We start from the raw sequence: 72089 nt of genomic DNA, 5'->3' as shown, positions 1-72089 counted from the left end.
ATAAATAAATTATTTAAGACAATTGATGTATGGATGACTCATAGTGAAGACTGTTTGTGCAGATAGCCAACCATTTACGACGTTTGGAATGAGACTAACGTGAGGTAAAGTAAATCATTCATTAATTCAAAGACTAATTGATCAGATAAAATATCTGAAAAGTTATTTAGGAAATGATAACTTTGTCATCTGAATATTTTTCCTTGGTGCCCCGACTTCCTAGTAATGAATCAGTCTAATCGCGTAATAACTAACTACAGAGAATCTTTGATAAAACCTATCAGTCTTCAGTTAATGATAGTAAAGACACGACAACTGCTAAAAGATTATGCATATATGAACTACATATTGACACATCCAGCCCAAAGGGGAGGTTTTAAAAATGATATTTTTAGTCGCCAAAGCACCGGAGAATGTCTTTAAAGATAGTCCCTTTGTAAACTCTTCCCCAAAACATAAGACTAATGCATCACACCTCAGTGGTTCCGTTGATGTCCAAGTGAAACAGCCCACTAAGTCTAGCATTGCAGTGAAATCTTGACGTGTCCTAAGCACATCTACAGTATAACCCTCTATGATAACTTTCTATTCTCATCTGTTCCTTGTTCCACCGCCTCTGCATCCTCTCATAAATATCTGTGTATGAGTGTAATATCATGTCCATCTTTACCCTTCTTAGTAAACCTTTCTGGACTGCTCTATTCCTTCTCCTATCGCTCACATTTCAAATTCTTCCCTGCTTCTAAAAACCTTTAAAACTATAACCTCAAGAGATCTCCTGGTAAAATAAAGATAGCAATTCTTGAATCTTTCCTTGCCCTTCACCTGCCATCCATTACCTTCACCCTTTTCATCATTCCTGTTCTCCGTTCAAGCCCAGGATTGCTAAAATTAACTTATTACTGTAGTATTGCAGGGGTGCTTTAGTGTGTTTTTGTTTTCCATTTAGTTGGGTGTCAAAAACACATATTTTGACCAATTTAAGATAATATGTTAATTGTGTAGATAGTTCTCTAAGAAAACCAATGCCTCTATCATAATCCGTTCCAAAGTTATTGGAGGTTTCACCCTTGTAGAATGGCCAGAATTAGGGTGACTAAATCAATGGAGGCCAGAGAAAAAGTGCTCAACCTGACAGGCTCACTTTCCAGTAAACCTCGTTGTTTTTCTTCTCGAATCTGCCGGACATAACACAATATAGAGGTAAGATGGATATCGATGTAACGGGATTCTTCCTGGGAAGGAGAGGCGGACCAAAATGCAGCGTGGTTATAATTCATGGTACTTTAATAATGAAACTATACATGAATAAACTACAAAACAAGAAACATGAAAACCCGAAACAGTCCCGTGTGGTACAAACACTGACACAGGAGACAACCTCCCACAAAACCCAACACAAACCAGGCTACCTAAATATGGTTCCCAATCAGAGACAATGACTAACACCTGCCTCTGATTGAGAACCATATCAGGCCAAACATAGAAATAGACAAACTAGACACACAACATAGAATGCCCACTCAGATCACACCCTGACCAAACAAAACATAGAAACATACAAAGCAAACTATGGTCAGGGTGTGACAATACCCCCCAAGGTGTGGACTCTGGCCGCAAGACCTGAACCTATTGAGGAGGATCTGGGTGGGCATCTATCCACGGTGGCGGCTCTGGTGCTGGACGTGGCCCCCACTTCACCATAGTCTTAGTCCGCTTCATTGTCCGCCTCCGTGGCCTCCTAACCACGCCGACCCTTCTACATGACCCCACTGGACTGAGGGGCAGCTCGGGACAGAGGGGCAGCTCCGTACTGGCTGAAGACTCTGGCAGATCCTGGCTGACTGGCGGCTCTGGCAGATCCCGGCTGACTGGCGGCTCTGGAAGATCCTGGCTGAATGGCAGCTCTGGTAGATCCTGGCTGAATGGCGGCTCTGGCAGATCCTGGCGGCTCTGGCAGATCCTGGCTGACTGGCGGCTCTGGCAGATGCTGGCTGACTGGCGGCTCTGGCAGATGCTGGCTGACTGGCGGCACTGGCAGATCCTGGCTGACTGGCGGCACTGGCAGATCCTGGCTGACTGGCGGCTCCTGGCTGACTGTTGGCACTGGCGGCTCCTGGCTGACTGGCGGCACTGGCGGCTCCTGGCAGACTGGCGGCACTGGCGGCTCCTGGCAGACTGGTGGCACTGGCGGCTCCTGGCAGACTGGCGGCACTGGCGGCTCCTTGCAGACTGGCGGCTCTGGCGGCTCCTTGCAGACTGGCGGCTCTGGCGGCTCCTGGCTGACTGGCGGCTCCTGGCAGACTGGCGGCACTGGCGGCTCCTTGCAGACTGGCGGCTCTGATGGCGCTGGGCAGATGGGTAGCTCAGGCGGCGCTGGGCAGACTGGAGACTCCGGCAGCGCTGGAGAGGCGGGAAACTCTGGCAGCGCTGGAGAGGAGGAAGGCTCTGGCAGCGCTGGACAGACGAGGCGCACTGTAGGCCTGGTGCGTGGTGCCGGCACTGGTGGTACAGGGCCGGGGACACGCACCTCAGGGCGAGTGCAGGGAGCTGCCACTGGAGGGCTGAGGCGTGGAGGTGGTACCGGATAGACCGGATCGTGCAGGCGCTGGTGCCATGTAAGTCGTCCCAAGGAGACGCACTGGAGACCAGATGCGTAGAGCCGGCTTCATGGCACTTGGCTCGATGTCCACTCTAGCCCGGCCGATACGCAGAGCTGGTATGTACCGCACCGGGCTATGCACCCGCACTGGGGACACCGTGCGCTCCACCGCATAACACGGTGCCTGCCCGGTCTCTCTCGCCCTCCGGTAAGCACAGGAAGTTGGCTCAGGCTTCACCATACCTGGCTTCGCCATAATTCCTGTGTGCACACCAAGAAATTTTTGGGGCTGCCTCTCGGGCTTCCTTGCCAGCCGTGTTCCCTCGTATCGCCGATTCCTCTCTCTGGCTGCCTCTGCTCTGCTAGCTGCCTCCACCTGTTCCCATGGGAGGCGATCCTTTCCCGCCAGGATCTCCTCCCATGTGGAGCAACCCTTTCCATCCAGAACGTCATCCCATGTCCATTCCTCCTTGTGCTGCTCCTGCTGCCGCTGCCTGTCACCACGCGCTTGGTCCTGTTTTGGTGGGTGGTTCTAAAACGGGATTCTTCCTGGGAAGGAGAGGCGGACCAAAATGCATCGTGGTTATAATTCATGGTACTTTAATAATGAAACTATACATGAATAAACTACAAAACAAGAAACGTGAAAACCCGAAACAGTCCCATTTTATTATACGCTTTCATATTATTTCGAAATTCCTGTTCTTTTCCGAAGATCTCTCACAAAAACATGGTAATAACAAGCTTTTTATTTTCAAAGCATATTACAATTAAATCAGTTTGTGTCATGCAAATTTAGCTTTGAAGACAAAATGTAAAATCCTGAAAAGTTGTGACAAGAAAACTGCTCCGCTGTGTGTCAAGTGTCAGTTGTGCAATGTAGAAAATAGTAAAAATAAAGGAAAACCCCTGAATCAGTCTGTGATCTAAAACTTTTGACTGGTAGTGTATTTTTAAATGTCTGCTTTTTAAATTGAGCTGAATCTTTATGAAGCGTCTGTGCTTTTCACCTCTGATTTTCCCCTTTGTTCCCCAAAGGAATCACCATAATGGAATATTGCTGCTTTGGCATTCACACAAGCACGTGTCATGACGTTGCCCTCTTTGGGTACAGCGAGCACTATTTCCCCTCCCTCTGCACCATGCCCCGACCTCTGCCCCATCCCCCCACCTCTGTCTCCCACACCCAGGCTGCTGTGGTCAGAGAGGTCGTAAATTCCTGAAGGAGAATCCTGCCTCAGGGCCGACTCTATAGAGAGATTGAGTTTTCATAGAGAGAACAAAGGATTTTCTTCCACCTCACAGAATTGGAGGTCTGAACAATATTTATGTTCTGGAGAATGTAGAAAAGATCGGTGAAGAATCCAGCTACGAACTGGTCCGTTTGGTACAATTTTGTGAAACTCATGGGAGACAATACGGCCACATTACCATTACGCTGTTTATACAATAGCCTCAGTTATGAGGCCTACATCTAATTGTTGTATAAGATGAATGAGTGAGGATGATACTATTTGTGAAATGATGTGATGCTATGTAATGATGTTGATGTGAGAGAATTGTATTTCTGTTTAAAGTTTCACTAAGTCATTGGCACGCCCCCAGGGGCACAGACAGGACCTGGCGTCATGGGAACACCCCCAGGGGCACAGACAGGACCTGGCGTCATGGGAACACCCCCAGGGGCAGACAGGACCTGGCGTCATGAGACAGACCTTTTTTATGTTCCGAATAAAAACCCCACCTGGGTTTTCTATCACCAGACCAGCTTACCTCGATAACGAGAGGGCCAAGGTTTGAGACCAGACCAGTACCTCTATCACAGAGGGAAATAAGGTTTAAGTAGATCGCTGAATCCTTTAACCATCTCACGTGGTTAAACTCTTAGACTATCGATACCGACAGAATAAGAACAAGCCTTTGATATTAATTACGAGTCTGCAGCTAGGAATTCAGTATCATTGAACGCGAAGACAGACAACCGCAGAAACATCTATTCTATAAAGACATGAATGAATGTCACTCTGAACTATCCATTCTAACCAGGACAGAGAGAGAGAGAGAGAGAGAGAGAGGGCGGACAAACTCTCCAACAGAAACAAACTTTTCAACAGAGATCCCAATGACACACTGAGCGTAAATATATATATTGATTGCAATTATTCCCGAATGAGTGATCGTTCACGTGCAAAGGATTAGCATTTCAATTGTTATAATTATCAACTTTGTAGTGTCTCTTATCTTTCGCGCCCTTATCAGTCCCTCTGTCTAACAAGCCGCAATGCTGGTTTAGCCCACTAGGGCACACTCCCCTATCATTTCTTTGTAACCATATCTACTTTGTTTGTTTGTGTTATGCATTTCTGTGAATGACTTAGTTAGTAAATAAATGATTTTAAGACAATTGATGTATGGATGACTCATAGTGAAGACTGGGTTCGTGCAGATAACCAACAATTTACAACGTTTGGAATGAGACTAACGTGAGGTAAAGAATAATTCATTAATCAGAAGACTAATTGATCAGATATTAAAATATCTGAAAGTTATATTAGGAAAATTCTAACTTTGTAATCTGAATATTTTCCTTGGTGCCTGACTTCCTAGTTAATTACAGTTACATGATTAAGTAGTTAAATCACATAATAGATAAGATAAGTCTTCAGTTTTAATGATGCCAAGGACACGACACATGCCAACACCCACTTCCAAAAACACACACCCACATCCACCCACACGCACATGTACAAACACTTACTCCCAATTCATAAACAAAATTAAGTAAACACAAATTCAACAAACGCACGTACCAACAGATATACATCATCTATACATGAAATGAGGCAAAAAACTTACTGTATCTTAACAATTCTGACAGAATTGCAAAGAAACTGCAATCTGTGGATGCCATCCACTTAACCAACTGGATCAAGAACCGTAGCAACTTCTTAGTTTGACAATTGCAAGGTAAGGGCTTTGCACTACATAATGTGCTGTATAGATTATACATACAAAATAAGAATTGTTTTTATCAGCCTGACATCAGCATTTGGTTGGGTCTTTGTGCCATGCAAGGACCTATGCATTGATGAGTCCCTGATGTTATGGAAAGGTAGGCTGGCGTCCCGTCAGTATATTCCCTCCAAAAGGCACAGGTTTGGGGTCAAGTTCTTTGTCATGTGCAACGTGAAGACCGGATTTGTCCTGGACATTATAGTCTACACACGGTCCACTACTGACATCCAACATTATGAGGGGCTTGGGGTGTCCGGGTCCACGGTGATGACCATGCTGGATCCTCATCTCGGCAAGGGACACACTCTGTACGTGGACAATTGGTACAGCAGTCTCACACTCTTCCAGCACCTACTCTCCAACAGCAAAGGTGCCTGTGGCACAGTCAGATCGAACAGGAAGGGGATGCCGGCATTCGGATGCAGGAAGATGCAGAGAGCGGAGGTGGAGTTCAAGGAGAACGGTCAACAGCTGGCAGTAATGTGGCATGACAAACAAGACATCCATGTCCTCTCCACTGTCCATACAGCAGCCATGTCGGCCACAGGGAAGGTGGACCACCTGACGGGAGAGAGAAAAATCAAACCAGACTGCGTGCTTGACTATAACCTCAACACGGGGCAGTGGATAAGGCGGACATGATAAACAGCTTTGTGGAATGCACTCAGAAAATGACCAAGTGGTATAAGAAGATATTTTTCCATCTGATCGACACTGCTGCCCTCAACGGCAGCATAGTTCACCGCCAACTAACAGGTGAGATGATCACTGAACAAGGTATTTTTGTAATTGGATGTACAGTTCACATACACATACATTATGCAATTATAGTGACAATATCTCACCCACCTACCTACTGCCTCATCATCCTCTCCCTTTCCTCATCCTCCCCATTCCCTCATAGGTAAAGTAATTACCTACCAAAGTATAGAGATAACCTCATGAGAGAGCTGCTGGAGGAGCACCACACCCCTCGGGGCCCATCCACTGGGGATCGCCCTTACAATCCCTTATGCCTCACTGCATTGCATTTTCCCTGCAAAGTCCCTCAAACTGCTGCTCAAGGTAGTCACACACGGAGGCACTGCAAAGTCTGCCTGTCTGCCACCAGGAGAAGTAAGCAGAGGAAGTTGACAAAATACATGTGTTTAGCTTGTGATACACCTCTATGTATTTCACCATGCTTTGAGGAGTATCATATGCTCAAGCACTATTGAGCACATCTGCAGCAATAAGTGACTGACTGACCTGACAGGTGACTTGACCGGTGACCTGCCATGATACTATGCCTTTCGAGGTGGGAGTGGAAATGCAGTTGTTGTTCAGTCACTGCATGAATATTAAATGTGGGTTATGCATATTCAGTTTTTTTCCCTCTAGTAAAACAAGTTGTTGTTGGATCACCACCAATACTGCAATAAAATAGGCCAATATGTAATAGTCTTCCATGTGTTTTCTCGCTGTGTTTTCTCGCTGTGTTTTCATCTAGTAAAACTGTTCAGGAGTGGACACTAGCATACAAAAGCTGTCCTCAATCTTCAGCTCCAAACATGTCCAGCTCCTGTTATGATATTGGTAAATCCTGTTTGTGGTTTCTGAAAGTACAGAATAAAGAGGAATTATACAATATAAGGATATAGCAATAAAACAATATTACAAAAAAGTAACTTAATAAACACTGCTATTAAAATAATATATTGCATTGACAAAATCCCAAATTTGAGTTCTAACAGTAAAAAACTAACTTTTGAGCTCCACACAAGGGGGCAAGAGAGGACAGAACAGAGCTATGCTGAATAGACCAAATAAACAAACCATGGTCATATTTTTTATTTATTTAAACTAGGCAAGTCATTAAACAACAAATTATTATTTACAATGATGGCCTACACTGGCCAAAAACAAAAATGCTGGGCCAAATGTGCACTGCCCTATGGGACTCCCAATAACAGCCGGTTGTGATACAGCCTGGAGTCAAACCAGGGTGTCTGTAGTGATGCCTCTAGCACTGAGATGCAGTGCCATAGACCGCTGCGCCACTTGGGAGACATAAGGCCAGGGTAGCTTCAAAATTCAACACAAGCTAATACTTCTCTGACGCAATTAGCATTGTTTTACAGAGCTAATAGAAGAATGTAGCTAGCTACATAAGCAATATTGAATACAACACCATAAATGTTTAAAAAATGAGTAACGTTACCTTGAGTGTCCACGGTTATAAGGAATATACACAAATATATTATGCTCCATACATACAGTGAGCTACAGTAGAAACGGCATTACACGACATACAGAAACTATTGTAACGTAATAAGGCACTTACTTTGATAGAAACGCAGTCTGGATTTGAACCAGGGAGTCTGTAGTGACGCCTCTAGCACTAAGGTGATGTGCCTTTGATCGCTGCGCCACTTGGGAGTCATAAGGCCAGGGTAGCTTCAAAATACAACACAAGCTAATACTTCTCTGATGCAATTAGCATTGTTTTCCAGAGCTGATAGAAGAATGTAGCTAGCTAGCTATTTTTTTATTTATTTATTATTTCACCTTTATTTAACCAGGTAGGCAAGTTGAGAACAAGTTCTCATTTACAATTGCGACCTGGCCAAGATAAAGCAAAGCAGTTCGACACATACAACGACACAGAGTTACACATGGAGTAAAACAAACATACAGTCAATAATACAGTAGAAACAAGTCTATATACGATGTGAGCAAATGAGGTGAGATAAGAGAGGTAAAGGCAAAAAAAAAGGCCATGGTGGCAAAGTAAATACAATATAGCAAGTAAAACACTGGAATGGTAGATTTGCAGTGGAAGAATGTGCAAAGTAGAAATAAAAATAACGTGGCGCAAAGGAGCAAAATAAATAAATAAATAAAATTAAATAAATACAGTAGGGAAAGAGGTAGTTGTTTGGGCTAAATTATAGGTGGGCTATGTACAGGTGCAGTAATCTGTGAGCTGCTCTGACAGCTGGTGCTTAAAGCTAGTGAGGGAGATAAGTGTTTCCAGTTTCAGAGATTTTTGTAGTTCGTTCCAGTCATTGGCAGCAGAGAACTGGAAGGAGAGGCGGCCAAGAAAGAATCGGTTTTGGGGGTGACCAGAGAGATATACCTGCTGGAGCGCGTGCTACAGGTGGGTGATGCTATGGTGACCAGCGAGCTGAGATAAGGGGGGACTTTACCTAGCAGGGTCTTGTAGATGACATGGAGCCAGTGGGTTTGGCGACGAGTATGAAGCGAGGGCCAGCCAACGAGAGCGTACAGGTCGCAATGGTGGGTAGTATATGGGTCTTTGGTGACAAAACGGATGGCACTGTGATAGACTGCATCCAACTTGTTGAGTAGGGTATTGGAGGCTATTTTGTAAATGACATCGCCGAAGTCGAGGATTGGTAGGATGGTCAGTTTCACAAGGGTATGTTTGGCAGCATGAGTGAAGGATGCTTTGTTGCAAAATAGGAAGCCAATTCTAGATTTAACTTTGGATTGGAGATGTTTGATGTGGGTCTGGAAGGAGAGTTTACAGTCTAACCAGACACCTAGGTATTTGTAGTTGTCCACATATTCTAAGTCAGAGCCTTCCAGAGTAGTGATGTTGGACAGACAGGCAGGTGCAGGCAGCGATCGGTTGAAGAGCATGCATTTAGTTTTACTTGTATTCAACAGCAATTGGAGGCCACAGAAGGAGAGTTGTATGGCATTGAAGCTTGCCTGGAGGGTTGTTAACACAGTGTCCAAAGAAGGGCCAGACATATACAGAATGGTGTCGTCTGCGTAGAGGTTGATCAGAGACTCACCAGCAACAACACCAGCAGCTACATAAGCATTTTTGATTATAACACCATAAAGGTTATGAAATGAGTAGCGTTACCTCACGTTTCCGCGGTTATAAGGAATATACACAAAAATATTATGCTCCATACATACAGTGAGCTACAATAGAAACGACATACAGAAACTATTACAACGTAATAAGGCACTTACTTTGATAGAAACGCACACATTTCCAAAGTTATTATTTGTAACGAAAACAACAATGACTGCGATGTGGACAACAGATGGAAAATGTGAACACGTGTGCAGATCCTGCTCTGACAGGAGATGCGCAAATGTCTGCAGACTTGAACTGCACAAACAATTGGGAAGTGCTTGGGGAATTTTGTCCGGGTCAGAAATGTCCCAAAAATGAAATTGTCAGCAAAAGTTAAAATGACTATTTTTATGTGAATGAATGAGGAGGCAAAACACACCTCAATTCAAACTGTTCTTAGAAAATAAAAACTTGTTAGGAAGTCATTTGAAATTGAAGTTGAAATAGCTTATAAATAAAAACAGGCTTAATTCCTTGGTTTGAGGGCAGCGCGGATTAAATGTACTGTTGCGTAACAATCACATTCTGGAATGGGGAGAATGTTCTAACATCAGGTGCCAAAAAAACCTCATGCTGGGGTGACCGTTAGAGATATTTGGAACTCACACATGAAAGGGTTAACAGGACAAATCTGAGGGGGCACGTGGCCCTGTGCCCCCTATGGGCATGACACCTCTGATGACGCGTCCAATATGACTGCATGATTGAACTGTTTCTCAGTAAAGACACAGAGGACATTTGTGATGTAATGTGTTAAATTGTCAGTGGAAGCTGAGCCCTTGACCAGAAAAGGGACTTTGTGTGAAGAAAAGTTTGCCTCCTAAACAGCAGAGCAATGAGTTTTACCATCATTAATAATGCAAACTTTCACAAATACAGTGAATATACAGAATGCAGTCATACAGGAAGGAAGCTGCTGGGGACACAGAGGACACGCACGCCTGCCTGCGGTCACACGCATACACCAAGACTTTCATTCACACAGGCATACAAATATACATTCACAATACACCCAGAGAGACATACACACACTGGATTGGGACCCATTATGTAAGCTGGCTCTGTATGGAGACACAGAGCTTTTAGACCACATTCTGTTTCTCACTCCACTGAACTGGGGAAATGCTTAGTCAGTCAATGCAGGAGGCTGCTCTTTCACTCCGTCTAATTCTATCTCCACCTTTCTCTGTCTAGAAAAGCTGACAATTATTCCTCAGACAAGGTTACCACCACAATAACCTTTCCTTGTCACCGACAAATACCAACAGTTCATTGAAATATATGAAGTGTTTATATTCTATTTATAAACCTAAACACACACACTTCTTTCATGACCTGAGGTGGTTCACACAACCCTGTCTCCCAGGAGAGGAGCACTTTACCAAGAGAGTCAGGGTAAAAATAGCACTCCAAAAATAGCCAGCCACACTGTCAGAACAAGTACCAGCATATCATACAGCATATCACTAATCCAGTCAAACCTCCTCTTCGAGGGTTTGCTTTAAGCAGCTTTTGTAAAGTGTGTAGCTATTATGAAAGGTAGATACAACTGAAATGAGTGTTAATTGGATCAGTTACAGGAAACTAACTGAATGGTGAGCAAGAAGAAAGAAAGATGAAGACATTAATATATTAGATGGGAGAATGAGTCTTTGCACAAAGGAGTGAGAGAAATAGAAAAGTCTTGGGGGATGTGTAGAGTAAAACCATAGTCGTATTATTAAACACATTTCAAAAGAGAGGAAGCTCATATACACGACTGAGTCGATTTGGCAAACAGCCAACAGCCAACCCTTGCCTCCACTAACCATCAATTGCACTAACTGCCAGCTCAACTGGATGAGCAATGAGCTGGAGGGAACGTCGCCAATGACAGATAGAGCTGGAGTAGGAAGAAAAGCAGGGAGACAATAAACAAGAAAAGAGAGTGTAGGACAATATGATAGTTCACCACAGTTTAACGTTTTAGAGTTGAAATTTGGCTTTGAACTTTCAGCAACTTTCAAGTGACTGGAAAAACAGATGTAGAGTTATTGTCTCCCGCTATGAACACACTAATCTGCATGGCACTAAAGAACAGATTTATGACACAGCATACACTGCGACTGAAATAAATAGAGTACATACATCATCCATACACTAAGGGGGTAGACACACACAATCTGTGCCAGCAGCAGAATCCACCATGAGTGTGCCAAGCCCCACACTGAGAGCGCTTAGAGGAACCTGGCCCCCGGATCTCCAGCCACTTCCAGGAGTTTAGCAGTCAACGGTGTGTGGCATTATGGGATGTGACAGAGACAGCGGGAGGCTAGAGAAAAGAGGGATTTCTGGGGCAGCAAAACCATGCAGAGAGCTGCTTTATCACCAGACACACACTTAACATTTGCACACACACTCACGCTGTAACGGTTGTCATAGGTGGAAGAAGGTGAAGAGGACCAAGGTGCAGCATGGTATGTGTTCATGATCAATTTAATAAAGAAACTGAACACTAGAACAAAAAAACAACAAAGCGGAACAAACAAAACAGTTCTGTCTGGTGCAGACACACAAAGACAGAAAACAACTACCCACACCCATAGTGGGAAAACAGGCTGCTTAAGTATGGTTCTCAATCAGAGACAACGATTGCCAGCTACCTCTGATTGGGAACCATACCAGGCCAAACACATAGAAATACAAAACCTAGACTACAAAACCTAGAATGCCCACCCCAACTCATGCCCTGACCAAACTAAAACGGAGACATAAAAAAGGAACTAAGGTCAGGACGTGACAGTACCCCCCCCCCAAAGGTGCGGACTCTGGCCGCAAAAAACCTAATCCCATAGGGGAGGGTCTGGGTGGGCATCTGTCCGTGGTGGTGGCTCTGGCGCGGGACGTTGGTGCCCACTTCGGTGGTGCCTTTGGAGCGGCGACCCTCGCCGCCGACCCCGGACTGGGGACCATTTCAGCGGGCCACGAAAAGACGGGAGACTCTGGCAGCGCCGGAGTGAAGGGCGACTCTGGCAGCGCCAAGGTGAAGAGCGGCTCTGGCAGCGCCGGAGTGAAGGGCAGCTCTGGCAGCTCCTGACTGAAGGGCGGCTCTGGCAGCTCCGGACTGACGGGCGGCTCTGGCAGCGCTGGACAGGAGGGAGACTCTGGAAGCGCTGGACAGGAGGGAGACTCTGGAAGTGCTGGACAGGATGGAGACTCTGGAAGCCCTGTATAGTAGGGAGACTCTGGCAGCGCTGGACAGGAGGGAGACCCTGGAAGTGCTGGACAGGAGGAAGCACCTGGAGGGAGGAGACGGAGAGACAGCCTGGTGCGTGGGGCAGCCACAGGAGGTCTGGTGCATGGAGGAGGCACCGGATGGACCGGACCTTGGAGGCGCACTGGAGGTCTCGAGCTCCGAGCCTGCACAACCTGTCTTGGCTGGATACTCCCCGTAGCCCGGCAAGTGCGGTGGGGTGGAACAGACCGCACTGGGCTGTGCTGGTGATTATGTGGATATATTGAAGCAACATCTCAAGACATCAGTCAGGAAGTTAAAGCATGGTCGCAAATGGGTTTTCCAAATGGACAATGACCCCAAGCATACTTCCAAAGTTGTGGCAAAATTTCTTAAAAACCTGTTTGGGACAGGCGTGCCGCTAGCGGGACACGTCAACAACATCCGTTGAAATTGCAGTGCGCACCATTCAAATTACAGTATTATAAATATTTAACTCTCATAAAATCACAAGTGTAATACATCAAAATAAAGCTTAACTTCTTGTTAATCCAGCCGCTGTGTCATATTTCAAGAAGGCTTTATGGTGAAAGCAAAACATGCAATTATCTGAGGACAGCGCCCAGCACACAAAACCATACAAACATTTTCCAGCCAAGTAGATTAGTCACAAAAGTCAGAAAGAGCAATAAAATTAATCACTTACCTTTGATGATCTTCATATGGTTGAACTCACAAGACTCCATGTTACACAATAAATGTTTGTTTTGTTCGATAAAGTCCCTCTTTATGTCCAAAACCTTTGTTTTGTTCAATAGTCCATTGGCTCAAAGGCGGTCACAACAGGCAAAAATCCCCAAAAATCCAAATAGTACCAGTAAAGTTCGTAGAAACATGTCAAACGATGTTTATAATCAATCCTCAGATTGTTTTTTGTCTATACAATCAATAATATTTCAACCGGACAATAGCGTCGTCAATATTAAGGAAAAACAACAAAAGGCGCGCTCGCACCAAACAGCTCTGGGACTTTCCACTGTTCACTCATTCAAAGTAGTAATTCTCCCTCATTTTTCAGAATAAAAGCCCAAAACAATGTCTAAAGACTGTTCACATCTAGTGGAAGCCATAGGGAATGCAATCTGGGTCATATCCCTTTCAATGGATAAACACCCATTTCAAAATAATGGTACTTCCTGGATGGATTTTAGTCAGGTTTTCGCCTGCCATATCAGTTATGTGATACTCACAGACATTATTTCAACACTTTTGGAAACGTTAGAGTGTTTTCTATCCAAATCTGTATGCATATCCTAGCTTCTGGGCCTGAGTAACAGGCAGTTTACTTTGGGCACGCTTTTCATCCGGTAGTGAAAATACTGCCCCCTTTCCCAAGCAGGTTTTAAGGACAACAAAGTCAAGGTATTGGAGTGGCCACCACAAAGCCCCGACCTCAATCCTATAGAAAATGTGTGGGCAGAACTGAAAAAGCGTGTGCGAGCAAGGAGACCTACAAACCTGACTCAGTTACACCAGCTCTGTCAGGAGGAATGGGAAAAAATTCACCCAACTTATTGTGGGAAGCTTGTGGAAGGCTACCCGAAACATTTCACCCAAGTTAAACAATTTAAAGGCAATGCTACCAAATACTAATTGAGTGTATGTAAACTTCTGACCCACTGGGAATGTGATGAAATAAATATAAGCTGAAATAAATCATTCTCTCTACTATTATTCTGACATTTCAAATTCTTAAAATAAAGTGGTGATCCTAACTGACCTAAGACAAGAACTTTTTACTAGAATAAACGTTTCTAAAAATCTGAGTTTAAATGTATTTGGCTAAGGTGTATGTAAACTTCCGACTTCAACTGTATATAATATAGCCTTGTTATTGTTATTTTATTATGTTACTTTTTTAAACTTTAGTTATTAATTTGTATAATTTTTTGGTGTTGAAAATATCTTCTAACTTTTTGAAAACTCTGCATTGTTTTTTAAGGGTTTGTAAGTAAGCATTTTACATTGAGGCCTGTTTTCAGCGCATTTCAAATACAATTTGATTTTATAGGATTTATACAACAGGAGGGTATAATCCAAAATGCTGATTGGTTAAAACCGCATTCCAGACAGTGTCTATTCCACAACTTACCACTGGATAAATCTATGACGTTAAAATGCCTATTTACTCCTATTTGCAATTTGACTGCGCATTCCACTGTCTCATCAGCCCAGCCAGGCAATTTATGAACTTGATCTCCACGGTAAAAAGCATTTAGACATTATCTCACATTTCTTTTAGACTAACATTTTGTTTTCAACAGCGGAGATTTCTATAAACCTTGCTGTCTGTCTGTCTCTCCAACATTTGCAATATTGTTTCAATATTCAAATTCGATCTACAGCTATCCAATAGTAATTAAAGTGTCTGGCATCGGGACGAAACAAACAGGCAGAAAGCGTTTCTCACCCAGTCGAAATCATGAATCACCTGGCAGAATTTTTATGGATATATACAAAGAAATGTAAATTTGAAAAAAATGTAATAAGAAACGAAGTGCAGCTAGTTTGCAGTCTTTCCAGCTTCAGTTCGAAGTGATTGTGTTAGTTGTGTTGTTGGATAGCTCCAACAACACAAAAAAGTGTCCTGACGAGAGAACACATTTTCTATACCAGGCGAAATCGCGCCTCATTAGCTCATTGTTATGGACGTCTCCAAATAAATGTCACTAGAAAACAGCTTAAACAAACGCAAATGCAGCTACTGTTGTTACTCTGGCCGTACTGTTTGACGTGACTATCATGACACAAGGTGAGACCCAGATGCAGACACAGGAGGCAGATGGTTGGAGTCTTACAATATGTATTAATCTAATAGGGTAAGGCAAGAGAATGGTCATGGACAGGCAAAAGGATCAAAACCAGTCCAAAAGTCCAAAAGGTACCAAAGGGCAGGCAGAATCAAGTTCAGGGCAGGCAGGATAATCAGGCAGGCAGGAAAGTAGTCCACAGTCAAGCAGGTGTCAAAATCAGGGAAACTATCATAAGAGAATAGCAAAAGGAGTACGGGAAAAACACGCTGGTTGACTTGACTAACATACAAGACGAACTGGCACAGAGAGACAGGAAACACAGGGATAAGTACACTGGGGAAAATAAGCGACACTTGGAGGGGGTGGAGACAATCACAGGAACAGGTGAAACAGATCAGGGCGTGACAGTGACTGTAAGTTAGTTGGCTAGCTAGCAAGCAAGGGATAAGAACGTTGGCAGCCAGTATGGGAATGGAACATTTAGAATGAAGGACATAGATACAGAAAAAAACGTCTCTGGCAACCGAACCGATAGAAGGAATGACCAGCCGGCTTGGGTAGCAACCCTAGATTTGTGTCGGGACTATATATTGTGGAAGGATGAAATAGTATAAATAAATGTATAAATACATTTTATGAAAATATTTCAATCATTATTTGAATATGTTGGTAACCCGTTGTATAAAATTTATAAGCTGGTGTTTGGAGGATACACTGTCACAATTTTCCGGTCCTCGACTTGGTCTCTGGCTTAACAACACCTGTGACAACATATCCTCCAAACACCAGCTTCTCAGGCATTATCACTTCATTAGACATGTTGTAAATGCAACAAGTACTGATATTGTATCATATAATAGCACTCTCAGCAGAGAGAATATAATATACGGTATGTGTCAAAAAGTGATTGATGAGTTATTTCCGTGTCTTATGTTTATGTCCTTTTAAGGACATCCTGTCCAGATGTCCTCATGCTATTTAGGGTGTGCTTAAGTAACATAATAGTGCAGCTGTTTCTTCGAAGTAAAGCAGTAATAGCCTGATGATTGGTGTGTAGTGACTTTGTAGAAACTGAAATATAATGTGTTTGAAAAAATGTGAAACAGTTGGGAATTTTTCAAGTGAACTTATGGAGCTGCTGGGTAGTGACCTTATAAAATGAAAAGTAATTTCCCGGGGTCGGTCTGCCTGAGTATAAGTAAGTGTTAGACTTGTCCTTTGACAAGTCTAACACAGCTCAACCACAAAAAAAAACATGTCTCCTAGACCAATTCTAGGTGTATTGTGTCCTTCATGTCTGGGTCACAATGAGAACACCATCGATTACATTCTTTGTGATGCACCTGATTGTTTTAATGGTGTGCTTGATATGATGAAACAAGTGCAGCAGTTTTTCCACCATTGTGAACATTTATGAAGATGGTCCCTTCTGTACTCAAGACATAACTTGGGGATAACGGCAAGGTTGATCTATCATGGAAAAGAGAACATAAAAAAACTGGAAGGCCCTGGAGATCCAGCGTGGAAGAGACAATGTCTGAGGCCCTCCCAACTTGAAGATTGGGATTTGGGTTACAATAGGCCTTGTTTTTCTCTAAGAAAGGTATTTTATTTAAATATGCATATCAACAGGTATTGTGTAGTAATGTGTAGTATTGTTTAATAATAATTGTAATATGTATGCATTTCGGTACTAAAGATATTTAAAGAAAATTGTATTTACCTTCATTGAATGAAATATCTCTTACTGTCACAATAGTCAACATTTTATTAGAAGTGAACTGCACAAAAAACAACAAAGAGCAAATGACACGTGAAGCTATGGAGTGCTCACAGGCAACTACACCTAAACAAGATCGCACAAAACACAGTGGGGAAATGGCTGCCTAAATATGATCCCCAATCAGAGACAACGATAAACAGCTGCCTCTGATTGGGAACCATACCAGGCCAACTTGGAAATAAAACAACCTAGATTACCCACCCTAATCACACCCCGACCTAACCAACATAGAGAATAAAAAGGCTCTCTATGGTCAGGGTGTGACAGTACCCCCCTCCCCCCCAAAGGTGTGGACTCCGGCCGCAAAACCTGACTCTATAGGGGAGGGTCCAGGTGGGCATCTAGCGTCGGAGGCGGCTTCAGTGCGGGGCGAAGTACCCACTCTGCTTGCAAATCCGCTAGCATCGGTGACGGCTCTGGTGCGGGATTTTGCCCCCTCCCAGACCACAGGTCTGGCCATGGAGCCAGGCAGAACTCCGCACCCGCACTGTGCACCGGCGCCGAGGAAGGCTCAGGCCATAGAGCTGAGTTGGCTGCCGTGCCTGGACTGGGCACCGGCGCAGGGGAAGGCTCCAGCCTTGGAGCGGGACTGGACGCCGTGCCTGGACCGGACATTGGCGCAGAGGAAGGCTCCTGCCATGGAGCGGAACTGGACGCCGTGCCTGGACCGGGCACCGGCGCAGAAGAAGGCTCCGGCCTTGGAGCGGGACTGGGTGCCGTGCCCGGACTGGGCACCGGCGTAGAGGAAGGATCCAGCCTTGGTGCGGGACTGAACGCCGTGCCCAAACTGGGCACCGGTGCAGTGGGAGGCTCCTGCCCTGGAGCGGGACTGGACGCCGTGCCTGGACTGGGTACCGGCGCAGAGGGAGTCTCCTGCTATGAAGCAGAACCGGACGCCATGCCTGGACTGGGCACCGGCGTAGAGGAAGGCTCTGGCCTTGGGGCTGGACTGGACACCGTTCCTGGACCTGTGACTCGCACTTCAGGGCGAGTGCGAGGAGCATGCACAGGACGTACCGGACTGGGGAGGCTCACTGGAGGCCTAGTGCGTGGAGCCGGCACACATGGTACCGGACAGATGACAAGCTCCTCAAGGCGAGTGCGGAGAGCTGGCACAGGACGTACTGGGCTGTGGAGGCGTACTGGAGACCTGGTGCGTTGAGCCGGCACAGTTTTTACCAGACTACTAGCACGCTCCTCAGGACGAGTACGGAGAGCTGACTCAGGTGGCATCAAACTGATGACACGCTCCTTAGGGCGAATGTCGTGCATCATACACCAACACAACAACTCTCTCATTTCTCTCCAATTTCTCCATCAGCTCACTGACGGTATCTGACTCTCTCCGTTCACTCTCCTCCAATTTCTCCATCTTCTGTGTGTGTGTGTGAGAGGCCGAGTGTCAAGTTACACGCTAGGAGAGAGAGAGAGAGAGAGAAGTCACAGCCCCAATCTTTCCTACAACAAAATAATAATTGTAATATGCATGCATTTCGGTACTAACATTTTTGAAGAAAATAAGGAGTTTTAAAAATAATACTTTTAATGATTGAAATCTCTATTCATCTGGTCCTCTGTCTCTCATCAAGTTTGCGTGTGGGTGTGTGTGTATGTGTCAGGTTACAACCAGAGAGAAACGTACTGAAAACATTATTTCTATGAACAAAATACATTTCGAATCTTTCCTACAACCAAATAATAATTGTAATATGTATGCATTTATTTACTAAATATTTTGAAGAAAATAAAAGGGTTTTTAAATCATTTACATTCAATGAAAGAAATCTCTCCTCCAAGAGGTGTCTTGTCTGTCTGTCTGTCGAGAGAGATCCCTGAGCAAAACCGTATTTTCATGAACAAAATACATTTTAAAAACAATCTTTCTTATAGCAAAAACCATTTTACATATAAACATTTAATGCGTACTAAAGTGTAGTATTATGTGTTGATAATATGTATGATTTATAGATTTTTAGTTTAAAAAAAACGTTATGCCTATACATTCATAGTAAACTTTGAGAATTGTAATATGTTTAAATGCCTATACTAAAGATTTAGAAAACAATAAAAAAGGGTTTTAAAATAAAATTGTATTTACCTTCTGATGAAATCTCTCTGTCTCTATTGTGTGTCTCCCTGATCTGTTTATCTCTATCTCCACACAGGAGCTAATTGGATCATTGGGTGTGTGTGTGGGAGTGCAAAGAGTTATGTCCGGATGGAGAGTCCGAGAATGTACTGTAATGAACCTGTTTAACCTTTCAAAAAGACTTCTCAGCAAATGCAGATGAATGGTCAACAACTGTTGATGTTCACTATATGTACAGTCGTGGCCAAAAGTTTTGAGAATGACACAAATATGAATTTTCACAGTCTGCTGCCTCAGTTTGTATGATGACAATTTGCATATACTCCAGAATGTTATGAAGACTGATCAGATGAATTGCAATTAATTGCAAAGTCCCTCTTCGCCATGCAAATGAACTGAATTCCAAAAAAAACATTTCCACTGCATTTCAGCCCTGCCACAAAAGGACCAGCTGACATCATGTCAGTGATTCTCTCGTTAACACAGGTGTGAGTGTTGACGAGGACAAGGCTGGAGATCACTCTGTCATGCTGATTGAGTTTGAATAACAGACTGGAAGCTTCAAAAGGAGGGTGGTGCTTGGAATCATTGTTCTTCCTCTGTCAACCATGGTTACCTGCAAGGAAACACGTGCCGTCATCAATGCTTTGCACAAGAAGGGCTTCACAGGCAAGGATATTGCTGCCAGTAAGATTGCACCTAAATCAACCATTTATCAGATCATCAAGAACTTCAAGGAGAGCTGTTCAATTGTTTGGAAGAATGCTTCAGGGCGCCCAAGAAAGTCCAGCAAGGACCGTCTCCTAAAGTTGATTCAGCTGCGGGATTGGGGCACCACCAGTACAGAGCTTGCTCAGGAATGGCAGCAGGCAGGTGTGAGTGCATCTGCACACACAGTGAGGCGAATACTTTTGGAGGATGGCCTGGTGTCAAGAAGGGCAGCAAAGAAGCCACTTCTCTCCAGGAAAAACACCAGGGACAGACTGATATTCTGCAAAAGGTACAGGGATTGGACTACTGAGGACTGGCGTAAAGTAATTTTTCCTGATGAATCCCCTTTCCGATTGTTTGGGGCATCTGGAAAAAAGCTTGTCCGGAGAAGACAAGGTGAGCGCTACCATCAGTCCTGTGTCATGCCAACAGTAAAGCATCCTGAGACCATTCATGTGTGGGGTTGCTTCTCAGCCAAGGGAGTGGGCTCACTCACAATTATGCCTAACACCACAGCCATGAATATAGAATGGTACCAACACATCCTCCGAGAGCAACTTCTCCCAACCTTCCAGGAACAGTTTGGTGACGAACAATGCCTTTTCCAGCATGATGGAGCACCTTGCCATAAGGCAAAAGTGATAACTAAGTGGCTCGGGGAACAAAACATCAATATTTTGGATCCATGGCCAGGAAACTCCTGACCTTAATCCCATTGAGAACTTGTGGTCAATCCTCAAGAGGTGGGTGGACAAATAAAACCACACAAATTCAGACATACTCCAAGCATTGATTATGCAAGAATGGGCTACCATCAGTCAGGATGTGGGCCAGAAGTTAATTGACAGGATGCCAGGGCGGATTGCAGAGGTCTTGAAAAAGAAGGTTCAACACTGCAAATATTGACTCTTTGCATCAACTTCATGTAATTGTCAATAAAAGCTTTTGACACTTGAAATTATACTTCAGTACTCCATAGTAACATCTGACAAAAATATCTAAAGACAATGAAGAAGCAAACTTTGTGGAAATTAATATTTGTGTCATTGTCAAAACTTTTGGCCACGACTGTACATAAGGGGTATCCCCAAACAACAGTTTTTTGTCCGTTGGGAAAGTCCAAGGATGTCCGGCGCCCGAGGATGGAATGTACGTTGTATGTCTCTGTCAATTACGCCATCCTCTTTTGAATGGGTTATTGTAAAGATGGTCCCATTTGAATGCTTACCTAAATAACCTTTTACTTGAGTGGGCTAAATCAGGGGCACACAGAGTGTTTCTTGGTAATCTTAAACAAATGCTTTAAGATGTTTTATGCAACCGGGCCCAGGCCCTAAGCAAGATAAGTTATATGTCAATAAAGAGCAGTTACACTCTCCCAAATGTCATACTTGAGTAAAAGTAAAGCTACTGTCAGGGTTTTCGCTGCTGGTCATTCGAGTCAAGTGCAGGAGAGCAGAGAATAGGTGATCAGGTGACTTTATTAGCCAAGAGCAACAAACAGACGGGTGCAAAATAACGTCGATAATATAATAATAAGGTTCACCAATAATTCCCCAAATAGGGTACAGGCGATGCCCAGGGTGAAAAACCAGACTGGCACGATACAACAAGCACAAAACAAAACAATTCTACAAAAAGACATGGGGGGAACAGAGGAATATATATATATATATGCAGTGTGATTAGAAAATGTAAACCAGGTGTGCGGGGAACAAGACAAAACAAATGGAACAATGAAAAATGGAGCGGCGATGGCTAGAATGCCGGTGACGTCGACTGCCGAACGCCACCCGAACAAGGAGAGGAGCCGACTTCGGCGGAAGTCGTGTCAGATACCTTAGAAAATGACTAAAATAAAAGTGAAAGTCACCTAGTAAAATACTACTTGAGTAAAAGGCAAAAATATTTGGTTTTAAATATACTTAAGTATCAAAAGTAAAAGTATGAATCATTTCAAATTCTTCACATTAAGCAAACCAGACAGCACAGCTTTTTTTATTTACGGACAGCCAGGGGCACGCCAACACTTAGACTTAAAATTTACAAATTAAGCATATGTGTTTAGTGAGTCCACCAGATCAGAGGCAGTAGGCATGACCGGGAATGTTCTCTTGATACAGTAAGTGTGTGAATTGGAAAATGTAACGAGTACTTTTGGGTGTCAGGGAAAATGTACGGAGTAAATAGTTGGGGAGACCAGTGATGGCTGTAACACTTCTCACCTTTCTGTCAGTGCTAGGGGTGAATTGTAACAGATTGAAAAAGTACATAAATCATGACATGCAACTAATTATTGAATGTCTTTATTGAGACCATTAGAGCAACATTGCCATGTTTATTTGGTGTGTGACTGAATGTTGGACACTTAATCAGTCACCGTTGTGACAGTGGTACAGGTTTGATGGGGCCATAATTTGCATTCCCAGCACTGCAACCAGATCTCCTTGGACATGGAATTGTTAAAGTGCCCCATGCACACAATGCAGAAGTTTTCCTCGTTGGAGGAATCTGATTCTTCTGGTTCAATCTTTTTTGTTTTGTTGTTGTTCAGTGTGGTTTGTTTTGGCTTGCTTATTTCCAGCTGTTTTTTTAGGCAGGGCACATTTTGTTTTGGCCTTCTGAGTGCTTGAATGGGTGTACATCAACCGGGTTGAAATCAGAAGAGTAATCAGGCGTTTCCAGCGGCCCTGGAAGGCAGCTGGAGAGGTGGCCTGGAAGGCAGTTGGAGAGGTGGCCTGGAAGGCAGTTGGAGAGGTGGCCTGGAAGGCAGTTGGAGAGGTGGCCTGGAAGGCAGTTGGAGAGGTGGCCTGGAAGGCAGTTGGAGAGGTGGCCTGGAAGGCAGTTGGAGAGATGGCCTGGAAGGCAGTTGGAGAGGTGGCCTGGAAGGCAGTTGGAGAGGTGGCCTGGAAGGCAGTTGGAGAGATGGCCTGAAAGGCAGTTGGAGAGATGGCCTGAAAGGCAGTTGGAGAGTTGGCCTGAAAGGCAGTTGGAGAGGTGGCCTGGAAGGCAGTTGGAGAGGTGGCCTGGAAGGCAGTTGGAGAGGTGGCCTGGAAGGCAGTTGGAGAGGTGGCCTGGAAGGCAGTTGGAGAGGTGGCCTGGAAGGCAGCTGGAGAGGTGGCCTGGAAGGCAGCTGGAGAGGTGGCCTGGAAGGCAGTTGGAGAGGTGGCCTGGAAGGCAGTTGGAGAGGTGGCCTGGAAGGCAGTTGGAGAGATGGCCTGGAAAGCAGTTGGAGAGGTGGCCTGAAAGGCAGTTGGAGGGATGGCCTGGAAGGCAGTTGGAGAGGTGGCCTGGAAGCAGCTGGAGAGATGGCCTGGAGGGCAGCTGGAGAGGTGGCCTGGAAGGCAGCTGGAGAGGTGGCCTGGAAGGCAGCTGGAGAGGTGGCCTGGAAGGCAGCTGGAGAGGTGGCCTGGAAGGCAGCTGGAGAGGTGGCCTGAAAGGCAGCTGGAGAGGTGGCCTGAAAGGCAGCTGGAGAGATGGCCTGGAAGGCTGCTGGAGAGGTGGCCTGGAGGGCAGCTGGAGAGGTGGCCTGGAAGGCAGTTGGAGAGTTGGCCTGGAAGGCAGCTGGAGAGGTGGCCTGGAAGGCAGCTGGAGAGTTGGCCTGGAAGGCAGCTGGAGAGGTGGCCTGGAAGGCAGCTGGAGAGGTGGCCTGGAAGGCAGCTGGAGAGGTGGCCTGAAAGGCAGTTGGAGAGATGGCCTGAAAGGCAGTTGGAGAGATGGCCTGAAAGGCAGTTGGAGAGATGACCTGGAAGGCAGTTGGAGAGGTGGCCTGGAAGGCAGCTGGAGAGGTGGCCTGAAAGGCAGCTGGAGAGGTGGCCTCGAAGGCAGTTGGAGAGGGGGCCTGGAAGGCAGTTGGAGAGATGGCCTGGAAGGCAGCTGGAGAGGTGGCCTGGAGGGCAGCTGGAGAGGTGGCCTGGAAGGCAGCTGGAGAGGTGGCCTGAAAGGCAGCTGGAGAGATGGCCTGAAAGGCAGCTGGAGAGGTGGCATGGGAGGCAGCTGGAGAGGTGGCGTGAGAGGCAGCTGGAGAGGTGGCCTGAAAGTCAGCTGGAGAGGTGGCCTGGAAGGCAGTTGGAGGTGACATGGGACGCAGCTGGAAAGGTGGCCTGGGAGGCAGCTGGAGAGGTGGCCTGGATGGCAGTTGGAGAGGTGAAATGGGAGACAGCTGGAGAGGTGGCCTGGATGGCAGTTGGAGAGGTGAAATGGGACAGCTGGAGAGGTGGCCTGGATGGCAGTTGGAGAGGTGAAATGGGAGACAGCTAGAGAGGTGACCTGGATGGCAGTTGGAGAAGTGAAATGGGAGACAGCTGGAGAGGTGACATGGGAGGCAGCTGGATAGCTGGGCTGGGAGGCATCCGGAGAGGTGGCCTGGATAACAGTGGGCATAAATCAGCTGGCCTCAAGAGATACTCTGAAAACTTCTGCTCCTGCTCATCAATGAAGACCCTATTTCCACTACGGTAGTCTATAAGCTCTCTCAACCCCTTCTCCAGTAGCTGCTTCTCTCTTTGCAGAATCTGCACAGCATCACATGACATATACCATACAACTTTGCAACTGTACTTTACACCACTGGTTACTCTAAGGATGTCTAACCTCAGCCATGGCTATTACAACTAACCCACATACCTTTACAACCCTTTACACATACATATGGAATTTGTTGTGAAGTATTGATATACTAATGAAGGTACAGTTAAATCTGATTTACTGGAATGTGATGAGGAACTCTGGATAAGCCTGCACATCATTGAAGATCACAAACATGGTTGGATTGGAGGTGTTGTCTGTGACGCTGTCGTACAATTCGGCATCCTGCCCTGAAGCTTTGGCAGGAGGAACGATCAAGCCTTCTTGTCCCTGAGTGTAGTCTCCAACAAGAACCCTGGCCAGGTACATGTGCTTGATCCCCTGTGCATCAGCTTTAGAATATCCCCTTGCTGAATAACTGGAGTCCACAGCAAAGTATGATCCATTGCCAATAGCCGCACCTGGACGAAAAACATATTGTACTTAAAGAGTTAAAAAAATATATCTAACAATGATACCGAATTGATCAAATGGATTTATGTCTCAACATCAAGCTCCTCCTCTCTTAGGAAGAGGTCTCAATATAACAGTAAAGCATATTGGTCATCAGACATGTTTCCAGGAGACCATTCTCATACCATGTGCTCCAGCGTAGCTTTGATTGAAGCCATGGTTGTTGATCTTGGTGATGGAGTCAGAACTGGTGCCGTGGAACAGCAGTTTCTCGTTGTTTGTGTGCTTGTTCTTCTCCTCCAGGAGCTTCTTTCTTATCTGGTAGCTCTTCCACAGTGGATCGTTCTGGACTTGTTCAATCTTCAAATAGCAAACACGTATAAATCGACAGTGATTTATTTATTACTGAAGTGCAATCCCATCTAGCCAAATACGTAACGAACAGCAAAGGAATAGGAATTACACATTTCACTGGTTCCAGGAATTACAGTTCCATTCTTGAAAAAAAAATCCACAAAGCTTTGTTGCCTTTAATGTAACATTTTTTTTAAATGACAGCAAAAATGTGAGGCTTTCGTATAACGTCACCATTAGAAACTCAGTCTTTTGTGGAATGCAAATTAAATTCAGGTATACATTTTCACAAACATACTGTAATGATGGTGTCAGTGAGTAAAGTCTTCCGAAATTCCTTCTCTACGTCATTGTATCCCTTGGATCCTGTAGTTAGTGGGACCAGCATTAAGAGGGAACCCTTCATGTCATCCCAGTGTGCAGGTAGAGACACTGATGTATCGTCTGGACAAAACACAGTAGAGAATTTGGCAGTTAGGTGTCAATTAATTCCGCAATAAGTATTGTCATTAAAAAGACTCAATCATTCACAACTTTAAATGCATATTGATGACATACTCAGTTCCATGACATGTGCTGCAGCAGTATGTCTAACCGCAGAAACATCGCTAGAACGACACATTCCTCTCTTGCTAGATGCTCAATAAAGGTGAATAAAACAAAAAAATCAAAATGCTTTTTTGTTCTTATTTTTTGACCTAAAAAAGTATCTTCTGATGTGAGGTAAGCATTGACCTGCACTCCAAAAGATCTATTTTAGTTGTTCATCAATGAATACTTGCAATATTGGGAGTACAGAAATAGTTAAAACAGAGAAAACAGGATTATGGAAGTGAGAGAATTATGGGAGTCCTGTCATGCCAAATACTGCTCATTAGCCATTTTATTTTACCAGGTATATTGACAGAAAACATCTCTTGTACACCAAGAACCCGGGGACGAGTTGTAGGGTAGAGGATACGAGAAGAATGTGCCTATTTTAAAGCTATAAAGTAGGTATTGTGATAAAAAAAGGTTAGAGACCCCTGATATGCATCCACAAAATGACACAAAAAATGTGTTCTTAAAAATAAGACATTCTTTTATATTTAATATCACCGTTCTCCATCATTTCATTTTAATGCAGTCTAGACAGATGAGTATTTAATATGGATGGACTCACCTTTCAGGTCTTTCCTCAGTAACTCAATTTCTCTTATGCCCCTAATCTTGACAGCTCTCTTGTGGGCTACATTTGCCTTATAATCCTCATTGTTGATCTTGATTGTCACTTTGCTGTTGTCTCTCACAGCCTCCTCCAGGATGTAGTTGGTGAACATGTCAAAAGACACCATTGTTCCACTGTGGTCTTTGTACTGCCACTCCACCAGGCTGCTCACCAGGAAAGCTGCCTGTCTGCTATTCTCTGCCCTCTCCTGGTCCAGGACCATGTTGCTGATGAGGCTGTCTGCTGTAAGCACATCGCGGCTCAAGCCCTCCAGGTGGATCAGGGAGTCAGGACCCTTCTTCTCCAGGCGTATCCTGACCGTCAGCTCCCTCTGCATGGCCTGCAACTTTTCCACATCCCCCTGGCTCAGCTGGCTGATGTACGGGTTCTTGATGGTTTTCTCAGTTTGCTCCTTCATTATGAGGTTTTTAATCCAGTCCCGGGCACGGCTCACAGCCCGGGGGCTCTCTGCACACAGCTGGAACACGGTCGGGGCAAACTCCTCTCCCGCCATGACAAAGTTCTCACGGGCAGAGCGCGAATCTATGAAGAAAGAGCACACACAACATAAACTCCTTGACAAAATGTCACTTATGATAATAATAACTATTGTATTAGTACACATTAAGCTCATATTGTCTTCTACCTCGCACACTTCCATTCTCACTGACCTTTAAACCTGGTAAAAATGCCCTTTTCCTCCACTCCCTCTCCCACTCTCCTCTTCATGCTCTTGTGGAACTCCGTTATCATGGCAGTCTGGAATATCAGGATCTTCACACTTCTCACAAACGGTCCCATTTTCTTCTTCACAAAGTCCACCACTGCGTCAATCATGGCGTCCGCAACAGCAGAGGGACTCGCCCCACCCTGGCCTGACAGACAGACAGATGGAGGCAGACACACAATGACATGGCTATGGAGGCAAACAGAAAGACATAGATGGAGACAGAAGTACAGATAGACAATGACATGATGTAAGGAAATCTGTCCCTGAGAGTGACTAATCACAAGACAAATATGGAAGGGAAGGAGACAAGGAAAATATTAAAAGAAGGAAAGGAGACAAGAAAAAGATGGAAGGGAAGGAGAAAAGGAAAATATGAAAGGGAAGGAGACAAGAAAAAGATGGAAGGGAAGGAGACAAGAAAAAGTTGGAAGGGAAGGAGACAAGAAAAAGATGGAAGGAAAGGAGACAAGAAAAAGATGAAAGGGAAGGAAGGTGACAAGAAAAATACATAAGGGAAGTAGACAAGAATAAGATGGTAGGAAGGGAAGGTGACAAGAAAAATGTGGAACGGAAGAAGACAAGAAAAATATGGAAGGAAGAGAACAAAACAAGTAAAAGAGCGAGGCAAAGTATGTTTGGGTGGGGGGAGCAGAAAGACGAAGAAAGAACAATATTTTTTGAAAATTAGGCTAGGAAAAGTAGCAGGTAGTCATTATGAGTAGCAGGTAGTCCCATTCAGAGCACATGGAAGCAAAGCATATGGCCACTTTACAACCTTACAGTAGACACAAAGAACAAAACAGAACAGGCAACAAGTACAATAAAAACATGCAACTACACAAGACAGTGTAGTCCAATAATGACCATTAAAGCAGAGTACCTGTTCCAAGCGCTGGGAAGGACACTGAGGTGAACTTTTGCTCTTCACAATTCTTGAGAACATCGTACACAGTCTCTTTAATGATCTCAGGGTCATTCTGTCCCACAATGTGCATGATGTGTTTGCATGGGAGAGATCCTGCTGATGTCACAATCATCCTGCATGGTTGGAAGCTTGGGGATCTGACTGTAGAAAAGCATAAAAGGAAAGGTTTAGATGTCAAGAATCTAAGTTACTAAAAGGTCAAATCAATGCACACCAGTGTTGTAGGACCCATGGATTGGAAACTGCCTTTAGACTTTTACCAGACAGTATCAAATAGTACTGAAATGTCAACTCATTCATATCCAACATGACACCAGTCTCCTTGACCAGAAACATGACTACAGTATATGTTGACTCAAGGACATGGATACACACCAATCTCTGAGCACTCCAACTCCACCTTCAATCCAGCTCCTTCTAAAATGGATTTGGATACACCTGAAGAAACAAAGACATTAGTACAATATGGCTCTTTATTCTAAGTCAACAATTTAACCATTAAATAAGTTGTGTGTCTGTAGGGGTGTATGGGATTTAGCCTCATAAACATGAAACATTGGTTACGACACCTATGCTATTGTCAGAGGTACAAGTCACCTGATTTGAGGTTAAAGTCCTTATTGGAGGAGTTCACAATGACATCACTGGACTCCTTGGTGATGTCTCCTGATGACACTTCAAAAGTCATGTGACCAATCTGCATGCTGTACACACCCAGAGAAGGGGATGACACCTGTCCAAAGAAGCCTGCGCCTGAATGAAAATAACATGTTTAGACAAGGGGGTTCTGTGGAAACAGACATGCTCTAAAGAGGCAGCAGTGTCTCAATGGTTGAATATTTTTGGGGAGACTTTGAAGGCTGTGAATTAAGCTTACCAGAGGGCTGCTGTGATTGGCCAACATGAGATTTGGAATGTTGTGATTGGCCGGAACCTTGTGAACTCTGCCAAGTATACCCTTGTGTCTGACCTCTGAATTCCCTGACAAAGCACTGTAAACAGGAGATATAAAGTGTGGAGCATTAATCAAACATATCTAAGAGCACAACACACACTGACAAAGGTGAGGTTATGCAACAATACTACCTCTGTGTGATGATAAACACTGAATCCCCCTTTAAACCATTTTCCATCTTCAAACTTACATCCACAGTTTGGGTGTCGCTGGCGTGGACCACGATGGCCACTTCTTTAAGGTGTGTGGAGTTTCTTCTCTGGCTGAAGTCTTTGACCTCCTGCAGAAGAAGCTTGGACACCAGGCCCTTAGGGAATCCCATGTTCCCTGTTCCAATGGCAGGGAAAGACAGGGATGCCAGCCTATGCTTCTCTGCCTCACTCAGGCAATCTCTGATCATCTTTATCAATATCTTAAATCACAAACACATGGACAATTTTAGAAACATTTTACTAAAACCATTCTATGCACTCTCAATAACCAGTACTTAATTTGAGCTGGAACCTGTTCCGGCATCTATCAGATTTGACTTGGTTTGTTCCGGGTACCTCTCACACCATGATTTATTAATTGTTTCACTGTTCGCCCTGTATACATTCTAATAAAAGCGATCAGCGTTAAATCAAGTTGCCTCCTCGTTATTTCTCCTTCCCAACAGAAAGACCATGTAAAAGCGTGGGGATCCTTTATCCTTTCCTGCCACACTGATTCTATGCCTGCTATTTTATTTGTACATAAAGGTTATTGGGAGGGAGGGTGGGGTAAGTAACTGATCTCGACACAGGTCTTGGTAGGTGGTCAGCTAGTGAAGAGGTCCCTACGTAATCATGTTACGTAGCCTAGGCTAGTCATCTCCCTACTGAATTTGAATCTTGGGAAAGCCAAATAAAAAATGGAAAAGAAAAGGCAATCGAGTTTGATATTTTACAAGTCCAAAAATCTAGAGAAAGATGGTCAATTGAACCCAAAACAAACCAGAGAACTGTCAGTGCAGGAGAAGTGAGGTGCACACTGTTCCTGATGGCAATGCCTAAGCTCGCAGCGCTGCTAATCCCAACAGTTCAGCATCACCACCGGCAACTCCACTAGCTAGTAGGCCTACTAGAGAGTCAGACTCAGATGGAAAGGCAGACGGGGAGCTGGGAGGTGGGGGGCAGTGCATCCACAGACAAAGTGCTCGGTCAGGTGCAATTTGCAGTTCAAGCAAACACATAACCCCAGGCTTGTCATTCAAAATTCAAAATTGGGCTGTACCACATGCAAGAAGGAAGATAGCTTGGGTCTAGAAACGACTGGAGGGATTCAACTAGCAAAAGAGTGGGTGCAATGTACAGTAAGTTAACATCCTATGCCTCAGACGTATAACAAGGTTTTTGAACATGCCCGAACCAGGGAACATTTGGTGGCAGCAAGTCTTGTAGATGAGGCTAAAGAGGACAATAAAAACATTGCCAGTCTTCAGAAAGCCTTAGAAGGAGGCTAAAGGTCACAGCCACAGGCCCGCTCATGGCTTTGAGCAAGAAATGGACTCTCAGGAGTTAAATGGACTTGACATGGGGAGAGTATTTGCTGGAGGTTTGGAAAACTAAGGTAGGACATTTTTTTCCTTTACAAACTTGTTCTGTACTGTGAAAGTACCGTAATTTCTGGACTATAAGCCACTACTTTTTCCCATGCTTTGAACCTCGCGGTTTATACAATGACGCGGCTAATTTATGGATTTTTCCCGCTTTCACAAGATTCATGCCGCCAAAAAACTGAGCACCGTCACATAATGTGACGTAAATCGAGCACGCTCACACTTCCCATCATTCTGATTACGGTAGTCATTTTGTCACCCTCATCATGGCAAAGACATGGAGAAATGCATATGATGCAGCTTTCAAGTTGAAGGCGATCAATCTGGCTGTTGGAAAAGGAAATAGAGCTGCTGACAGCGTGGAGCATTATCAAAAAATCCACTATCATCAACGCGTTTCGAAAGGCTGGACTGCTGCGTGTTGAATTTGCCTCCGGATGAAAGTGACGAGAGCGACAATGAAAACGATCCAACATCGGATGAAGCAATTCTGAGGCTATTCAACTCCGACACTGAGGAAGATGACTTCAGTGGTTTCAGTGCACAGGAGGAGGAAGATAGTGACCAATGACTTTCTTGGTAGGCTACTGTTTACTGCTATTTTTTTAATTTTTGTTACAAGCCGTGTTTAGTTTAAAAGCCTATTTATTTTGTTGCAAGCCGGGTTTCGTTTAAAAGCCTATTTATTTTGTTACAAGCCGTGTTTCGTTTAAAAGCCAATTTATTTTTGTTACAAGCCATGTTTCGTTTAAAGGCTGTGTAAAGTTCATTTGTTTCAATGTACCGGTAGGCATCTGCGGCTTATAGACATGTGCGGCTTATTTATGTACAAAATACTTTAAAAAAAAAATTCAGTGGGTGCGGTTTATATTCAGGTGCGCTTAATAGTCCAGAAATTACAGTAATCTGAATATGTGCTTCATATTATCCCAATGGCAGGAGGCATATATATTCTCATATGTGTGTTCTGCTGTAGCCTACAGAGATTTATTTTATTTGAAGTTATATTCTGATATTGTGATATTTGTTCTACTGCTACATTGATGTCTTGAAAATGATATTAAATTGGGGTCTTGTGAGCCCCACAGCTGAGTATGTGTGCATATGGCAGGTGTTCTGCAATGTCGTCTAAAAATGTTGCTATACATCGATGTCTAGAAAATGTGACTATAAGAAATATGGACTTGTGTAAGCCCTGCAGCTATACTCAAGTATGTGGGCATACTGCAGTGACGTTTAACATGCTTTCAATTAATCAGCACCTTGGAGAGTGCTGTCCATTTAACCAACATAGACAGTAGGCTATTTGGCTGTTTACTCTGTCTGCTGTGCTGCTACGTTGTGTTTCACACTTTTTTTCTCAATGTGTTCCAGTACCTCAAAGCCCTCCAGACACCCCCACCCCTCACACTCACTATGTGTTCCAGGACCTCCCAATTTACAAATTAAACACTGTCAAAAACTCATAGCATACCTTCTCTGCTGAGCCAGCTCCCTGGTCCCAATGGGGGCAGACAGTATGGATCACCCTCTGACATCGCAGGTTGTAACCGTCGGTGACCACAACGTCACCATAGGCCAATCTGTTGACGCGAGCCTCATCTGTGGCTGCTGATTGGAGCCCAGGACCGGCTGCCTTTAGGATAGCATTGGACACAGCACCTTTACTCAGGTCCAAATCCTCAGAGATGGTGTTGACGATGCCCTCAGACTAGAGGTTTCAAAACAAATGACCAAACATTCATGAAGAAAGAAAGAAGGGAACAGCTATGTATTTCTATTCAAACTTAAATTATGACTTCTACAAGACAGCTGTCATTCCAGATAAAGAAGAGTAGAATGAAAAGTAAACCAATCATACACCTTATACTCTGGGTTATCTGATGTACTACTTATAATACCTGTATTACAATGGTTTACGTGGTGCTCTGATAACTACGGTATGTGTACTCACATATTCCTCCTGGATATTTCCCTTCCTCAGAATGATCTTCAGACCCTCTTGTGTGCGATTGGTCTGTAGGATTTCCCCACTGCCTGCCCCCTCAAACTTCCTCTCTTGGCCATACTCTCTCCTCTGCTCCTCTTGGTTTTCATGATAATTTCTTTGAGTTATGCTGTCTCTAACTCCTCCTCCCCTATATCCATGTCCTCCTCTACCTTCACCTCCTCCTCTACCTCCACCTCCTCCTCTACCTTCTCCTCCCCCTCTACCTTCTCCTCCCCCTCCTCTACCTCTACCTCCTCCCCCTCCCCCTCTACCTCTACCTTCTCCTCCCCCCCCTCTACCTCCACCTTCTCCTCCCCCTCTTCTGCTTTGTCCCCACTGCCCATGTCCCCATGGTGACTGTCCCTGATATCCAGGTCCTTGATGTCTGTAACTATGTTGTCCTCTTCCCCGTCGTTCACTTCCCTGTTGCCCGCGTCCCCGATGTCCATTTCCCCTATGTGCACCCTGCAGAGGCATGGTCATTTTTGGGTGCAGGTCATTGAACGTTTTCTGGACAGCGCTGGCCAGGGCTCTCACAGTGTTGTCACTGTTGTCCACCAGGTGAATCTCAGTCAGGGAGGTCTGACCTCTTAGGTTCTCACAGTAGTCACGCACTGCCACAGCAATGGTCTCAGTGCACAGGTTCAGAGGAAAGCCGAATATCCCAGAGCTGACGGCCGGGACGGCAACAGTTGAGCAGTTAACCTTCGCAGCCTCCCTCAGGCTCTCATTCACAGCTTGTTTCAGACGCTGTATGGCTGTTCCCTGGTCAAAGTCTGTGAACCGTGGACCAACCGCATGGACCACATACTTACAGGGCAGATTGCCTGCATCTGTCACAATGGCGTCGCCTGGCTGCAGTCGGCGGTTATTACGGACATGTTGATCACTGAGCTCCTGCAGCCGTGGACCAGCAGCCTTGAGTAGTGCTAAAGCCAAGCCTCCAATATGCTGCAGGTCTTCATTGGCTGCATTGACTACTGCGTCCACTTTGAACTTGCAGATGTCTGCCTTACTGACGGAGACCAGGATTCCATTGGATGTCCTCACCTCACAGCAGGATGATGGGCCAAATCCTTTCTCCCCATCTTCATCATCGCCCTCTTCTTCCTCCAGCATGTAGTCTTCCTGCAGCAGCACCACACAGCCATGCTCCTTCATCGCCATGGAAACAAACATTCTTCCCTCCTCTTGGAAGTACTTTCTTGCTCCAGGCTTCATGATGGTGAGCTCATCAGTGCAGAAAGTTGCTACCATCTTCTGAAAGGTCTCTTTGACCTTCTTGACGTAGAGACGCTCTCCAGAAAGGACCATTTTGGGCCTTCTGGGGTCAAAGTGGACGTTCACCTCATCACGCTTGGCAAAATGTTCCCAGTCCTGGGATTTGTTCTCCTGGATGAATTTAACCACGGCACAGGACTTGAGAAGGACAGCCTCTTCGACTCGTGAGTTGTTTTCAATAAAGTCCCGCAGACTATTGCTGACCTCTCTGACCGGGTCCAGGAAGCCAGACACAATGATTCTGTCTCTCCTCTCTGGGTGAAGCTTAATCACCACCGTTCTTTTCTTTAGGGAGTTGTTGGCGTCCACCAGTTGGTTGTTCAGATATTTCCACTCAGGCTTCCTCAGCACCTCCTGATCCTCCACCATAAGGCTCTGCAGGGACAGGGCAGTCTTCACCCTCTGCTCTGCATCAGCCAATGCTCTGTCTGAGCTACCAGTCAGAAGTACCTTTCCACCCTCCACTCTGTATACAGCGTTGATGCCCCGGGACGTGAACAGGTCCTGGGACATCTCCATACTGTCCACTGACCGCAGGAAGTCCAGGATTTGGGGTTCCAGCTTCAGCTGCTTCTTATTCATCTTGAGCTCCCTCTCCAGAATCCAGTACTTCATCTTGTACACCTCTGCAACAAGACCTGAGAGAACCAACTTCTTGGTGTCGTCTCTGTAAGAAAAACCCATCTCTGGGGCTTCGTCTGCTGCGCACTTCAGAAGTCCTTCCTGCTGTAGGATATAGAACATGGCAGGGGACATGTCCATCTCCTCCGAGATGCCATCCCTCTGCCTCTCTATCCGACTCATGGCCCTCTGCATGAGGTCTTCCACCAGCCCCTGGACTCGCTTCGTGTCTTCGGCCAGACCTGCAACTGTCAGAGACCCTTTGGAGGCATCCATAGCTAGGACAGCATCCTCTTTCACCACCGAGCGGACTTGTTTCTCCACTGCCTTCCACGCTGGGGCACTTACAAAACACTCAAACACAGCATATTTGGCCATGATGTCACGGAAGACGATCAAGGCATTCTGCTTCCATCCATCTACATGTTTGCTTGTTAGTCCTTTCTGCCTTAGCAGGGTTGGCAAAGGACTGAGTTTTACCTCAGGAGTATCCATGTCTACTTGACAGAAGTGGGCCTTCATCTGGTCAGTGATGCGGGAAAACTGTCTCTTCGTGGAGAGGAATTTCCATACGGCAGAATGCACACACTCTATGAAGGGGTCAGGCATCTTCCCCATTGGCCTCTCCTTTCCATACAAGGCAGTTCCTAAGGACTCGTAGTATGGATACACGTTGACTGGGACTTTGCCAATTACAAGACGTTTATTTAGAGTGGTGTGCACAACTGAAATGACATAGATAACGAACTGTCTGTTATAGCATGAACTGAGGGCAGAAACAGAATATTTCTGTCGAGGCCAGCAACAGAATAGCAATGCTACATTCAATGAATCTTATAATAGAAATAAATAGATTACCAAATAAACAAATGGATTAAAATGTATTTAATAAAACAGCTCATTCAAACAGCAGGTTTTACCTTCTGGTGCGTGGAAGGTGACAATGGCTGCCTGTTCCTCACGAAACACAGTGATGTCCTTTGCTGGGCTAGCCCACTTCTCAATGTAGAGCTCCAGCATATCCTGAAGTATGTTCGATGCCAGGTTCTCCACTCTCACACTCTGGCACCTCTCTAGCAACCGGCCAATCAAACCCTGCTTCTGAAAACTCTTGTTGCTCTTGCTCTCAGTGAGAAAACGCTCCACATCTAAAGACAGGCAGCAATCATATCCTAAATGTCATGCACAACAGTTTTTGAAAATATAATCCCGTCATGTGAGGGAGAGATCTGTTTTAAAATGCTTCAGAAATTAAATTCATTGTTTATTTTTTGTTGTTTAAAAAAAATTGTCAATTTGAAATAGTGACCAACCTTTGGGATTATTGAAGGTCACAACAGCTCTGTTTGTCTCACTGATGACCTCCAGTGAGAAGTTGTCTTCCTCCAGGCCAGAGATGGTCTCCACCAGCAACAACAGCAAGTCTCTCGACATGTTCTCAGGAACCCTCTCCAGCACCACAGCAGAGCTCTGAGGAGACACCTCAGCTCCACCTCCCTCTCCAGGCCCACTCTCAGAGTTGGGAGCTTCCTGTGCTTCACTTGACACATCTGGGATTAAACACACTAGATATTCATATCCAATAACCTCATTCATAATTTCACCTTTCTCTGACTTCACCGGCACATTTCTGCCTACGACAAATTTACAAGGAGATATGGCCTGATAAGGCTGCCTTTTGCCACACTGTCTAATGATATGCCAATAGGGAATATTATGAAATGTATTAGGCAAAACATTCAATATAATAATATTAGGTCAAGGGAATGCATCAACAAGTCTGATATGTTCTGTCTAGTCACCACAGAAGCAAGGAAAGGATGTTACCTGACAATTCATTGCTTGTAGCACCAAGCTGGAAAACAAGCAAAACAAACAAAATGTATACGTCAAATAGTTAACCAACGGGAATATTCACAAGTATGCTGTTTAATAGTAGCCATACAAATAATGTATTATCCATCAGTTTGAAGCCCTGGCTAGCCTGTCGAGCCAAGACAGCACTAATTTAGCCTACAGTTAAACTCTGTTAAGCCAAAACTAAAATCTTGCAAAATTTGGACAGCTGCATGCTTAGAAAAGATTGTAAAATCATGAGAATTTCAGCTAAATATATAGATATACAGTGCCAGTCAAAAGTTTGGACACACCAAACCATTTTCTATATTGTAGAATAATAATGAAGACATCAAAACTATGAAATAACACATGGAATCATGTAGTATCCCAAAAAGTGTTGAACTCAAAATATATGTATTATTTTGAGATTTTCTATATATGAGATTCTTCAAATAGCCACCCTTTGACTTGATGACAGCTTTGCACACTTGGCATTCTCTTAATCGCTTCATGAGGTAGTCACCTGGAATACATTTCAATTAATACGTTTGAGCCAATCAGTTGTGTTGTGGTGGTACAGAAGATTGCCATAATTGGTAAAAGACCAAGTACATATTATGGTAGGAACAGCTCAAATAAGCAAAGAGAAACGACAGTCCATCATTACTTTAAGACATAAAGGTCAGTCAATCCGGAAAATTTCAAGAACTCTGAAAGTTTCTTCAAGTGCCGTCGCAAAAACCATCAAGTGCTATGATGAAACTTGCTCTCATGAGGACCGTCACAGGAAAGGAAGACTCAGAGTTACCTCTGCTGCAGAGGATAAGTTAAATTGCAGCCCAAATAAATGATTCAGAGTTCAAGTAACAGACACAGAGTGGACTGCGTGAAATCAGGCGTTCATGGTAGAATTGCTACAAAGAAACAACTATTAAAGGTTACCAATAAGAAGAGACTTGCTTGGGCCAAGAAACACAAGCAATGGACAAACCGGTGGAAATCTGTCCTTTTGTCTGATGAGTCCAAATTTGAGATTCTTGATTCCAACCGCCATGTCTTTGTGAGACCCAGAGTAGGTGAATGGATGATCTCCACATGTGTGGTTCCCACCATTAAGTAGGGAGGAGGAGGTGTGATGGTGCTTTGCTGGTGACACTGTCTGTGATGTATTTAGAAATCAAGCCACACTTAACCAGCATAGCTACCACAACATTCTGCAGCGATACGCCATCCCATCTAGTTTGCTCTTAATGGGACTATCAATTGTTTTTCAAATGGAGAATGACCCAAAACACACCTCCAGGTTGTGTAAGGGCTATTTGATGGAGTGATGGAGTGCTGCATCAGATGGCCTGGCTTCCACAATCACCTGACCTCAACCCAATTGATTTGATTTGATTTTGAGACGGTTTGGGATGAGTTGGACCGCAGAGTGAAGGAAAAGCAGCCATCAAGTGTTCAGCATATGTGGGAACTCCTCCAAGACTGTTGGAAAAGCATTCCAGGTGAAGCTGGTTGAGAGAATGGCAAGAGTGTGCAACACTGTCATCAAGGCAAAGGGTGGCTACTTTGAAGAATCTAAAATCTAAAATATGTTTTGATTTGTTTTACACTTTTTTGGTTACGATGTAGAAAATAGTAAAAATAAAGAAAAACCCTTGAATGAGTAGCTGGTCCAAACTTTTGACTGGTCCTGTATATAAACTGCTTCCAACTGTAAGTGATGTTAGTGTGAAGTGGAAACGTCAAGGAGCAGCAATGGCTCAGCTTCGAAGTGATAGCCCACACAAGCTCACAAAATGGAGCGGCGAGTGCTGAAGCATGTAAAAATTGTCTGTCCTTGTTTGAAACACTCACTACCGAGTTCCAAACTGCCTCTTGAAGCAACATCGGCACAAGAACTGTTGGTCTGGAGATTCATGAAATGGGTTTCCATGGCCGAGTAGTGTAAAGCTCGCCTCCGTTGGACTCTTGAGCAGCGGAAAAAGGGTTCTCTGGAGTGATGTATCATGCTTCACCATCTGGCAGTCCAACAGAAAAATCTGGGTTTGGCGGATGCCAGGAGAACGCAATCTGCCCCAATGCATAGAGCCAACTGCAAAGTTTGGTGGAGGAGGAATAACAGTCTGGGGCTGTTTTTCATGGTTTGGGTTAGGCCTCTTACTTCCAGTGATGGGAGATCTTAATGCTACAGCATACAATGACATTCTAGACGATTCTGTGCTTCCAACTTTGTTGCAACAGTTTGGGGAAGGCCCTTTCCTGTTTCAGAATGACAATTCCCAGTGCAGAAAGAAAGGTCCATACAGAAAAAGGTTTGTCGAGATCGGTGTGAAATCACTTGACTGGCCTGCACAGAGCCCTGACCTCAACCCCATCAATTGGAACGCCGACTGTGAGCCAGGACTAATCGCCCAACATCAGTGCCGGACCTCACTAATGCTTTTTGGCTGAATGGAAGCAAGTCCCCGCAGCAATGTTCCAACATCTAGTGGAAAGCCTTCAGAGAAGATTAGAGGCTGTTCTAGCAGCTTTGGTCATGTCGTGAATGTACAGTTGAAGTCAGAAGTTTACATACACTTAGATTGGACACACTCTAGTGACTCCCCATCCCGTAATCATCGCCTGACACTAACTAGCATAACGCAACGGACATAAATATTCCTAGAAAATATTCCTATTCATGAAAATCACAAATGAAATATATTGAGACACAGCTTAGCCTTTTGTTAATCACCCTGTCATCTCAGATTTTCAAAATATGCTTTACAGCCAAAGCTAGACAAGCATTTGTGTAAGTTTATCTATAGCCTAGCATAGCATTTTGTCCAGCTAGCAGCAGGTAACTTGGTCACGGAAATCAGAAAAGCAATCAAATTAAATAGTTTACCTTTGATGAGCTTCAGATGTTTTCGAGACTCCCAGTTAGATAGCAAATGTTCCTTTTTTCCAAAAATATTATTTTTGTAGGCGAAATAGCTCCGTTTGTTCTTCACGTTTGGCTGAGAAATCACCCGGAAATTGCAGTCACGAAAACCGCGAAAAATATTCCAAATTAGCTCCATAATATCGACAGAAACATGGCAAACGTTGTTTATAATCAATCCTCAAGGTGTTTTTCAAATATCTATTCGATAATATATCCATCGGGACAATTCCTTTTTCAGTAGGACCGATTGGAGTAATGGCTACCTCCGTATTTTACGCGAGAATCTCTCTGGGAGCATCAGGTGACCACTTGCACAATGTAGCCGCTTATGGGTATTCTTCAACATAAATGCGTAAAACTACGTCACAATGCTGTAGACACCTTCGGGAATACGGAGAAAGAGTAATCTAATTATTAGCCCATTCACTGCTCAATAGGGACTCATTGGAACGCAGCGCTTTCAAAACATGAGGCACTTCCGGAATGGATTTTTCTCAGGCTTTCGACTGCAACATCAGTTCTGTTATACTCACAGACAATATTTTTACAGTTTTTTAAACTTTAGAGTGTTTTCTATCCTAAGCTGTCAATTATATGCATATTCTAGCATCTTGTCCTGACAAAATATCCCGTTTACTACGGGAATGTTTTTTTCCACAAAGACTTGTTTTTTAACAACTCCACAAATTTCTTGTTAATTAACAAACTATAGTTTTGGCAAGTCGGTTATGACATCTACTTTGTGCATGACACAAGTAATTTTTCCAACAATTGTTTACAGACAGATTATTTCATGTATAATTCACTGTATCACAATTCCAGCGGGTCAGAAGTTTGCATACACTAAGTTGACTGTGCCTTAAAACAGCTTGGGGATTCCAGAAAAGGATGTCATAGCTGTAGAAGCTTCTGATAGGCTAAATGATCATTTGAGTCAATTGGAGGTGTACCTGTGGATGTATTTCAAGGCCTACCTTCAAACGCAGTGCCTCTTTGCTTGACATCATGTGAAAATCAAACGAAATCAGCCAAGACCTCCGAAAATAAATTGTAGACCACAAGACTGTTTCATCCTTGGGAGCAATTTCCAAATGCCTGAAGGTACCACGTTCATCTGTACAAACAATAGTACTCAAGTAGAAACACCATGGGACAACTCAGCTGTCATACCGCTCAGGAAGGAGACGCGTTCTGAGATTAATGTACATTGGTGCGAAAAGTGCAAATCAATCCCGGAACAACAGCAAAGGACCTTGTGAAGATGCTGAAGGAAATAGGTGCAGTTTGCAACTGCACATGGGGACCATGATCCTTTTGTCCTCTGGTCTGATGAAACAAAAATAGAACTGTTTGGCCATAATGACCATCGCTATGTTTGGAGGAAAAAGGGGGAGGCTTGCAAGCCGAAGAACACCATCCCAACCGTGAAGCACGGGGGTGGCAGCATGTTGTGGGGGTGCTTTGCTGAAGGAGGGACTAGTGCACTTCACAAAATAGATGGCATCATGATGTAGGAAAATTATGTAGATCTTTTGAAGCAACATCTCAAGACATAAGTCAGGAAGTTAAAGCTTGGTCGCAAATGGGTCTTCCAAATGGACAATGACCAAAAGCATTCTTCCAAAGTTGTGGCAAAATGGCTTAAGGACAACAAAGTCAAGGTCAGAGGTCGACCGATTAATCGGAATGGCCAATTAATTAGGGCCGATTTCAAGTTTTCATAACAATCGGAAATCGGTATTTTGGGGCGCCGATTAAAAAAATAAATATATATGTATATAAATTTTTAATACCTTAATACCTATTCTTATTTTCAATGACGGCCTAGGAACAGTGGGTTAACTGCCTGTTCAGGGGCAGAATGAAAGATTTGTACCTTGTCAGCTCAGAGGTTTGAATGTTGAAGTCCAACGCTGTAACCACTAGGCTACCATGCCGCTACCCTGCTGTTTTGTTTGCGTTGAGTGAGAGGTTATTTTCCTGGCACCACTCTCCCAGGGCCCTCACCTCCTCCCTGTCTCGTCATTGTTGGTAACTATATTAATTTGGGGTCAGGTCGAAAAGCATTAAACATTTATGGCAATTTAGCTAGCTAGCTAGCTTCCTGTTGCTAGCTCATTTGTCCTGGGATATAAACATTGAGTTATTATTTTACCTGAAATGCACAAGGTCCTCTACTCCGACAATTAATCCACAGATAAAAGGGTTAACCGTGTTTGTTTCTAGTAATATCTCCTCCTTCAGGCTTCTTCTTTTTCTGACTTTATATGGCAGTTGGCAACCAACTTTAAGGTGCATTACCACTACCAACTGGACTGGAGTGTGGGAACTCAGGTCATCTTTCAATCACCCACGTGGGTATATGCTCCTAAAATCCAATGAGGAAATGGGAGAAGAAGGACTTGCCGTGTGTCATGAGTCACAAATAGAACCAAATTCTACTTGGCTACACAGACGCTCGTTGATGTGCAAGTAGTGTGGGTGCAATGATTGAATAACATTTATGTGTACATTTATTTTGCAACGCTTGCACACGCGATGCAAGCGGTGTGGTCAGCATGTAAGAGTTGTTTCGGGTTGGGCCGGGCTGAGTTTATGGTTTGCTCAACAGTTTCATGCACACAATAATGTGATTATTATAGATAATCAAATTAATATAACGGTTTGAATAAAATGTTTACATGCTTTGCAAGAATTTCCCTAATAATCCTGTTTACATCTGAAATCAGGCAATTTGATGGCACTCTGATAAATGCATAAAATCGCCAATCAAAATAACACATTTAAAAAATATATATTATTATTATTATTATTATTTTATTTCACCTTTATTTAACCAGGTAGGCTAGTTGAGAACAAGTTCTCATTTGCAACTGCGACCTGGCCAAGATAAAGCATAGCAATTCGACACATACAACAACACAGAGTAACACATGGAATAAACAAAACATAGTCAATAATACAGTAGAACAAAAGAAAACAAAAAGTCTATATACAGTGAGTGCAAATGTGGTAAGTTAAGGAAATAAATAGGCCATGGTGGCGAAGTAATTACAATATAGCAATTAAACACTGGAATGGTAGATCACATTGACCATGTTAATTGTGGCAAACATATATGATTCTGAGTTCAGACATATAAAGTTTGTATGTGAAAACTACTTCTAAGACGCATACATTCAGTTGTTCCAAACTTACTTAATTCGCGCTATAGAGTTACAGTAGGTTCGCTCCTTTGCTGCTAGCACATCCATTAATCAAATATACCGCTGGTTTGCAGATTAAGGTGTTTACATTTACTAATAATTCAAAAGATTGCAACGATAAAAAGGTGTTTTAATCGACGCGTGCTTACTTCGATTTTGACCATACGCCGTTTAAGCATCCATACGCCGCTTAAGATAAGCTACGCCGTTTAAGCATCCATACGCCGCTTAAGATAAGCTACACCGTTTAAGCATCCATACGCCGCTTAAGATAAGCTACACCGTTTAAGCATCCATACGCCGCTTAAGATAAGCTACGCCGTTTAAGCATCCATACGCCGCTTAAGATAAGCTACGCCGTTTAAGCATCCATACGCCGCTTAAGATAAGCTACGCCGTTTAAGATAAGCAGAGTAAGGGGTTTACATGACTATTACAATCTGCCTACTGCCATAATCAGTTTAATATCAAATTACTACTGTGGATGTAAACATAGTGTTATTGTAACTTATGTTTGAGACCAACGCGTGTGTTACGCCCTGACCTTAGAGAGACTTTTTATTTCTCTATTTGGTTAGGTTGGGGTGTGATTTGGGTGGGCATTCTAGTTTTTCTATTTCTTTGTTGGCCAGGTATGGTTCCCAATCTGAGGCAGCTGTCTATCGTTGTCTCTGATTGTGGATCATACTTAGGCAGCCCTTTTCGCACCTTAGATTGTGGGATCTTGTTTTTGTGTAGCTGCCTGTGAGCAGCCCAGAACGTCACATTTCATTTTGTTTGTTGAGTTTCATATTTATTAAACATGCGGAATTCTATGCACGCTGCGCCTTGGTCCAATCATTCTCTAAACGAACGTGACCATGGTTGTGTGAAAGGTGCCCATGTATCTATCACAGAACTAGAATGAGATTCACTTTCTATGATCTCTCAGTCCAGATAGACATGAGCCTGCAACTCTCATCTCCTCCGGCGTTGCACTTCATTTTTTATTTCCTAATGGAATCATAGCATCGCGAAGGGTTCTAGAGGAGCTGCACCACCCCTGATCAATTGAAATACATCTGCCAAAGTCATATAATTACTGCTGTGTGCTCAGAAATAAATGAAATAATTCAGAATTGCCTAGCCATGAGAAGGTTAGCCACAGAGGATCAATAGTTTATTTATTTTTAAAAAATAGCCTAGCTGTGGAGTGTAGTCCAATAACAAGGCATAGCCTACCGTTGGGAATGCGCAGGAAATCTGTCAGTGAAATAACAGGATGAAGTCTAAACAGGCCTTTCGCCTTTTTGCCCCTGAACGAGGCAGTTAACCCACTGTTCCTAGGCCGTCATTGAAAATAAGAATGTGTTCTTAACTTACTTGCCTAGTTAGATAAAGGTTAAAAAAATATATATTTTTAAAACGAGCTAATCGTGGACTTCAGAAAACAACAGAGGGAGCATGCCCCTATCCACATTGACGGGCCCGCAGTGCAGAAGGCGTACACGTCACTGACGATCTGAAATGGTCCACCCAAAAAGATAGTGTGGTGAAGAAGGTGCAACAGCGTCTCTTCAACCTCAGGAGGCTGAAGAAATTTGGTTTGTCACCTAAAACCCTCACAAACTTTTACAGATGCACAATTGAGAGCATCCTGTTGGGCTGTATCACCGCCTGGTACGGCAACTGCCCCACCCTCAACCGCAAGGCACTCCAGAAGGTGGTGCGGTCTGCCCAACGCATAAACGGGGGCAAACTACCTGCCCTTCAGGACACCTACAGCACCCGATGTCACAGGAAGGCCAAAAAGATCATCAAGGACATCAACGACCTGTTCAGCCCGCTATCATCCAGAAGGTGAGGTCAGTACAGGTGCATCAAAGTTGGGACCGAGAGACTGAAAAACAGCTTCTATCTTAAGGCCATAAGACTGTTAAATAGCCATTACTAGCCGGCTTCCACTCGGTTACGCAACCATGCACCTTGAAGGCTGCTGCCCTATATACATAGACTTGGAATCACTGGCCTCTTTAATAATACAACACTAGTCACTTTAATCATGTTTAAATGACTGTTTAGGCCTAAAAGCTCATCAATAAGCTAAGGACGGGACTAAACACCTCCCTCCGCCACTGGATCCTGGACTTCCTGACAGGCCGCCCCCCCAGGTGGTAAGGGTAGGTAACAACACATCCGCCACGCTGCTCCTCAACATAGGGGCCCCTCAGGGGTGTGTTCTCAGTCCCCTCCTGTACTCCCTGTTCACTCATGACTGCATGGCCAGGCACAACTCCAACATCATTTAATTTGCCGATAACACAACAGTGGTAGGCCGGATCACCGACAACGACGAGACAGCCTATAGGGAGGAGGTCAGAGACCTGGCCATGTGGTACCAGAACTACAACCTCTCCCTCAACGTGATCAAGACAAAGGACATGATTGTGGACTACAGGAAAAAGAGGACCGAGCAAACCCCCATTCTCATTAACGGGGCTGTAGTGGAGCAGGTTGAGCGCTTCAAGTTCCTTGGTGTCCACATCACCAACAAACCAACATGGTCCTAGCACACCAAGACCGTCGTGAAGAGGGTACGACAAAACTGAAAAGATTTGGCATGGGTCCTCAGATCCTCAAAAGGTTCTACAGCTGCACCATCGAGAGCATCCTGACTGGTTGCATTACCGCCTGGTATGGCAACTGCTCGGCCTCCGACCGCAAGGCACTACAGAGGGTAGTACTACAGAGCCCAGTACATCACTGGGGCCAAGCTTCCTGCCACCCAGGACCTCTATACCAGGCGGTGTCAGAGGAAGGCCCTAAAAATTGTCAAAGACTCCAGCCACCCTAGTCATAGCTTGTTCTCTCTGCTACCGCACGGCAAGTGGTACCGGAGCACCAAGTCTAGGTCCAAGAGGCTTCTAAACATCTACCTCCAAGCCATAAGACTCCTGAAGATCTGGTCAAATGGCTACCCAGACTATTTGCAGTGCCCCCCCCCACCCCACACCACTGCTCTCTGTTGTCATCTCTCCATAGTCACTTTATCAACTCTACCTACATGTACATATACCTCCTCAAATAACCGGTGCCCCCGCACATTGACTCTGTATCAGTATCCCCTTGTATATAGTCTCGCTACTGTTATTTCACTGCTGCTCTTACTTGTTACTTTTATCTCTTATTCTTATTTTTTAAAATTGCATTGTTGGTTAGGGGCTCGTAAGTAAGCATTTTACTGTAAGGTTGTATTCAGCACATGTGACTAATAGAATTTGATTTGAGTTGAAATAATGTTTACATACTGCTTTACTCATCTCATATGTTTATATACCAGAGGTGGGACCAAGTCATTGTTTTACAAGTCACAAGTAAGTCTCAAGTCTTAGCACTCGAGTCCCAAGTCAAGTCCCAAGCCAAGACAGGCAAGTACGAGTCAAGTCTCAAGTCAAGACCGAGAAGTATCAAGTCAAGTCTCAAGTCCTAAACTTTAAGTTTTGAGTCCTAAACAAGTCATAATGTGCTCTTCACCAAATGTAATACCATTTCATATTTTTAACAAGACTAATAGTTAGTATATTACATTTACACAAATCATGAATGCTTTAAAAATATATTTATTACTTTCCAAATAAACGTTATATTTCCATGGCAATACATGGGTAGCCATGAGAAAGACCCCCCTCGACTATCGAGGATCGCTATGGGGTGCAATTGGGCGATGTAGGCTTGTACACAATCACCCAACCTTAACACACACACACACACACAAAATGTGGTTACAGTAGGCTAACATATGTCAATGGCTTTAGGAACAGCCGCAACATCAGGCAGGATTTAGGTTACCAACTGCCTAGCTAGTTGTAGCTCAATCTTGGGTGCAATGATAACGTTCCCGCACTGACTGACTGTGTGGAGGCTCATTGATTTAACGTTACGTTAGCCAACATGCTACACTGGCAAAGTTATGAATGATATAGCCGTCGGCTATATTAGCCCCGACTTACCGTTCTTTGTGCAGCTTCAAATGTCGAACAAAGTTGGAAGTTGTTGCGCCTCCGTATGTCATTATCTTCCCGCATGTTTTGCAAGTTGCAATCCGTTTTTGTTGATACAGCGTAGTCTTTATATCCAACATTTTTTGGGGTATCATCTTTTCAAGGGCTCCATCTGAATTCACTTGCCGACATTCCTCTGCACTGCCACACGTAACTTTTTCTCAGCTGGCATAATTTGATTGGCTGCTGTCTGATTCAAACTGTAATCCGTTAAATTAAAAGTTGATGTGCTGCACACTTTTTTAATAGCATCATTTTTCATATTTGGGCTTGGGGAGGGTATCAAGTCAGTTCGAGTCAAAAGGCTCAAGTCCAAGTTAAGTCGCGAGTCATTCGTGTCAAAGTCGAGTTGCAAGTCATCATATTTGTGACTCGAGTCTGACTTGAGTCCAAGTTATGTGCCTCGAGACCATACCTCTGGTATATACTGTATTTGATTCTACTGTATTTTAGTCAATGCCACTCCGACATTGCTCAAACTAATATTTATATATTTCTTAACTCCATTCTTCTACTTTTAGATTGATGTGTATTGTTGTGAATCGTTTTTAGATACTACTGCACTGTTGGAGCATTTCAAATAAAAAAATATTTGGTTTGATTTGGTTCAGAGTTCATTTTGATATTTCAACCTGCGTGTCCTGATCGCGTCTGGTGTGGGTGGACAAAATCAACATGTGATCGATGGTGGACGAACTTGCGCAAGCGGTCTGGTTAGCATGTTACATGCTGACCACACCGCTCGAGTAGTGTGCGCAAGCTTTGCAAAATAAATGTACACATACATGTTCTTCAATCATTGCACCCACACTACTCACAAGTGGCTGCGTAGACAGGCGCTAAAATATAACTTGGTTCTATTTGTGACACTTGACGTGCTGGAAGTCCCGCCTCCCCCATCTCCTTATTGATTTTTAGGAGCCTATCCCCATGTGGGTGATTGAAAGATGAACTGAGGTCCAGACTCCAGTCCAGTTGGTGGTAATGCACGTTATCCACTATGGGATTGGTATCCCTAAACCTTTATTTTCAAATGTAGGAACTGGTTCTACAGTTTGACACCACTGCTGTCTCTGGCTCCACATCCCCCGCCCGGCTATCTAGATGTGGGAAGCTTAGTGTATTTTCTGTAGGGAAGCTAATGATCCATCATGTATAACATTCCTGGGAGTGTGTAAACTTTTTTATTACAATAGCATTTTTGCATGTTCTCTATAGTTATGTACTTAAAAATACTTATAAATGTACCAATTCGGCACATTTAGGCAAACTCCTGGCAGACTTCATACAAAATGTTTTGTAGTAATGTAATTCTTCACTGGATCAGTCTGAAACTTTGCACACACACTGCTGCCATCTTGTGGACAACATCTAAGTTACACCTACAATTCTATTTGAATGTATGACCTTTCTCTTGCATTTCAAAGATGATTGGGGAAAAAAATAGAAAACATATGTTTTTTTGTTTGTATTATATTTTACCAGATCCAATGTGTTATATTCTCCTACATTAAAGTCTGATGTGGGTGGACAAAAATCAGCATGCGGATGGGCAGTCAGACTGGTCAGCATGTTAGAATATCAGGCCTGGGCTGAAAATCTACTTTTTTACATTATGTTATTTATGAAGGGGGAAGGGGGGCAGATGAATTAATGAAGAGGTAACTCGAATGAACTTTTTACCCCCAGAGGTACGTGCTGTCAGGGATACGCCAAATAAAAATGTGATTCACATTTTTTTTTCCATATATATATTGTTTTTTTTCCTTCACATTTTCATGCTCCATCTGCCACTATTACATGTATGTGCATGTTCTTGTATGCATTTATTTGAATGAGAATGTGTGTATATGCATGTGAACAAACACCTGTATGGCATCAGCCTCAGGCAAACCAACATTAGCTGTAAAAACACTGCCCCTCAGTGTCATAAATGTACTTATTATTATGTTTTATTTTGACTATCTGTCAACTATTCTGTGATGTTTAACGTACAATTTCAATCTTTCTAATCGAATAGAATCCACGGATTGCGAGTTGAAGATAAATATTTTTACAAAGAGTATTAGTATATTAGTAATTGACTGACCCGGTCTCTCCAGATCTCCTAACAGTACTTTTGCTAGGGTCAATTTTAGATCAATGCCACAGATTGCATTTTCAGACATTCCTGAACCCGAGACCAGAAACAGAGTACCTGTGGGCAATACCAAAATAAATGGTCTATTGATTCTGTATCCTCACAACAAAATCTGCAGAGCTTCCATAATTTTATGCCCCGATTTTTCAAAATTTTGATGGTGGCAAAAATTGTATATAATAATTTTATCGGAAAAGCACGAAGTCTTGAATCTTGTTTTTTTTATATCAACTCATATACCATGGAATCAGTACATCAAAAATCTCTTTCCAACTATTTTGCAATCTGTATGGCACAGTTGTCAACATTATGGTCCTCAAATGAAACTGGTATACTTTCCTACTTTCCTATTTTTATTCCTCCGCCAGTTTTGATCCTTTATATTGGGCAGACAGACCAGTTCCCTACCTCCTCCCGCTGCCACCTGCCTCCTCCATTTTTGGGGATCAGTTATACTCTAGGATTAGTAGTTGGACTAAATTACTATTACACCATAAACACCTCAGTCTTTTCTTTTAGGATGCTCAGTGAAGCTAAATGTCAATGTTTTTAGTTCTAATGAGGCCAAAACTCAACAGCTCACGCCACCAAGCAGGAAACAGCCTATGCTTTGATTGAAACAAAATACAAGGCGAATTGTATGTAACATCATCGTTTCTAATTCGCTCACGAAACAGTTTGGAGCTTGAACAAGTATTTGATACACTGCCAATTTTGCAGGTTTTCCTACTTACAAAGCATGTAGAGGTCTATAATTTTTTATCATAGGTACACTTCAAATGTGAGAGACGGAATCTAAAACAAAAATCGAGAAAATCACATTGCATGATTTTTAAGTAATTAATTTTTTGATACATCAGAAAAGCAGAACTTAATATTTGGTACAGAAACCTTTGTTGCAATTACAGAGATCATACGTTTCCTCTAGTTCTTCACCAGGTTTACACACACTGCAGCAGGGATTTTGGCCCACTCCCCCATACAGACCTTCTCCAGATCCTTCAGGTTTCGGGGGCTGTCGCTGGGCAATACGGACTTTCAGCTCCCTCCAAAGATTTTCTATTGGGTTCAGGTCTGGAGACTGGCTAGGCCACTCCAGGACCTTGAAATGCTTCTTACGAAGCCACTCCTTCGTTGCCCGAGCGGTGTGTTTGGGATCATTGTCATGCTGAAAGACCCAGCCACATTTCATCTTCAATGCCCTTGTTGATGGAAGGAGGTTTTCACTCAAAATCTCACGATACATGGCCCCATTCATTCTTTCCTTTACACGGATCAGTCCTGGTCCCTTTGAAGAAGAACAGCCCCAAAGCATGATGTTTCCACCCCCATGCTTCACAGTAGGTATGGTGTTCTTTGGATTGCAACTCAGCATTCTTTGTCCTCCAAACACGACGAGTTGAGTTTTTACCAAAAAGTTCTATTTTGGTTTCATCTGACCATATGACATTCACCCAATCTTCTTCTGGATCATCCAAATGCTCTCAAGCAAACTTCATGTACTGGCTTAAGCAGGGGGACACGTCTGGCACTGCAGGATTTGAGTCCCTGGCGGCGTAGTGTGTTACTGATGGTAGGCTTTGTTACTTTGGTCCCAGCTCTCTGCAGGTCATTCACTAGGTCCCCCCGTGTGGTTCTGGGATTTTTGCTCACCGTTCTTGTGATCATTTTGACCACACAGGGTGAGATCTTGCGTGGAGCCCCAGATCGAGGAAGATTATCAGTGGTCTTGTATGTCTTCCATTTCCTAATAATTGCTCCCACAGTTGATTTCTTCAAACCAAGCTGCTTACCTATTTCAGATTCAGTCTTCCCAGCCTGGTGCAGGTCTACAATTTTGTTTCTGGTGTCCTTTGACAGCTCTTTGGTTTTGGCCATAGTGGAGTTTGGAGTGTGACTGTTTGAGATTGTGGACAGGTGTCTTTTATACTGATAACAAGTTCAAACAGGTGCCATTAATACAGGTAACGAGGGGAGGACAAAGGAGCCTCTTAAAGAAGAAGTTACAGGTCTGTGAGAGCCAGAAATCTTCCTTGTTTGTAGGTGACCAAATACTTATTTTCCACCATAATTTGCAAATAAATTCATTAAAAATCCTACAATGTGATTTTCTGGATTTTTTTTCTCATTTTGTCTGTCATAGTTGAAGTGTACCTATGATGAAAATTACAGGCCTTTCTCATCTTTTTAAGTGGGAGAACTTGCACAATTGGTGGCTGACTAAATACTTTTTTTGCCCCACTGTATATATATATATACAGACATACACACGCACATCTTTTTTTTATTTAATATTTTTTTACATTTTCAAACAGTCCATTTATATTTTCCAAATGGAGCTATACATTTGGGTGAGTTTTTTTCTCTCGCCTAAGTAGACTCGTTTCACTGCCAAAAATAAAATTAAACCGTCTACTGTTCAGCGAAATAACAACACAATGTCAAATACAGGTAGCCTAGTCAAATAACTAACATTCAATCACATTAACCGTTACTCTCTCGTGGGAATTCCACTCACGGTCCGTATGGAGCCAAACGAAGCTGCTGCTCATGTTGGAATCTGTACTGATGGCGTAAAAGCCATGACAGGGAGACATAGCGGAGTGGTAACGCGCGTGCAAGCAGTCGCTCCCGACGCCACTTGGGTCCACTGCAGAATCCACTGAGAAGGGAATGCCTGACAGCTTGAAACGTTTTTACTTTGTTAAAGCAAGGCCCCTGAACTCTCATCTAACTAACCATGTAATGCTTTTACAACATACAGTGTATGTGCGCTGGTTATCAGGTGGCAAAGTATTGACAAGTTTTTTTGAATTGAGAGACGAGCTTAAAATGTTCTTTACTGACCATAATTTTCACTTGTCTGACCGCTTGCATGATGATGAATTTCTCACACGACTGGCCTATCTGAGTGATGTTTGTTATCGCCTTAATGATCTGAATCTAGGATTACAGGGACTCTCCGCAACTATATTCAATGTGCCGGACAAAATTGAGGCTATGATTAAGAAATTGGAGCTCTTCTGTCACGTTCTGACCTTTATTTCCTTTGTTTTGTATTTATTTAGTATGGTCAGGGTGTGAGTTGGGTGGGCAGTCTATGTTTGTTTTTCTATGTTTTGGGTATTTCTATGTTTCGGCCTAGTATGGTTCTCAATCAGAGGCAGGTGTCATTAGTTGTCTCTGATTGAGAATCATACTTAGGTAGCCTGGGTTTCACTGTGTGTTTGTGGGTGATTGTTCCTGTCTCTGTGTTTGCACCAGATAGGACTGGTTTGGGTTTTCACGGTTCTTGTTAGTTTGTTCATGTGAAGCGCTTTATTAAACATGAATCAAAATAACCACGCTGCGCTTTGGTCCGCCTCTCGTTCAAGTCAAGAAAACCGTTACATCTTCTCTGTCTGCATTAACAAGGACAACACACAGGTCTTTCCATCATTGTATGACTTTTTGTGTGCAAATGAACTCAAGCTTACGGACAATGTCAAATGTGATATAGGGAAGCAACTGAGTGAGTTGGGTGCGCAATTACACAGGTACTTTCCCGAAACTGATGACACAAACAACTGAGAGCTTTCATTGAAATTGCAACAAGCGGTTTTGTGAACATTTTATTTAATCAGAAGCCAATGCCAGATATCTGGATTGGGCTGCGCTCAGAGTATCCTGCCTTGGCAAATTGTGCTGTTAAGACACTGATGCACTTTGCAACCATGTACCTATGTGAGAGTTGATTCTCGGCCCTAGGTAGCATGAAAACTAAATACAGGCACAGACTTTGTGTGGAAAATTATTTAAGACTGAGACTCTCTCCAATACAACCCAACATTGCAGAGTTATTTGCATATTTTCAAGCACACCCTTCTCATTAACTTGTGGTGAGTTATTCCGAATGTTCGATGAACAAATAAGGTTTTAAGATGGTAAAATAAAGAGCAAAATTATTGATTATTTTATTATTATTTGTGCCCTGGTCCTTTAAGAGCTCTTTGTCACTTCTCACGATCCGAGTTGTGACAAAAACTCATACCTATTCTTATGTTTAATAAATGTATCATATAGTGTGCGTGTGGCAGGCTTACAAAAAAACAGCATTTGAGATTGCGTTGACCCTGGTGCTAAAGGGGGTCCTCAGCTGGAGGTTGAATGTTTGAAGGAGTACAGGACTATAAAAGGTTTGGGAACCACTGACATGAACTACTCACCGACAGAGTGCAATCCTCTTTCAGATTTTCCCCCGATGATGATGACAAGCGCAACTTCACAGTTTCATTGTCTACAGTAATTTCATGGTTATCTCTCGATAGAACCCTTTCCCTGACTGTGGAGACAAATGCGACATCATGCACACATCACTTTACTGGAAGTCACTTGTACATATTTACATTTGTATGGTTAACACTATTTCACTATTATGATATCCTACAGTAGGCTATAAAATGACAACTGTACGATGCAAATCGTCATCCGTGGTGATCTACTTTACCATCCTCAGATTTGAAATAAACAGTTGCGCTAGTGGAGCGTTGATCCTCGTAGTGCACCAAGCAGTCCCCTCCACTCGACTTCTTTTTACTTTGAAAATAAATCTGAAGCTTGTTCTGTATCCCTTTAGAGACAGAGTTTGTCCAACTCACGTCTATAGTGATGGGATAAGGATATTCATCCATCGTTTCACCCCTCATGCGAATACTGTTTGGGTATGAAACGCGTCGTCCTATTCTTTCACTGCATCCACTGTTTCACTTTCGTTTCAGCCTCGGTTGACGAGGAAATCGTGTGTACAGTGGACCTACTGATCATATAACCGCGCCTTATATGGGTAGGCAGTGGGGTATATAAACCTATTAGCCTATACTTTCTCAAGTAATGTGTTTAAGAACATGTTGTTTAAAACAAAATGGCGAATGAAAACGATGTATATTCATTATATTTTCACTTGCTTAACCATTAACAAAAATAATGATTGTTAGTTAATGCTCTTGGGGAGAGTGAACGTGATCACAGACAGACATAGGCAAGATGTCCCAATGGACAGGACCTTACAGGAGGAAGGTACACATGTTCAACAGCAGATGACACTATGCCTCAGATAATGCCTTTGCTAGAATTTTCTGAGAGCTGGAGCAATGAGGGAATCCTCTTTCTGTCTCTCTGTGTGTAAATCATTCTCTTTCCATGGGCCCTTACACAGAAAGACAGATTGACAGTCGCTGGATCCAGGTTCGAGTCCTGATCAGGGGTACCCCCCCCCCCCCAAATTTGCTACACTAGTTAACTGGTGCACTGCACTCATTTTCCTGGCAGTAAACAGTCTGTGGTCACAGACTGTTTGAGTCACAGGTGTAGGACTACCCGATGAGGCACAGAGGGAAATATGGCACAGGGGAGGGAGGGACAGCATGGGCTAAGGATGAGGTGGGGCAGTTGCTGCTCAGGACACTGACAGATACTGTATGCTGACAGACTGCATTCTCCTGGCGGTAAACATTCTGTAGTCTGTTGAGTCACAGGTGTAGGATTACCCGATGACGCACAGTGGAGGGAGGGACAGCATGGGTTAAAGGCTGGGGTGGGGCTGTTAGCTGTCTCCAAATTGAAGCATCATTAAAGCTTCTAATATTTGTAATATCCTCAAAAGAGAGGAAATATGATGGAAAAATATGATGGAAAACAAGTTGAATAGCTCAACTGGGAAAGATCTTAATACACTGTACCTCAGTTGACAAACACAAAATCTATTTTGTAGACATTTCCTCTACTTCTCTACCCGTCTGTTGTCTTTATCCATCTCTCTGTCTGTCTCCATCTTGTCTTTTCCGATCTGTTGACCTGACTGTCATTCGAGGTAAAACGTTTTAGAGTAAAACAGAGTCTGTACAGATCAGATAAATCCTGTAGATTGAAGCTTTATTTATCACGTGAATAAAATGCACAGCAAACCTTTATTACTCCCATAGTTTATAATATGTTAAAAATACCAACACTGCATCAGAGAAAATACAACATGTACACACACTCCTACAGAGAAGTGTGGGAAAGAAATTGATCTCAAATAATTTCTAAATCCAGAAAGATTGATACTGTGTACTTCTCCGGAAGCCAGACAAGAAGGACAGAGGGAGAGTAAACAAGCGGAGCCTGAAGAAAGTATATTGTGATATTGCGGCAGAGTTTTGATTTTCTGCTAGGTGTTTCAGAGATAAATTACTTTTCCACTCATTTCTGCCTGTCCTGTTGTAGTTTTTAATACTGTTTAATACTGTTTCTTTAGTCCTCCTGACTCCATGGATTGAAGCTGTGGCTCTTATTAGTTTTTGGTCTCCTCTTTTTATAGTTTTGTTTCTGTTGGGCGGGTGGGGGCTCCAATTCCCTGCATTACCGCTCTCTTCACATTCCGCATGCTATCATTCACACTTATGCTGCAGTACAGACGGATGTGTAGGGGGAGATAAAAATGGGGGGAAAAGGGGTGAGATAGAAACAGAGATACAGGAAGGGGGAAGGTGTCATGAGTATATCTTCCTCTCTCTGTGTTTCTTGACACACTCAAACTGATGCACCTGCCACATACTACCATACCCTGTTCAAAGGCATTTAAATATTTAGTTTAGCCCAATTACCCTCTGAATTGCACACATACACACTCCATGTCTCAATTGTCACAAGGCTTAAAATCCTTCTTTAACCGTTCTCCTACCCTTCATCTACACTGATTGAAGTGAATTTAACAAGTGACATCAATAAGGGATCATAGCTTTCACCTGGATTCATCTGGTCAGTCCATGTCATGGAAAGAGCAGGTGTCCTTAATGTTTTGTATGCTCAGTGTATATGTAAACAGACCATAAATGTCAACATTTTTGTTTTCTTGGAAAGCTGAGAGAGAGAGAATATAGTAGACGATATGTGTCAGAAAGTGATCGATTACTTATTTCTGTGTCTTATGTTTATGCCCTTGACAGGATGTCCTCATGCTATTTAGGGTGTGCTTATGTAACATGATAGTGCATCTGTCTCTTCAAAGTAAAGGAAATGTTTGCAATAAAAAGTAATGGCCTGATGATTGATGTGTAGTGACCTTGTTGAACTGAAAGAAAATGTGTTTGAAAAAATGTGAAACATTTTCAGCTGGAGACTTATATTTCCCTCACTAACTTTAAACATCAGCTATCTGAGCAGTTAACCGATCACTGCAGCTGTACATAGTCCATCTGTAAATAGCCCACCCAATCTACCTACATCATCCCCATATTGTTTTTGTTTACTTTTCTGCTCTTTTGCACACCAGTATCTTTGCTTGCACATCATCATCTGCACATTTATCACTCCAGTGTTAATCTGCTTAATTGTAATGACTTCGCTACCATGGCCTATTTATTGCCTACCTCCTCACGCCATTTGCACACACTGCATTTAGACTTTATTTTTTTCAATTGTGTTATTGTACTGTACGCTTGTTTATTCCATGTGTTACTCTGTGTTGTTGTTTGTGTCACACTGCTTTGCTTTATCTTGGCCAGGTCGCAGTTGTAAGTGAGAACTTGTTCTCAACTAGCCTACTTGGTTAAATAAAAGTGAAATATAACATTTAAAAATTTTAAAAAACAGTTGGGAATGTTTGTAGTGAATGGGGGAGTCCTGAGTTTGAACTGTTTGAAAAATGTGAAACAGTTGGGAATTTTTCTAGTGAACTTATGGAGCTGCTCGGTAGTGAGCTTGTGACCCCTTGTAGAATGAAAAAGTCATTTCCGGGGTCGGTCTGCCTGAGTATAATTAATTGTTAGACTTGTCCTATAACAAGTCTAACACAGATCAACCACAGAAAACTACAGAAAACATGTCTCCTAGAACAAGTCTAGGTATATTGTGTCCTTCATGTCTGGGTGACAATGACAAAACCATCGATGCCGTTCTTTGTGATTCACCTGATTGTTTTAATGGTGTGCTTGATATGTTGAAACAAGTGCAGCAGTTTTTACACCATTGTGAACTTCTGTCCTCAAGACATAATTTGGGATTAACTGCGAGAAGGTTGTTCTATCATGGAAAAGAAAACATACAAACACCTGTAAAGCCCTGGAGATCCAGTGTGGAAGATACAATGTCTGAGGCTCTCACAGCTTTAAGATGGGGATTTGGAGACTGATGGGGGTGTTGGCCCTTCCCAATGCCTTGTTTTTCTCTAAGAAAGGAATTTAAACATGTATTGTGTAGTAATGTGTAGTATTGTTTAATAATAACTGCAATATGTATGCTTTTTGGTACTAAAGATTTTAAAATAAATGGTATTTACCTTCATTGAATGAAATATCTCTTACTCTGGCCCTCTGTCTCTCCTCAAAGGGTGACCGACTCACTCACTCACTCACTCACTCACTCACTCACTCACTCACTCACTCACTCACTCACTCACTCACTCACTCACTCACTCACTCACTCACTCACTCAGGGTGTCAGGTTACACGCTAGGAGACAGAGAGGGCACAGCCCCAAGGGTTTTTCTCTATGAGCAAAATACATTTAGAATCTTTCCTACAACCAAATAATATTTGCAATATGTATGCATTTCGGTATTAACACTTTTGAAGAAAATAAGGAGCATTAAAAATAATTTACCTTTAATGAATGAAATCTCTATTCCTCTGGCCCTCTCTGTCTCTCACCAAGTTGGTGTATGTGTGGTTGTATCAGGTTAAAACCAGAGAGAGAAACATACTGAAAACATTATTTCTATGAACAAAATACATTTAGAATCTCTCTTTCACTCTCTCATCATGTCACAAGCTGATAGGCTCCCAGAGGCAGGGCCATAAAAGGCCCCAGCTCACTCAACTGCCCTTCCCCTCTCCAACAGCTATCATCCCAGATCATCCTGAAGACCGAATAGCTCAAAGGTAATTTGGGGGTCTTTTCTTCCTCAAGGCGCTTTTTGAAGGTGAGTTGAATATTCAATGTGATCTTTGTATATAGATATATATTATTTAGGACTGATATGTATTAATTGTTTTCATTGACATCTATGTTTTAAAAATATGAAGGCTATTTATCCATTGAGCATGAGCCATTGTTTTTCTTTATAATGTGTGTAGAAAATAGCTTCTGCCCTCTTAGGTTCTTTTCAACCCTCTTATTATATCAAAACATCTCAGGCTAGAAAATATGATTCGAAACTATGATTAGAAACTATGGCCAACTATGTTCAAACTATGATTAGAAACTATAATTAGAAACTATGACAAACTACGATCAATCTATGATAAAAAACTATGAACAACTATAAAGCCACGTCTGTGTGTGTGTGACGTCTGTTATTAAACTGTGTAATATTACTCTCTCTCTCTCTCTCTCTCTCTCTCTCTCTCTCTCGCTCTCGCTCTTGCTCTCTTTCTACTACATCTGTTGATGTATACCAAAGTTACAAATGTTTAACAACGTTGCAAAGTTTTTGGGAATTATTAATATAGTGTGTTACATAGTGTGCATCTGTGATAACTTTATATAATAGATCCTCTCTCTCTCTCTCTCTCTCTCTCTCTCAAAAAGACAAATTACATGACATTTACTCCTGAGTGTTGAACTTTTGCCCCCTCTATAGCCACCCTGGTTATTATCGGACCCTGCTGGTCATCTATGAATGTTGGAACATCTTGAAAAGCAATAAGGGGCTCATGTAGTCTTAAATGTGCACTCAGCAAAGCCCTCGGAGCATGGTTCAGCTCTAGTTGAAATTCTACATTTATGACTTCTAGGGAGTGTTTCCTAGATGCTGTGCTTCGCCATATGCATTGATTGGTCTTATTTTTTTTTAGACTGATGCAAAGATGGGTTTAAAGAAAAACATTTGGTTGATTGACAGATTTGTGATGAAAACAGTTCATATGAGCGCTAATTCAAACATACAATAATTGGTTTGCAAGGCAGTGATGAAAACAGTTTATAAGAGTACAAATTATATATATCTGGTGTACATTTTGATATAAATTATATATATTTGATACAATTACCCAAATAATAAAATCACTTCTCATTATGTACATTTCAAGGTTTCACAAAAATTAAACAACTATTGAGTTAATGTTTCTAGGACTAACACACTGCTGACTTTCCTATTTACTAAAGAACAAAATAAATAAATAAGACAAAAAAAAATTGTAATATAATCTGTGTACATGTACACTGAAAACAGGTGCATTCTGAAAGATTTTGTTGGTTGTTGATGTGATAACACCACTTCTATTTGTCACGAATCCCGCTTCCTGAGTCTGTGTTTGCCTGTGTTTCTGTCCTGGAGTGTGTTTCCGGTGTCCTGGAACGCACCCTGTCTGGTTGCCGGGCGAATTAGCTTGTTGGGAGATCGATGTTCACCCGCACCTGTATCCCATCAGTAATCTGCACACCTGTCCTGATCATCACCTCTCCCCTTCAAAAGCTCTGACCTGACATCCATTCCCTGCCGGATCGTTAGCCATGAACAGTATGTTGTGCCCACGAACCAGCCTCCAGTTTATAGAGTTTGTTTTGTTTTGTTTTATTGTTTTGTACGTCTTGCTTGCCTTTAACTTACCGCCGTTTGTTTTGTCTACAGCCATTCACCCGGAACCCATACCCCATCCCTGTCTGCTCGTCGCCAGTGTGTTGTTATCCATTGGATCTGCCTATCCACTCCCATCAACCCACCTCCGCTGCCCGCTCCTCCACCCAGAACTATCTACCTCCACGTTCTCATTAATTAATAAATACTCACCATCTTTATACTCACCTTGTCCTGGTCTGCTTCTGGGTCCAATTCTGGTAAACCCTGACAGAACGATCCGGCCAGTGATGAACCCAGCGGACCTGGACTCCGTTTGTCATACCCAGCAGGAGAAGATGTTGGGAGAACACAACACGGCGCTACACGAGATAACGGGTTCAATCCGGAATTTATCGGATAGATTAACGAGTATCCAGGATCAGCTCAGGTTGCCGGCGGATCATCCACCACCTGTTTCACCCATATCACCTGCCGATTCGGGAGCGGGTTCCTTCCGTGAGCCCAAGGTTCCTACACCGGAGAAGTACGAGGGAGATCTGGGAGGATGCCGTTCATTTCTTTTACAGTGTGGGTTAGTTTTTGATCTGCAGCCCTACTCTTACGCCACAGATAAGGCTAGGATAGCTTTTGTTATTGAGCTGCTGCGTGGTAGAGCTCTGGAATGGGCTTCAGCTGTTTGGGAACGACGGGACACATGCATGACGTCATACCAGGGTTTCACGGCAGAGATGAGAAAGCTTTTTGACCATCCAGTCCGAGGTAAGGACGCAGCTAAACGTTTGTTCTCTCTTCGCCAAGGAGCTCGCAGTGTGGCAGACTTTGTGATAGAATTCAGGACATTGGCTGTGGAGAGTGGTTGGAATGAGGAATCACTACAAGCGGTTTTTTACCAGGGGTTGTCGGAGCAACTCAAGGACGAGCTGATCTCCTATCCAGAGCCTAGTGACCTAGATAGTTTGGTCACCTTAGCTATTCGGGTAGATAATAGAGTCCGAGAGAGAAGGAGGGAGAAGCAGTGGTGTCCATCTAATCAATCTGAGACTCGGTTACCATTCGGGTCAGGAAGTGGACCAGGGCGGGTTGATCATTTTCCCTCACACGGGATTAGTGGAGGAGTCCTGCCGCCAGATCCTGAACCTATGCAAGTGGGGCGGCACGGGTTAACTAAGGACGAGCGCCAACGTAGACGTGAGACCAACAGCTGCCTCTACTGTGGTAGCTCGGGACATTACATCTCCGTTTGTCCTCAGCGCCCGTTAAACTGCTCGGCTCGTTAAGTTTGGGAGGTTTGTTAGCGAGCCAGTTTCAACCTCTCAAGAGCCCTGTCAGACCTTGTTTTCCTGCTACCCTCATAAATAAGAATCAGAGTTTAGCGATTAACGCTTTCATCGATTCAGGTCCCGATGACAGCTTCATTGATGCCGACTTAGTGGAACAGCTGGGGCTTTCCAAGGAGCAATTACCGGAAGCCATTGAAGCAACCACTCTGAACGGCAGTAGTCTGGCACAGATCACTATGAGGACTGAACCGGTTAAGATGTTGTTGTCGGGGAATCATTCAGAGGTTATTTCTTTTTTCATTTTGCCTTCCCCCCATGTTCCTCTGGTTCTTGGATACCCCTGGCTAAGAGAACACAATCCTTCGTTCGATTGGGTGACTGGTAAGGTAACTAGTTGGAGCATTGAGTGCCATGCTAACTGCCTCAGGACTGCCTGTTCTCATGCTGTCCCCAGTCGGGTCAGTGAGTCTGCTCCTCCTGATTTGTCCCTGGTTCCTGAAACATATCACGAGTTGGGTGAGGTGTTCAGTAAGCAGAAAGCTCAGTCACTTCCTCCCCACCGACCTTATGATTGTACAATTAAGCTGTTCCCTGGAGCTGCCTTTCCCAAGGGACGGTTATACAGTATTTCTCGACCTGAGCGGGAAGCCCTGGAGACCTACATAAAGGAGTCTCTTGCTGCAGGTCTCATTCGTCCCTCGTCATCACCCCTGGGAGCTGGATTTTTTGTGAGTAAGAAGGATGGCTCTCTTCGACCATGTATTGATTATCGGGGGTTGAATGATATTACGGTCAAGAACAAGTACCCCTTGCCCTTGATGAGCTCCGCTTTCGATTCTTTACAGGGTGCTACTGTGTTTACGAAGCTTGATCTACGCAATGCGTATCATCTGGTTCGGATCAAAGAGGGGGACGAGTGGGTGACTGGATTCAATACACCTATGGGACATTTCGAGTACCAGGTGATGCCGTTTGGACTTTCCAACGCCCCAGCAGTGTTCCAAGGTTTGGTGAATGACGTGCTGAGGGATATGATCGGTCTGTTTGTGTTCGTTTACCTGGATGACATCCTGATTTTCTCCAAGGAGCTTTCCAGCCACATCCAGCATGTTAAGCAGGTCCTGCAGCGGTTATTGGAGAACCGTCTGTTTGTGAAGGCAGAGAAGTGTGATTTTCACGCCCACACTACATCCTTCCTCAGGTACATCATCTCCAGGGGTGAGATCAAGATGGACCAAGAGAAGGTTCGGGCGGTTCGGGATTGGGCCCGGCCCGGTACGAGATTGCAGCTCCAGAGATTCCTGGGATTTGCGAACTTCTATCGGAGGTTTATCCGTGATTACAGCCAGGTGGCCGCCCCTTTAACTGCTCTGACGTCGTGCACCAGAATTTTCTGTTGGACTCCTGAGGCAGACCGAGCATTTCTGAACTTGAAGAGCCGATTCACCAACGCGCCGATTCTCTCTCAACCTGACACTTCCCGTCAGTTTGTTGTTGAGGTGGACGCGTCTGATGTGGGGGTGGGCGCCATCCTGTCCCAGCGTAGCTCCACTGACGGTAAACTCCATCCCTGCGCCTTCTACTCTTGTCGTCTTTCACCAGCTGAGAGAAACTACGATGTGGGTAACCGGGAGCTTCTCGCTGTGAAGCTTGCCTTGGAGGAGTGGCGTCACTGGTTGGAGGGAGCGGAGCAACCGTTTGTGGTCTGGACTGACCACAAGAATCTGGCTTACGTGCAATCGGCTAAACGTCTCAACTCCCGTCAGGCCAGGTGGGCTTTGTTTTTTGGACGCTTCAATTTTTCCCTGACGTTCCGACCTGGGTCGAAGAACGGCAAAGCGGACGCCTTGTCCCGGATGTTCTCCAAGACGGATGAGAGTGGGGCCAAGACTGAGATGATTCTTCCCCAGAACCTTGTCGTGGGAGCCGTTACATGGAGGTTAGAGGAGGATGTGATGGCGGCCCTTCGGACGCAGCCCGGCCCCGGTAACGGTCCACCCGGTCGGTTGTTCGTGCCTGAGTCGGTCCGTTCTGCTGTTCTTCAGTGGTCCCACGCCAGCAAGATAGCTTGTCACCCTGGCGTTGCTCGGACTATAGCGCTACTGCGCAGACGATTTTGGTGGCCTGCCATGGGAGAAGATACCCGGAGGTTTGTTGCCGCATGTCCTGTTTGTGCTCAGAACAAAAGTACCAATCGGCCCAGCTCTGGGCTTCTTCACCCCCTACCTATTCCTCGGCGACCTTGGTCGCATCTGGCCCTGGATTTTGTCACGGGATTGCCCCCTTCTGTTGGGAACACGGTCATTCTGACCATTGTGGACAGATTCAGCAAGTTTGCTCATTTTGTTCCTCTCTCCAAGCTTCCATCTGCCACGGAGACGTCCGAGATCCTGGTTAGGGAGGTTTTCAGGGTCCACGGATTGCCCAGTGACATTGTATCTGACCGTGGTCCTCAGTTTACCTCTGCTGTCTGGAGATCCTTCTGTTTGGCCATTGGAGCTACAGTCAGTCTCACTTCTGGATTTCACCCACAATCTAATGGTCAGGCGGAGAGAGCCAACCAGAAGATGGAGTCCACGCTGCGTTGTCTTGTCTCCTCTGATCCCACCTCTTGGTCATCTCAATTACCCTGGGTCGAGTATCAAATCAAATCAAATCAAATTTATTTATATAGCCCTTCGTACATCAGCTGATATCTCAAAGTGCTGTACAGAAACCCAGCCTAAAACCCCAAACAGCAAGCAATGCAGGTGTAGAAGCACGGTGGTTAGGAAAAACTCCCTAGGAAGAAACCTAGAGAGGAACCAGGCTATGTGGGGTGGCCAGTCCTCTTCTGGCTGTGCCGGGTGGAGATTATAACAGAACATGGCCAAGATGTTCAAATGTTCATAAATGACCAGCATGGTCGTATAATAATAAGGCAGAACAGTTGAAACTGGAGCAGCAGCACGGCCAGGTGGACTGGGGACAGCAAGGAGTCATCATGTCAGGTAGTCCTGGGGCATGGTTCTAGGGCTCAGGTCCTCCGAGAGAGAGAGAGAGAAAGAGAGAATTAGAGAACGCACACTTAGATTCACACAGGACACCGAATAGGACAGGAGAGGTACTCCAGATATAACAAACTGACCCTAGCCCCCCGACACATTAACTACTGCAGCATAAATACTGGAGGCTGAGACAGGAGGGGTCAGGAGACACTGTGGCCCCATCTGAGGACACCCCAGACAGGGCCAAACAGGAAGGATATAACCCCACCCACTTTGCCAAAGCACAGCCCCCACACCACTAGAGGGATATCTTCAACCACCAACTTACCATCCTGAGACAAGGCTGAGTATAGCCCGCAAAGAACTCCGCCATGGCACAACCCAAGGGGGGCGCCATCCCAGACAGGATGACCACATCAGTGAATCAACCCACTCAGGTGACGCACCCCTTCCAGGGACGGCAAGAGAGAGCCCCAGTAAGCCAGTGACTCAGCCCCTGTAATAGGGTTAGAGGCAGAGAATCCCAGTGGGAAGAGGGGAACCGGCCAGGCAGAGACAGCAAGGGCGGTTCGTTGCTCCAGAGCCTTTCCGTTCACCTTCCCACTCCTGGGCCAGACTACACTCAATCATATGACCCACTGAAGAGATAAGTCTTCAGTAAGGACTTAAAGGTTGAGACCGAGTTTGCGTCTCTGACATGGGTAGGCAGACCGTTCCATAAAAATGGAGCTCTATAGGAGAAAGCCCTGACTCCAGCTGTTTGCTTAGAAATTCTAGGGACAATTAGGAGGCCTGCGTCTTGTGACGGTAGCGTACGTGTAGGTATGTACGGTAGGACCAAATCAGAGAGATAGGTAGGAGCAAGCCCATGTAATGCTTTGTAGGTTAGCAGTAAAACCTTGAAATCAGCCCTTGCTTTGACAGGAAGCCAGTGTAGAGAGGCTAGCACTGGAGTAATATGATCAAATTTTTTGGTTCTAGTCAGAATTCGAGCAGTCGTATTTAGTACTAACTGAAGTTTATTTAGTGCTTTATCCGGGTAGCCGGAAAGTAGAGCATTGCAGTAGTCTAACCTAGAAGTGACAAAAGCATGGATACATTTTTCTGCATCATTTTTGGACAGAAAGTTTCTGATTTTTGCAATGTTACGTAGATGGAAAAAAGCTGTCCTTGAAATGGTCTTGATATGTTCTTCAAAAGAGAGATCAGGGTCCAGAGTAACGCCGAGGTCCTTCACAGTTTTATTTGAGACGACTGTACAACCATTAAGATTAATTGTCAGATTCAACAGAAGATCTCTTTGTTTCTTGGGACCTAGAACAAGCATCTCTGTTTTGTCCGAGTTTAAAAGTAGAAAGTTTGCAGCCATCCACTTCCTTATGTCTGAAACACATGCTTCTAGCAAGGGCAATTTTGGGGCTTCACCATGTTTCATTGAAATGTACAGCTGTGTGTCATCCGCATAGCAGTGAAAGTTAACATTATGTTTTCGAATAACATCCCCCAAGAGGTAAAATATATAGTGAAAACAATAGTGGTCCCAAAACGGAACCTTGAGGAACACCGAAATTTACAGTTGATTTGTCAGAGGACAAACCATTCACAGAGACAAACTGATATCTTTCCGACAGATAAGATCTAAACCAGGCCAGAACTTGTCCGTGTAGACCAATTTGGGTTTCCAATCTCTCCAAAAGAATGTGGTGATCGATGGTATCAAAAGCAGCACTAAGGTCTAGGAGCACGAGGACAGATGCAGAGCCTCGGTCCGATGCCATTAAAATGTCATTTACCACCTTCACAAGTGCCGTCTCAGTGCTATGATGGGGTCTAAAACCAGACTGAAGCATTTCGTATACATTGTTTGTCTTCAGGAAGGCAGTAAGTTGGTGCGCAACAGCCTTTTCTAAAAATTTTGAGAGGAATGGAAGATTCCTACTATAGGCCTATAGTTTTTTATATTTTCTGGGTCAAGGTTTGGCTTTTTCAAGAGAGGCTTTATTACTGCCACTTTTAGTGAGTTTGGTACACATCCGGTGGATAGAGAGACGTTTATTATGTTCAACATAGGAGGGCCAAGCACAGGAAGCAGCTCTTTCAGTAGTTTAGTTGGAATAGGGTCCAGTATGCAGCTTGAAGGTTTAGAGGCCATGATTATTTTCATCATTGTGTCAAGAGATATAGTACTAAAACACTTGAGCGTCTCTCTTGATCCTAGGTCCTGGGAGAGTTGTGCAGACTCAGGACAACTGAGCTTTGAAGGAATACGCAGATTTAAAGAGGAGTCCGTAATTTGCTTTCTAATAATCATAATCTTTTCCTCAAAGAAGTTCATGAATTTATCACTGCTAAAGTGAAAGTCATCCTCTCTTGGGGAATGCTGCTTTTTAGTTAGCTTTGCGACAGTATCAAAAAGGAATTTCGGATTGTTCTTATTTTCCTCAATTAAGTTAGAAAAATAGGATGATCGAGCAGCAGTAAGGGCTCTACGGTACTGCACGGTACTGCACGGAAGAGTATGCCCATAATACCCTTCCTTCATCTGCCACTGGGATGTCCCCCTTCCAATGCCTGTACGGATACCAACCTCCCTTGTTTCCTTCTCAGGAGAGGGATCTTTTGGATCCTTCTGTCCAGGCCCACATTCGTCGTTTCCACCGGACCTGGCATCGGGCCAGGAAGGTCCTCCTTAGAGTTTCTGACCGGTATCAGATCCAGGCGAATCGTCGCCGTATTCCTGCTCCCTCTTATACCATCGGAGATAAGGTTTGGTTGGCTACACGGGATCTTCCTCTACGGACTGAGTCGAGGAAACTATCACCAAAGTTCATTGGTCCGTTTGTGGTGGAGAGAATCATTAACCCTGTTGTGGTCCGACTCAAATTGCCGGCAACGCTTCGAGTACACCCCACCTTTTCATGTCTCCTGCCTCAAGCCGGTTCTCCTCAGTCCTCTGTTGCCCCCTCCTCCTCGTCCTCCTCCTCCTCGGATGATCGGAGGTGGTCCTGCCTACACGGTGCGCCGCATAATGGATTCCAGAAGGCGGGGTCGAGGTTTCCAATATCTCGTGGATTGGGAAGGATATGGTCCAGAGGAGAGGAGTTGGATTCCTCGGCGTCAGATCCTTGATGACGACCTGCTTCGTGACTTCTACCGCCTCCACCCTGGCGCTCCAGGTAGTCCGCCCGGTGGCGTTCATCGGAGGGGGGGTACTGTCACGAATCCCGCTTCCTGAGTCTGTGTTTGCCTGTGTTTCTGTCCTGGAGTGTGTTTCCGGTGTCCTGGAACGCACCCTGTCTGGTTGCCGGGCAAATTAGCTTGTTGGGAGATCGATGTTCACCCGCACCTGTATCCCATCAGTAATCTGAACACCTTTCCTGATCATCACCTCTCCCCTTCAAAAGCTCTGACCTGACATCCATTCCCTGCCGGATCGTTAGCCATGAACAGTATGTTGTGCCCACGAACCAGCTTCCAGTTTATAGAGTTTGTTTTATTGTTTTGTACATCTTGCTTGCCTTTAACTTACCGCCGTTTGTTTTGTCTACAGCCATTCACCCAGAACCCATACCCCATCCATGTCTGCTCGTCGCCAGTGTGTTGTTATCCATTGGATCTGCCTATCCACTCCCATCAACCCACCTCCGCTGCCTGCTCCTCCACCCAGAACTATCTACCTCCACGTTCTCATTAATTAATAAATACTCACCATCTTTATACTCACCTTGTCCTGGTCTGCTTCTGGGTCCAATTCTGGTAAACCCTGACACTATTCACATCTCAATTTAGGAAAATACTGTTCATTTTTATTTTACTAAAATTGTATTAGTTATGTTGTCTCATACCACGCCTATACACTACCAAGCAATGCAAGTAGATGTGGAATTAACCCCAAAACAAATGTGTGTCTTTTTGGATCCTGTTACGACTTCTATGAATGGTGAGTGGATGAGTCAAGCGCAGAGAGCAGGTAATTCCGTACGTGGATATTTTATTCCAAAGACAGTGGAGCCACGGACATGCAAAACACAAGGGCGCATGAAACAACCCATCCAAAATACAAAGGACTAAAACTGTCCGGAAAAATATAGATCACACTCATACACCAAATAACAGAGAACAAGCCCGCACAAATACCCAGCGGGCCTAGTGCCCTTAAATAGCCTACAAATAAACACTAACTCAAAACAGGTGTACCCAATTAAACCCAATAAACAGAAACAAACAGAAAGGGAATCGATGGCAGCTAATAGGCCGGCGACGACGACCATCGAGCGCCGCCAGAACAGGAAGAGGCACCATCTTCGGCGAGATTCGTGACAGATCCAGAATACCGACAATGTCATTATTTTCGTCATGTATGTGAAAAGATGTGCTCAAAGTAAATCTTCGCTGTTAGATTATTATCGTTATTATTATTTTTACATTTGCCATAACTAGTAAGCCTCACATCCTGACTTGAAACAGTTGAAGTCGGAAGTTTACATAGACCTTAGCCAAATACATTTAAACTCAGTTTTTCACAATTCCTGACATTTAATCCTTGTAAAAATTCCCTGTTTTAGGTCAGTTAGGATCACCACTTTATTTTAAGAAAGTGAAATGTCAGAATAATAGTAGAATGACTTATTCCAGCTTTTATTTCTTTAATCACATTCCCAGTGGGTCAGAAGTTTACATACACTCAATTAGTATTTGGTAGCATTGCTGTTAAATTGTTTAACTTGGGTCAAACGTTTCGGGGTAGCCTTCCACAAGCTTCCCGCAATAAGTTGGGTGTATTTTGGCCCATTCTTCATGACAGAGCTGGTGTAACTGAGTCAGGTTTGTAGGCCTCCTTGCTCCCACAAGCTTTTTCAGGTCTGCCCACAAATTTTCTATAGGATTGAGGTCAGGGCTTTGTGATGGCCAATCCAATACCTTGACTTTGTTGTCCATAAGCCATTTTGCCACAACTTTGGACATATGCTTGGGGTAATTGTCCATTTGGAAGACCCATTTGCAACCAAGCTTTAACTTACCCGCTGATGTCTTGAGATATTGCTTCAATATATCCACATGATTTTCCGACCTCATGATGCCATCTATTATGTGAAGTGCACCAGGCCCTCCTGCAGCAAAGCACCACCACAACATGATGCTGCCACCCGCGTGCTTCACGGTTGGGATGGTGTTCTTCGGCTTGCAAGCATCCCCCTTTTTCCTCCAAACATAATGATGGTCATTATGGGCAAACAGTTGTATTTTTGTTTCATCAGACCAGAGGACATTTCTCCAAAAAGTACGATCTTTGTTCCCACGTGCAGTTGTAAACCATAGTCTGGATTTTTTTATGGCAGTTTTGGAGCAGTGGCTTCTTCCTTGCTGAGCGGCCTTTCAGGTTATGTCGATATCGGACTTGTTTTACTGTGGATATAGATACTTTTGTACCTTTATAATTGCGTACTATTGTTTTTACAGATGAACGTGGTACCTTCAGGTATTTTGAAATTGCTCCCTAGGATGAACCAGACTATTGGAGGTCTACAATTTTTTTCTGATGTCTTAGCTGATTTCTTTTGATTTTCCCATGATGTCAAGCAAAGAGGCACTGAGTTTGAAGGAGGCTTTGAAATACATTCACAGGTACACCTCCAATTGACGCAAATTATGTCAATTAGCCTATCAGAAGCTTCTTTGACTTCTTTGAGGATAATACAGTGCTACCGTCGCGGCCAGCAAACAAGGACTGCGCCCTCCACCCATTTCTCCGTGGCCGACGTGATTCAAATATTTAAACTTGTTAACCCTTGCAACGCTGCTGGCCCAGACGGCATCCCTAGCCACATCCTCAGAGCATGCGCAGACCAGCTGGCTGGTGTGTTTACGGACATATTCAATCCCAGTCTGCTGTCCCCACATGCTTCAAGATGGCCACCATTATTCCTGTACCCAAGAAGGCAAAGATAACTGAAATAAATTACTACTGCCCCGTAGCACTCACTTCTGTCGTCATGAAATGCTTTGAGAGTGTCACACCCTGACCTTAGTATTCTTTGTTTTCTTTGTTATTTTGGTTAGGTCAGGGTGTGACATATGTGAGGTATATGTTTTTTCTTGTCTATGGGTTTTGTATGTTTATTGGGGTGTTTTCCTATCTAGGTGTTTTTGTACGTCAATGGTTGCCTAGATTCGTTCTCAATTAGAGGCAGCTGTCTATCGTTGTCTCTGATTGGGAACCATATTTAGGCAGCCATATTCTGTGGGTATTTTGTGGGTGATTGTTCCTGTTTCCAGTGTTCCAGTGTTAGTGTTCACGTTACGGGACTGTTTCGTCTTCGTTCATTTTTGTCGGTTTGCTGTTTTTGTTCATTGTTTAAGTTTCCTATTAAATATGGATAATCATCACGCTGCATTTTGGTCCTCCTTTCTTTCACCCAAAGACAATCATGACAGAGAGACTAGTCAAGGATCATATCTCCTCCACCTAACCGGCCACCCTGACCCACTTCAGTTTGCATACCGCCCCAACAGGTCCACAGACGATGCATTCGCCATCACACCTCACACTGCCCTATCCCATCTGGACAAGTGGAATACCTATGTAAGAATGCTGTTCATTGACTACAGCTGATCATTCAACACCATAGTACTCTCCAAGCTCATCATCAAGATGGACGCCCTGGGTCTCAACCCTGTCCCGTGCAATTGGGTCCTGGACTTTCTGACGGGCCGCCACCAGGTGGTGGAGGTAGGAAACAACATCTCCACTTTGCTGACCCTCAACACTGGGGCCCCACAAGGGCAAACTACCTGCCCTCCATGACACCTACAGCACCCGATGTCACAGGAAGGCCAAAAAGATCATTAAGGACAACATCCACCCGAGCCACTGCCTGTTCACACCACTACCATCCAGAAGGCAAGGTCAGAACAGATGCATCAAAGCTGGGACCGAGAGACTGAAAAACAGCTTCTATCTCAAGGCCATCAGAGAGGCTGCTGCCTACATTGAGACCCAATCACTGGCCACTTTAATAAATGAATCACTAGTCACTTTAATAATGGCACTTTAATAATGTTTACATATCTTACATTACTCATATCATATGTATATACGGTATTTTATACCATCTATTGCACCTTGCCTATGCCGCTCAGCCATCACTCATCCATATATTTTTATGTACATATTTCACATTCACCCCTTTAGATGTGTGTGTATTAGGTAGTGTCGTGGAAAATTGCATGATTATGTTAGTGCTTGTAAGATTATTTTATAATATTTGTATTGCATTAGAATGGTTGTTTTATGACAGAATAGAATCTGTCGACTAATGTGTGTGTGTGTTCCACTGAGGATGGGCCTCTATGAGAGAGCACTGAGAGAGGAGATTTACGATGTCTTTGGCCAATAAAGCCTAAAGAGCATTCCAGATAGTGCGGTAATGTTTTTGTACTATGAAGTACCAGGAACGAGATTAGAACCTTGTCTTAGAGACCAAACTGAACAATAATTTATAGCTAATGCTATCTGGCTATGGGATACTCCTTACTCAAGTAAAAGGCCCTTTGTGAAGTTTTCCTAAGATCTGTGGTTCGTCATGTAAGTTGAGAGGGGTGTATCTTTGCTATAAAATATCTCAGTTGCCGTTATGTTGACACTCTCAACTTTTCATTAGAGATAGCATTTGACTCTCAACAATTCACTATTGCAAAAGCTTAATATAATTAAAGATGAAGTTTAAGTATAACTCTGACTGGTGTGTGGTTTGTAACTCTCCTCATTTAGTAATACAGGAAATTGCTATGACAGTAGTTGTTAGATTACTTGTTACATATTACTGCACTGTCAGAACTAGAAGCACAAGCATTTCGCTACACTCACATTAACATCTGCTAACCATGTGTATGTGACCAATAAACTTTGATTTGGTCTACAATAACCATTAGAGGTAGGAGTTGGAGTTATCATACACAGACTCAGGCATTGCTAGCTCTGGATATTCCTTTGGTCTGTACAGAGTTAGGTAAAGCAGCTCTTTGCACCTTACTTGTGGAAAAAATCTCCAAGCCTCTATAAACGTTGATGTTTTGGTTACCTCTAGGTTAATTCAGACTGCTGAAAGAGGCCTGTTAAAACTTAATGGCAAAACCTCTAAAGGAGTTCATGAAACCATTCAACCATGGATGTATGTAAACATATTTAACACATATTGCTTGCTACAGAAGACTACTGTTGTACATTGAATAGCCCTTCATCACTGTTACACCTCCTTGATGTGATAGTTCTCTATGTCTGTACATGTTTACAATCCACAAAGTGTAAATAGTGATTTCCTTAATGTTATTACCCCTGTAAACCTGAATCTGAAAATACCTTTATGATCTTTCTTACCTCTTTAACTTTTGGGTTCTAATCCCCC

General features: G+C 43.9%; 1 protein-coding gene across 1 annotated transcript; it reads right to left on the bottom strand.

Moving 5' to 3' along the window:
- Window positions 1-24805: 24805 nt before the first annotated feature.
- LOC112231110 (protein mono-ADP-ribosyltransferase PARP14) lies at window positions 24806-53633 on the bottom strand. The gene is made up of 17 exons (XM_042310969.1): window positions 53367-53633; window positions 53086-53201; window positions 36554-36581; window positions 36040-36276; window positions 35647-35874; window positions 32789-35451; window positions 32309-32545; window positions 29446-29667; window positions 29178-29292; window positions 28898-29053; window positions 28676-28738; window positions 28256-28441; window positions 27317-27520; window positions 26601-27188; window positions 25737-25882; window positions 25270-25444; window positions 24806-25092 (listed from the first exon to the last, which is right to left on the bottom strand). The coding sequence occupies exons 1-17, from the start codon at window positions 53548-53550 to the stop codon at window positions 24809-24811; spliced, it is 5832 nt and encodes a 1943-aa protein (XP_042166903.1). The 5' UTR covers window positions 53551-53633; the 3' UTR covers window positions 24806-24808.
- Between the last annotated feature and the right edge of the window lie 18456 nt (window positions 53634-72089).

The sequence above is a fragment of the Oncorhynchus tshawytscha genome, linkage group LG33 (genome assembly GCF_018296145.1).
Source record: "Oncorhynchus tshawytscha isolate Ot180627B linkage group LG33, Otsh_v2.0, whole genome shotgun sequence".
Classification (NCBI taxonomy): Eukaryota; Metazoa; Chordata; class Actinopteri; order Salmoniformes; family Salmonidae; genus Oncorhynchus; species Oncorhynchus tshawytscha.
The sequence above is the reverse complement of the archived record's forward strand: the minus strand, read 5'-3'. Positions and strand labels throughout refer to the sequence as shown.

Coding starts and splice junctions, on each gene's coding strand:
- LOC112231110 (XM_042310969.1), bottom strand. CDS start 53,550: ATGGATGAATATCCTTATCCCATCACTATAGACGTGAGTTGGACAAAC. Junction 53,202..53,366: donor TTATTTCAAATCTGAGGATG/GTAAAGTAGATC, acceptor TTGTCTCCACAG/TCAGGGAAAGGGTTCTATCG. Junction 28,739..28,897: donor GGACTTTAACCTCAAATCAG/GTGACTTGTACC, acceptor TTGTTTCTTCAG/GTGTATCCAAATCCATTTTA.